The sequence below is a fragment of the Vulpes vulpes genome, chromosome 6 (genome assembly GCF_048418805.1).
Source record: "Vulpes vulpes isolate BD-2025 chromosome 6, VulVul3, whole genome shotgun sequence".
Classification (NCBI taxonomy): Eukaryota; Metazoa; Chordata; class Mammalia; order Carnivora; family Canidae; genus Vulpes; species Vulpes vulpes.
Window position 1 is genome coordinate 10117741 of NC_132785.1, and position 72089 is coordinate 10189829.

Here is a 72089-nt window from a genome sequence, read left to right on the forward strand (position 1 = left end):
GGGCTTCCCAGACAATGTTACCAGGCAAGCCGAGAGCCACAGAGGCTGGACATGCAGGCGGCACTGAACTCTGATTCTGTAGTTGGCCTCATGAGAAAGTTCCTTGGGTGTGGGTAACAGGCTTTTTCCTGAGCCCCGTGTTCTGAGAATTTCCTGGCACCTGGTGAAAAGGGTTATCTCACAATCCTCCCAGAATTAAGTGATAATTTTAATAACTGCAGGCTTTTATGTTGGTAATTTGCCCCTGATAACAGAGCTGTTAACTGCAGCTCTTATCAATGGCTTTTCGGGGAAGGTGGTTTGAAGTGAAAGCAATGCTTTTGGGTGTTAACTTGGACTCTCTCCCAGGTTTGGCGACTTGTGTTAGTTCAAGGTCAGAGCATCCTGTTAGAGCCTGGAGGTGAGGATTTGAGTTTGACTCAGATTTGCTGGTAGCATTAACGGTTTTTCCTGGTTCCCATCTCACTTGCAACATTTCAGCCTCGTCTCCTGCCTTTCTAGTCTTCAATACAAGGAGCCAGAGTGTTTGCTGGTAATGCACATGCCTGATGTTTTCAAACCTGGAACTACCAAATGATTCCACTTCTCTAGCCTCCGAATGCCTTGTTGTGCTCATTTAAAAAATGGGGGCAATCATTTCTAACTCATAAGTTGCTGTGGGGAAGTGTGGTGTGGTTGAAAGAGCATGGTTTTTGGAGTCGGTTGGATGGAGGTTTTAATTTCTTCTCTCCCATTTACCAATTACCCTGTGGTTTCTGTTATTAATACGTTTTTGAAGAGTCTTAAGGAGGGCATGTGATGTAATGAGCACCGGGTATCATATAAGACCAGTGAATCACTGAACTCTACGTCTGAGACTGGTAATACATTATATGTTAATTAATGGAATTTAAATAAGATTTTTTAGGGGCACCTGGGTGGCTCAGTCAGTTGAGAGTCTACCTTCGGCTCAGGTCCATGATCTATGATATATATACAAGTCCTGGGATGGACTTCCCTGCTCAGTAAGGCTTCCCTGCTCAGTGGGGAGCCTGCTTCTCCCTCTCCCCTCTGCTCATGCTCTCTCTCAAAGAAATAAATTAAATACTTAAAAAAATATATATATTTTAAAAAAAGAGTCTCAGTTTCCTAAGTTGGTAAAATGTATATAATCACAGTGACCTTCATCTGGCTCATGAAAGGCAATTTTGGTTGATAGTGACCTTCCTTTCTTCCTCATCTGCGTGGCTCATCCTTAAAGTCTTAGTTCCTGTGTAGACGGGTCAAGGAGGCTCCTTATGGAATCTTACTCTCTCACCTTCCCTGGGCTCCCAGAACGCTCCCGCACCATTCCTACCTTCCTCAGCCTATGATTACCCTTTGCTGCAAAATGACCATTCCTTTCTCCTTCCTTCCGCTCCCCCCCAAGAGGTTGGCCTCAATCAGGTGTTGGGAGGAAAGCAATCTAATTAAATCGATTCATATCAATGTGCTAATGAATGGTCCACCTTTCAGCTTTGCAGGAATATTTGCATTTTGTAATGGAGTTCCTAATCAACAGCAGAATCATCCCCATTTCTGTCTGGGGGACGAAGGGAAGTATAGAATTTCAGGCCCGCGGGGTGGGGGGAGAAGACCATGGTGCCAAGGTTTGGAGAGATAGAACAGTGTTAGAGTTGGTCAGCGATGCAGCCTCAGTGCCTGCAGTGCCTTCACTTCAAGCTATTGCTGGCAGCGTGTGAGCAAAGAACACAGCGATCTGAGAGCTAAATCTAGAGAGAGATGCTATCTATCTGCACCCAAGTGCAGTTCCTTCAAAGATCTGAAGGACTAAGATCTGGCCTGCTGTTAAAATTATTGTTTAGAATTTGCATGGCCCATTTTATTTTCAGAGTTCTTTTTATTCATTAATTAGTTATTCATTTATTTAATGCAGTTTTTAATTGTGTGCTTATTCCATCTTGCAAGGTGGAATTATTCAGAGGAACATTTAAAAGAAATTAACAGTATGACAGGGCTTATAATTGTGCTTTAATCTTAAATTAATATCCCTCCTGTTTTCACGTTACCAGGACAATTATCCCGAACGGTACCAGAAGCAGGAAATTATGTATTGCCCTATATATGGCATTCCCTCCCAGAGAGCACACCATTTATCATAGCTTTTTAATCTCCTCCGTGTGCAATAGAAGATAAAACATCTCAACAATATTTCAGTGTTTGGAGAAGATTAAAGCCCTGCAAACATTCCTGTTTGTTTCACCCAGTTTCCTTTGCTGTATCTAACTGGGTCAGAGTTGAGGTGGGTTTGGATACCCCTCTAGGAATCTGGCTATTTGTCTGGCATTTCTGGGGACTCCCAGAATAAGTCTAATAAGTAACCCTAGCTGGTTTCTCTTAATATTCCCTTCTCCCACCACTTCCTTTTTTTCAGCACTAGCTGTATTGTGCCCGGTGACATTCACTGAGGTGAGAGAAGACAAAATGAGCAGTTAGATGCTTGGACTGGCTGTGGCTTCCTTTTCCCTTATGGAAAAACCTCTAACTTTAGGTCCAACTGTGAAATGGAAGTGCTGCATCCCACATTGTCTGCTTTCCAGGGAGGCCTGAGAAAGATGCTTTGAGATTCTGAAAAACAGACTACTAGAGACCGCCTCAGTCAAGGTTCTGCAGAGAAGAAGAACCCACAGGGTAAACCAATATAAATAGGAACTATAAATCCAATATCCATATAAAATGGGCTCATGTGATTGTGGGGGGCTGTCTAAACCAAAATCTGTAGGGCAGGTTGGAAATTCAAGTAGGAGCTGATGTTGCAGTCTTGAGTCTGAAAAGGTTGGTGCAGCTTCTATGTTGCATTCTATACGCAGATTTCCTTCTTTTTTGGGGGAAAGTGCTCTTAAGCCAGCCAAGGTGACATATAAATTTGGTCTTCTCCTAAACTGGCATTCTGCTGACTGCAGAGCCCTAGTGCCTTCTTCATGTGACAAGCAATGAACTCCAAGGCTGCCTGTCGCCCTGACCGTGCCTGGTGAGCTTGTCCATGGCGAGTTTCCTCCATCAGCCAGATTCCCTCCTTTGGAGAAAAGCTAAGTGTGGCCCTTGGAGGGTGGCCAAGGTTTCACCTCATGCTCCTCAACCTTTCTTTGGCATCGCTTCTGTCTTCCTGTCCCAGGGCTCCTGACCTCCCACTCAGGACCACAGGTCCCTCTTCTACCATAGTGTTTTCAAAAATCAAACTGTTTCATCTACATATGATATATATACAGAAAAATGCATAAGTCATGAGGCTCTACTTCAGATGAATTTTCACCAATTTTGCCTCCTCATGTAACCAACCCCAGACCAAGAAACAGTATTCCCACCCCTCAGCAGCCTCTCTTGTGCCACAACCCAGCCCCTACTCCCTGGTCCCAAGGGCTACCTCTGTCCTGACCTCTAGCCCCACACGGTAGCTTTGCCTCTATTTTGAGTTTTATATAATGGGACACTACAGTATATCTTCTTTGACTATAGCAGATTTTTATAGAGGAATCCTGTGATGGGAAGTACTATCATTGGCTCTGTCCCCTCCTTCCATCTGTCCTTGCAATGGGCAAACATGGCTGGTCTGTTACACATGGGACATTGTGCCAGAGACTGCGGATATGCCCTGTTGCCCAAGGAGACATTACAGAACAGTGACCTGAAGGCTCTGTGGGGAAACTGAGAAGGGGCCCTGCCTCAGCAGTCTTCAAACTGGTTCTAGCCCCCAGTCTGTCCTCTCAGAAGGCCATTCTACGTGAGGGCAGCACTCCTGACTTGTCCTATGGAGACATGGCATTGGGGTGGGCTTGGGGGGTGCGGCACTCTCTGGAATTTTCGTTTCCTGGCAGAGCTCCAGGCTGGGACATTCTATCATTTCTAACCCACCTGTTCTAACCTCTTAGCACTCTCCTGGTTTTCTGTGTGTGTGTGTGTGTGTGTGTGTGTGTTTGATAGACTAGGTGCTGATAAGCACCCTAGCTGATAACAGGTTACTGTATTATCTCTCTGATAAGGTGCTCGTATCAATGCCATAAACCACATAGCAGCCCTGCTCCAATGCGGTGGCCCTTAGAGTTCATTTGCTTTTGTCTCCCTCAGTGGCTGCTTTCTTCCTCCCGACCCCTAAAAATGATGTTACCCAAGGTCATGTCCTTACACCCCCCTCTTTTTTACATTGCTTTTGATTTGAGAGAGACAAGGAGAGAAAATGAGTGAGTGCAAGAGCCAGGGTGGGGAGGAAGGGCAGAGGGAGAGCAGATTCCTCATTAAGCAGGGTACCCAATGTGGGGCTCCATCCGAGGACCCATGGCCTGAGCTGAAGGCAGACACTTAATGGACTGAACCACCCAGGTGCCCCGCAGATGCATATTTTAGCCTTTGATTGCTGCTTAGTGCCTTTGGGATAAAGCCTCACTCATTGGCCAGGCATCCACGCTCTCTGGAACCCATCCCCAGGGAACACATCTCTGCAGAGGTCTTGTGGTTTCTGTAGTATCCACAGTCACAGCACACCCTTTCCCACCCCTGCTATTTTGCTGCTACCCCTTCTGTAGGACATAATGCTCTAGGACTGGCCAGCCACAAGGGGGTCACAGAGATCAAGCCACTCATCTCCTGGCATGTCCTGGTGTCTCCTGTCTCCTCATTTGTCCATTGGCCTGGAGACCCTTTCCAGATGCCCCTGCAGGGAGTAGTCTTTCCCTTCCTGAACTTGGCTGTACTCATGGCCCATGTGGCTCTTATGTAAGAATTAATTTTACATCTGGATGGTTAACCTCTCAGTGGTTGACAGAAGAATGCTTTCCACTGTCTACCAAAGATGTCCATGTCCTGCAACCTCTGAATAAGTATGTTACATGCAAAGGGGAAGTAGGTTGCAGATGGAACTAAGGTTGCAGATTAGCTCGAGATGAGGAGAATGATCCTGGTTATCCACGTGGACCCAATGTAATCATAAGGGTCCTTCAAAGTAGAAGAAGGAGGCAAGGAAAAGTGTCCATGTCAGAAGGATGTGAAGCGGGAAAGATGGAGGAAGTGGCCATGAGCCAAGCAATGCAGGCAACCTCTAGAAGCCAGAAACAATAGGGACATGGAGTCTCCTGCAAGGACCCCAGAAAGGAACACAATCCTGACAATGCCTTTGATTTTAGCCCACTGAGATGTGCTCTAGAACTGCAAGACAATGAATCTGTGTTGTTTTAAACCACCCATTTTCCATTTTTTGGCTATTTATTTATTTGTCTTTTTTTGTTTTTTAATTTTTTATTATTTTTTATTTTTTGCTTTTTATTTTTTTAACAACAGCAACAGAAACCCAATATACTCTCTAACTAGATTTTAAGTATGTAGAGGGCAGAGACATTCCTTATACTTCTTTATGTGTCACACAGGGTATGTAGCTTAGTGTCTCATATACATTAGGTGCTCAGTAAATGTTTGCTGTATGGCCGCAGGTTGTTTCCAGGAAAGTGAAGAGGGCAGAGCCAGCCTTTAAGCCTCCCCACAGCCCTGCTAGTGTCCCATTGTGACCTCTTGGGCTCTCATCCTGGTCCCTGGTCATCAACTCTTTCTGTATCCCATTCCCGATCTTGTGTAATCTTTGCTAACAGAAAATATTTTAAGTTTGGACCCTTTCTGGAAATGTTTTTGTTTACAAGGGTAGCCTTAGAACTATAAACACATCATAGCCAAAGGTTTTAAGCCACATAGTGGAAGAGCTAGGTGATGATGCTGGTGGCCTTGAACCAGCTTCCTCTTGCATTGTTACCTCCCTTGCACATTTCTACTCTGGGGGATCAAGGAACCAGGAGACAGTGGGTCCTACACTCAATTTTTCCACCAAAGTCTTGGAAGTCATTAGAGGAATCACTTAACCTCCCTGAGCCCGAGATATAGATTAATAAGCTCTCTCCATTTCACAGGCTGTAACTAGAGGCTGCCTGCAGAGATGGGCGGTGAGGCCCAACCCTGCCCAGAAATTTAGCAAGTGAGACAGAGTCTGGAATGTTCCTATGTTTATTTTAATATAAAAATAACACTTAAAAGGGATAAAACTGGAAGATACACTATAGTCATACTGTGGCTTTCCACACTCCTGGCACATTGAGGGTAAGAATATCCTGGTCTAGGTGCCTACGCTGTGTCCATCTTAAATGTTATTTTAACATTTGCACTTACCCTTCTCACCATATGGGACTTCTTTCTTTATCCTGATCCTGCTCAGACAGGTGAGCAGAACCAGAGCTGGCTGCCCACTTCCCCTTCTGGACAATCACACTTCTCTCTTTTTCTCCCCTGGGGGGGTTAGTTCTTGACTCTCTTGCCTCATCTCCTGCTGTGATCTGTTCTGTCAACACATCTACTGTGTGCCAGTGACAATGGCGTTTCCCCTTCTTTTTTCTTTTTAAAATATTATTTAAATTCAATTAATCAACATATAGTATATTATTAGTTTCAGAGGAAGAGTTCAGTGATTCATCAGTTGCATATAACACCCAGCGCTCACTCTATCATGTGCCCTCCTTAATGTTCATCACTCAGTTACCTATTCCCCAACCTGCCTCCACTCCAGCAACCCTCAGTTTGTTGGCATTTCCTCTTCTGCTCAGACACAACTGTGTCCTGCCTGGTGGGAGAGCAGAAGGATCTCGGAGGACCAGGGTTCTGGTCTCAGCTCTGTCACCAGCCAGCTGAGAACTCTAAGCAACTTACCTCGCCCATAGGGGCTATTCATTCTGCGAGGAAAAAGGGGTTTCAAGTAGATGGACCTACAAAATGGGGTAACCTAAAACACCCACTTAATTCTTTCAGGATTCCCGTCACCCTCAGGAGGAAACCCAACCTCCTCACTATGGCTCATAATGCCTTTTGTGGTCTGCTCCCTCTTTACCTTGAGGACTTCATTCTTAGTCTCCTCAGACTCTCAGTTCTGGAAATAATAAATGACTTAAAGCTCCCAGACATGCAACATTCCTAGTGCCAGGACTTTGCAGATGCAGCTCCTCTGTCTTTACATTTCCTGTGCCCTTGTCCTGCCTCTCTCTCCCTTTGATTCTTACTTTTGAGGGGCTCAGCTAAGACTTTCACTCCCTGAAGTAGTCTTCCTGGCCCTGCCCCTTCAGATCTGATTAGATGCTACTTCCTTGCAGGCTGCTAACATGCTGCCCATGTCCTTCTTTAGGCATGCTTCTGATGGCCTACTCTGTTGTCTGAGCCCTGACAGTTTTCTGGAAGACTTGTTAAATCTTCTTGAAGGCAAGACATGATTTGTTCATAGTGGAATCCCCAGTGTCTAGAGCTGTGCTGGCCAATATGGTAGCTACTAGTCACAGGTGGCTCCTGAGCACTTGAAATGTGGCTACTCTGAATTGAAATGTGTTAGAAGTATAAAATACACACTGGGTTTAAAGACTTGGTCCAAAAAAAAAAAAAAAAAAAAGAAGAATGTGAAATAATTTTACATTCTCATTCATAATTGTTTATATGTATTACTTGTTGGACTGATAAAACTTAGGATATACAGGGTTCAATAAAGTGTATTATTAGTATTAATTTCACTTGTATTTTTAATTCTTTTTTTAAGAGATTTACTTATTTATTTATTTGAGAGAGAGCACATGTAAGCAGGGAGAGGGGCAGAGGGAGAGGAAGAGAAATCTCCAAGCAAGGCTCCCTGCTGAGCACAGAGCCCAACATGGGGCTGGATCCCAGGATCCTGAGATCATGCCCTGAACTGAAATTAAGAGTCAGATGCTTAACCTACTGAGCCACCTATGCGCCCCCTTTTTATTCTTTTGAAGGTGGCTACTAGAATATTGAAAATCACATATGAGGCTTCCTTTTGTGGATTGTATCATATCCATATGGGACTGTGCTGGTCTATAGTGTAGTGCCCGGTGCATCTGTCAGGCAAATGAGTTGGTAGATGGATCTGTAGAAGAGCATAGATCCCCCCTCAGCCTCAGCTCATGTTGATCTAAGTGTTGGCTTTGCTTCAAGTGTGACCTCACCGCCCCCATCTCATGCTTGGTGCTCTGATCTGGACAGCCTGGCTCTAAGCGGTCTGTGGGTCTGGGGCCCCAAGGGATGGAGCAAACTCAAGTGGAACACCATGCCTCAGCCCATGGATCCATTCCTGCAGGCACATGTGCATCTTCTGCATATCTCCAGAAATTAAATATTAACTTGATGCCCTGAATTGGGAACGGGACAGATGCTCATTTTGAACAATTGCAACGCCCTTCGGTAGTATCAGAGGTGTTCACTCTCAGTAGCAGAGGGTGAGGACAATCTTCTTACTGGAAATTTCTTGTCTTGTAATATCTTGATACCGTAATGAAGTAAGATGTATTGGTTATTTTGGGAACTTTCCAAGGCTCTACAACCTTGAAAAACAAAGAACCTTTCATTAAAGTGTAACTGTAGCTTTTCTTTGTGTCTATAATCTGACTTCTTCCTCATTCTGTACTTTTCAAGTTGCTTGTAAAAGTAGGTTGGAAAGGTGAGTTTAGTAGACCCTGCTTATCACTGTCAGGAGTCTTTGAACTTGGATTTTTTGAGAGTTTAGTCGTTATTTGGAACCGCAATAGGCATAATGAGAACACAGTCTTTTGAGGTGCTAAAGCTCAAACTGGGCACAGAAATTTTTGAGTCTGGCTGACATTTTGAAAGCCATATTCTTAGAACACAACACGTTTAGGTTTCTACATTCTTAGACGGCATTTACAAAATGCTTTTATAATTTTCAAAATATGCTTGCACATACAGTATCTCATTTGGTCCTTGTATTTATTTGGCATCCTTATAAACAAATCTCTTTGGTCGAGTTGTCTGTTCTTACTGTCTTTGATTTCTTTCTTCTCTCTCTCTGTAAATCTCCTCACTTGCTTTCCAGCTTACCTCTTTGTTGAAACTGCTCTCACAAAGGGTCACCCTGACCCACACATTGCTAAATCCTGTCGCCAATTCTCAGGCTTCTCATTTTACTTGACCCTATTGAGTTATTTGACATAGTTGATCGCTCTTTCCTTGAAATTCTTTCTTCATTTGGTTTTAAGATGTCATACTCGCCTGGCTTCCTTCTAACCTTACAAGTGGCTCCTTCTCTATATCCCTGGCTATTGTTACCTTTGCAAATTCCTGATGATTAACTCTGGAACCTTCCTGATCTCAGATCTCCCGTAGTGATCTATAATCACTTCATTGGTGATTCACAGAGTCTCATGGTTTTAAGTATCATTGCTATGCTAACAATTTCTAAATATTTATTATGGACCTAGGCCTCTCCTCTTAATTTTAGACTCATATATCCAGTTACCTACACAACATCACAACTTGGAGGTCTTAAAAACATCTCCAACTTTGCATTCCCAAACATCCCTGAACTTCCACATTAAATGTGCTCCTTCTAGTTAATGTCAACTTCATCCTTCTATTTGCTAAGACCAGAGACCTCAGGAGCAGCCTTAACTTCTCTCTTTCTTCCTTAGCCCACAGCAAATATTTTCATCTTTAACACCATGTCTCACTGTCTCCACTGCTGTCACTCTGGTCCAAACCACATTGTTTCCTGCCTGGATTCTCTCAGAAGCATCCACAACTTTCTTAGCACAATCTGTTCTCAACACTCTAGTCAGAATGATCCTGTTAAAATATACATCAGACCACATTGCCCTTCTACTCAAATGGCTCCCACTTATCCAGAGTAAAAGCCAATGTCCTGTTAGTGATCTTGAGGCACAGTGCAGTGTGGCATTCCCTTTGACCCACAAACTCTCTTCCATTTCATTCCCTGTCAGCCATATGGCCTCCTTGCTGTGGCATTTAATTCAAGGTGACATGCCTGCCCTGGGGTCCTGCATTTGCTTTTCCTGGGAATGTGCTCCCCGTAGATAGCCTCAAGTCTTTCTCCCTTACCTCATCTACACCTTTACACAAAAGTCTTCTTACTGCAAAGGCCTTCCCTGGCCAACCTATTTAACATACAACCCCTGCCTTGAAATTTTCCTATTTCTCTTTCCTACATTATTTTTCTCCATAGTACTTAACACCATCAGACATACTGCATATTTTACTTATTTATATTATTTGTTATCTGTCTGCTATTAAACTGTTAGATCCATGAAGGTAGAGATTTTATTTTTGTTACTATGGCTCCTGATGCCTAGAACTGTGCCTGACACATAAGACTTGATCATTGAAGATTCATCAATAAATGAATAGTCCTACTAAATAAGCATTATTATTATCATTCATTCTTCCATTCATTGAATGGAAGAATTGGGAACTCAATAACACCAACCATTAACATGCACACATAGATACCTACTCATACAAAACAAAACTCAGCTAAGAATAGGTAGAGCATGATCAATGTGTTTGGCCCAGGAAATGGTGGGGGACTCTGGTTCAAGATTATGCAGAGACTACTTGATTTGGTAGTAGTTGATCTAGTCACTAGAGGGTTGTAATGAAGCAATACCCTTAAAAAATTTCAGGTTAATCTTCTATAAGTGTTATTTAAAAAATAATCTTGAAAACTTTTCATTAAATATTAATTTTCTCAATGACATCAAAGTCACCATCATCCTTAGTAGCAAGCTTTCATATAAGGCATGTTGAAACTGTAAAATGTCATTATGCAGCAATTGAAGTGCAAAAATTAAAAAATGATTTTATTCATTTATCTGAGAGAGAGATTGAGAGAACACAAGCAAGGGGCAAAAGGAGAGGGAGAGGTAGACTCTCCACTGAGCAGAGAGCCCCACACAGAGCTTGATCCCAGGACCCTGAGATCATGATCTAGAGCCAAAGCCAGGTGTCACCTAGGCACCCCAAAGTGCAAACTTCTTAAAAGTAAGATGAAATTAGAGAAGGCTCTGTCCTGCTCATCACAATATTGTGGGGCCTCTCAGGTTGTAGCAGTTAGTTGCCAATTGCTGCTTGATAGGCACAGGTGACAGCTCCAAGAGTAGCTTTTCTATCTCGCTGCTGCCAAGTCCATTTTTAGATGATACAGATTAGAAAATAATGTTTCAGGTATTGATTGTCTTGGGACTTATTCTGCTGTAGGAAGGCTTCACCCCCCTCTAGAATTGATTAAATGCCCCTTTTCATAGTCACGGACAGCTTCATGGGCACGTATCCTGTACAATCCCTCAGGGTCCATGGTTACAAGGGGTTCACACTTGCTTTGATGGTTTGCTATGACTTAAAATTCGCAATCTTTTTTGAACAGGAGGCCCATATTTTCATTTTTCCCTGTGCCCCACATGGGCCAGATCACTGATAAGTCATGGCTGGTTTAGGTAGGATGTGTTAAGTGAGGCTCAGGATGGACAAGCCAACAGCCAACTTCAATTATGTTTAAATGATCATAGATGAGGTTGAGTTGTTTGATAGTTCTGGGATCATATTTGCATAAATTTCCTGCACATGTTTGGCTATTGCTTCATTTTATGATTCATTAAATTTTGTTCTATTTAAATAGCAGTTTCAAAATTTGTCTCATTGTGTTCTGATTGTTTTCCAAAACTCATAAATCTAAGTTTAGTAATATGGCATGTAATCTGTGGTAATATATTTTAACATTATGCTGTTCTTCTGATCAAACAGGGGAAATGCAATATCCAAATTGCCACATTCTTGATTTGGTGTTTTTTTTTTTTTTTAAAGCAGATTTTCTTGGCCTCTGAAAAGCTGGTTTTTCAAATGTGAAATCTTTAGAATAATAATTGTATATCCAAAAGGCCTATAAAAGCTAGATAGGCCACGCACATAGAGAAAGGAGACGAGGTGAATGATATGGACAATGGCCAGCTGGGGAGTAGGTATGTGATTTAAAGGGGCAGCCGCTTCCTAGTTGCTGCTCTGTGAGACGGGGAATGTAGGCCTGCCACTGCCGTGTCCTTCTTTCTCCCCCAGAGGAACTCTAAACATAGAAATTTATGTGAAATATCTTGTTCTTTAATCTCTTGAGCTCAAATAAAACCCATGTGACTGCTGTCGTAGAGGTATTAACATGATTCCTTTGCTTTGTTCCAAATAGCTCTGAAATATCTTTCCTTTTCTGATATGATAAACTTTTTAAGGAAAAGAAAAAAATACCTATAATTTCATTTTGAGGCTCTTTAGAGATTTTTTTTAACATATAACACTCATGAAGAAATATTAAATTTGAAATCCAAGACAGTAGCTCACCTGGTTAGCTAACCTCCTGTCAGTGGGAAGAGCCATTTGGTACAACTTTTGATGTTTCAGTAACCTCCAGAAGCTTCTCCATTACAGTTAATAATGCTGTATGATCTGCCACAATACTGTGCAATAGAAATATAATATAGACCACACATGTAATTAAAATTTTTCTAGAAGCCACATTAAACAAAAGTAGAGACAGGTAAAATTGATTTTAATAAAATATTTTATTTAACACAATATATCTAAAAATATTACCATATAAAAATTACTAATGAGATATTCTACATTGTTTTCTTTCATACTAAGTCTTTGAAACCCAGTACATAGAACACAACTCAGTTCTAGCCACATTTCAATGGCTTGATAGACACATGTGGCTAGTGGCTACCATGTTGGACAGCTCAGGTTTGACATGTCCTGATGTGCTTAAGTGTCCAAAGTCACTCAGCTAGGAAGTTGGCAGATCCAATAGTTTTGCTGCATATTTTGAACTCTTTGTCCTTCTTACTACATTGACTTATCCCTAAGTGCAGAATTTCTAGCTTGGACTTAGCATTTGTAGGGTTTGAAAGGATTCAGGCCAGGGAAGTAATGGAAACAAACACACCAACAAAAATCAAAAGATATGACTAAATCTGAAAATGCTGTAGTGGTTGCAGTGGTCACATGTAGAATTTCCAGGTGACAACTTTTCTCGGATGTGGAAAGAGTTTGACTTTTCTCACAGTAATAGATGTATGATGGTAGACAAGTACAACTAATTACAAACCTAGTGGAGAAGCCTGGTGTCATAACTCACATCCATAATTTGGATGTGAGGCAAGTTTCTGCAGTGGGGCAGATAAGCAAGAGGAAGAAGCACCTTCACCTCTGGTTGGGAAAATCAACTCACCTGGCCTTTGAGGGATGGTGGATGACTTATAATATCCAATAGCAAACTCAGGTGTTGCTATGGAGATGCAGTGAGGGGATGCCTTAATGCAGTGGCCAGGAGATGGCAAGAGGAATTTAGGGGAGATGCCTGGGTGGCTCAGTGGTTGAGCATCTGCTTTCAGCTGAGGGCGTGATCCCAGGTCTGGAGATGAAGTCCCACACTGGGCTCCCCGCAAGAAGCCTGCTTCTCCCGTTATGTCTCTGCCTCTCATGAATAAATAAATAAAAATCTAAAATAAAAAACAAGAGGAATTTAGGGGGCTGTCCATGGTCCTAGGTCCACTGAGAAGATCCTGTGGGATCCAGAGATAAGCCTGAGGCCATCCGCCCTGGTGGAGGTGAGTATTTCCTGACTTGCACATCAGCATCCCTGAAGGAAATACTCTGAGCATGCCTATGGCTCTCTAGTCCAAACTTTCTCTGTAAAAAGGGTATAGTTTCTCTTATTACTGAAAAGTTAATACATTATATGTTACCTTCTGATGTGTTTTTGTTGTTGATACTTTTCAGCATTTGCACAGAACCTTGCACTGGTTTCATTAGTTATATTTTTTTAAATTTTTTTTTAATTTTTTAAATTTTTTACTAGCTTGGTTCTGCATTTTGTCAACTTTGATGATTTCCCTGAAGATTGAAAATACAAGTTTTTAGTTGAAAATTCCATAATTTGGGGTTCGAATCTTCTAACCCTTATGGGATGCCCAAAGCTAGTTAGCTCCTGATATATAATTGCTTATGGAATTGGAATGTTGATTTGGGCTTTTGGGTCAGGCTGAGGAATAATCTGAGGAACTCTGATCTGAGAATAAATTGCTAGGGCTGGCTACATGAGACTGCAGAGGCATAGGCATAATCGTGACCCTGGAGAGAACTGAGATGGCCTGAGTTCTTTCACTTATGCAATTTCTCTTGATGGGAACCCATTCTCTTTCCCTAACAGTCATTGAAACAATTCCTGTTTTTTTTTCAACAGTAATTTAGGAATTCCCTTCACAACTCTTTGTTGAGGAGGGGGTGGGAAGGACAGAGGAAGAGAGAGAGGGAGAATCTGAAGCAGGCTTCCCGCCCAGTGCAGAGCCTGGTGCGGGGCTAGATCTCATGACCCTGAGATCATGACCTGAGCTGAAATCGAGTTGGACACTCAACTGACTGAGCCACCCAGGCACCCCTCCCTCATAATTCTTTCTAAATCAACTCATTCATTCATTCATTCATTTATATATTTATTAAATACATTTTTCCAATTAGCAAATATTTATTTAACACCAAGTGACAAGCACTGGTCTAGGAAACAACTAGGCTCAAAACCAACAAGGCCTTCATCTCCATTCTTAAGAAGTTCACCACCTGGCAAGTGTTTCCCTATCACTACCTGGATTGGATCACCATAGTCTATCCAGCCATTCCTCAGTATTAATGTAATTGGTTTTGTGTTTAATTTGTTGTTATTTTTTCTAGAATGTTCTTTGATGTGTCCTGTCTCCCCAGGGGGCTTAGACATTGTCATTAGTAAAAATTATACTTTTCTCTCACTTGACAATTCTTTGTAGGGCCTGATATCTGGCCCAGAGTCGGGCCTACTACACATTGTTAGTGAGGGCCTAATACACATTGCTAACCTTTCCATGGAGCATGAGTGGTGTCAGTTGATCATTATTTTTACACAGGATTACTGGCATTACTAATAGACATTTGACGGTTTTGGGGGACAGAATCAACAGACATGACAATGGTCACCCCAGCACAATCTCTGTAATCAATCTGTGGACTAAACACGACTCCTATTGTCTTTTTATAGATCCTAAAGACACTGTCTTCTGAAAGTACCACAGTTATGCTTGGCATTGGTTTTTAATGACAAGGGAATTAAATTAAGGTTATATTTATATGGACATCTTTCCTGTGTGTTACAACTGTTCAAGAAGTACAGCTTTAGGGGTTTCCCCTAATGAAGTGCATAAACAGTAACTTTCCTTCAAGCTGTCAGTGAGGAATGCTGTGTTACTCAAGTGAATTTCGGTGACCTCTTCCTCTAGAGAGAACCCAGTGTCAGAACAAATTTTTATAAATAATACACTGTTTGCTTTGCAGTGCCGATAATTTTCTTCTGTCTTTGAGGCTGTCAAATAACCTGGAGGCTTGTTTTTTTCTTAGGACAAAGACGTTTGCAGAGGAACTGATCAAACTATTATTATTAATAATCTCATTATTGAGGCATCACCAATTCTTTTGTGCATTTGAGGCTACCAAATAGATTAAAGTTTTATTCTGAGAACTGGAGGTACACAGGAGCAAAGCAGCTTAAGAGCACCGTGTGAGGGTTGGGCGTTGTTTTTTCTGGCTGGGGCACATTTGTGTTTAGGAGAATTGCTGCCTCATTCCTGTCTGAATGTAACCCCTCTGGAAAGGGGTCTCCTAAAGGATTGGTCATAGAAGTCCCTAAAGGTAGTCATGACTACAGACTATTATTGTTAATGAGTTTTTTTTTTTTTCCTGACAAGGGCACCGACATGCTCCTTGATAAAAGGGACAAGAAAAGCTCATTATGGCCACAGGCAGAGGCTACTGGCAAATGAGAAGAGATTTTGCCCTTTGCTTTGGTGGGGATCTGGAGGAAGAGGGAAAATGTGATGGAAGGGAGAGGGAAGCTCTCCTCCTCATATCCATATTCATAGCATTCAGACCCAAGAAAATAAATTTGGCATGCCAGTGTTCATTCTCACACATGTCCTATGCTTTTCCTATTTTGGACTGGGCATCTAATGGCTAGAACATTCAGCCAAAGAGGCCAAGGATGAATTGCTTCCCACAGTGACCAGTGAACTTTGCAGCTCATATCCTGCCCCAGGAGGCTCTGTCCAGGTGGAGCAAGCAGCCTTCAATAGGAGGGTTCCAGATAAAATACAGGGCATCCAATCCAGTTCAATTTGAATGTCAAATAAACAGCATACAGTTATTTTAGTGTAAGTATGTCCCAAATATTGCATGGGATATACTTATATTAAAAAAATGATTTGTTATGTATCTGAAATTCAGATTGGACTGAGTGTCTTGTATCTTTATTTGTTAAATCTAATAACTCTACATAGGGTAGACTATGAGAGGAGGGGGCTACAAAATACTCCTCCTACTCCCCTAGCACCCGGCCATGGATTACCTGTCCAAGACCTCAGTCTCCACCACAGATTGATTGTCTTTGGAGCAGATAATATAGGTGAAAGCTGTTGTTTCCAGAAAGCTTCTAAGAAAATGCTCCTGTGTCTTCCTGGTTCTACTCTAACTGCCTCTCATCACCCAACCGCATGGATATGGGTGGAAGAATGGCCTGTGAGGTCATCCTGTGGCTCAGGTAGTGTGTTTCAATGGGGAGGTAGCAGTGATAGTCTGGCGGATGGGATCCTAAAGCTGGGGAGACTGATTTAGGTGGGGTTTCTGCTCAGGCCTCTGAAGCAAGGGGCAATGTGGGGCATTGATTCAAGGACGCAGCCTTGGGTACACCACAAAGAGAGAGACTTTATTTCCCTGTTCCTCCTATCCTCTTTCCTTCCTTCCTTCCTTCCTTCCTTCCTTCCTTCATCCATTCATTCATATTTTTCCTTCCTGTCCCCTCCCCTGAGTATCTGAATTGTGTACCAAGGATTTTAGGCTCTGTTTTTCCCAATCTGAGACTTTATGTGGTGAAAGAACTCTTCAGGTTTTCCAAAGCATTCCTGTGGTAGGGTGGGGAATGGAGTGGGGGGCAGGGGCCTTCTTTCCCTGCTGTGAACTGAACAATCTTACATATTGAGCCAGATTTTAGGAAATTAAAGATAAAACCAAAAAGCATAAAATGTGACATCTGTATAGTGCTTCAAAGCTTATAAGCAACTTCTCATATAATACTTCATTTAATTCTAACAACTTAGGAATTGTTACAACACTAGAGGGGCTAAGTGGTTTGCCTAAGGCCACTAACTAATGAGTGAGAAAACTGGTTTTTAATATTCAGGCCAATACTTTTTTACTCTATAGGGAGGAAGCAGATTTTCCAAATGCAGCCTAAAGATGCATCCCTATTTCTCAGTTTCATGATGAACATGCCTTGACCAGCTCACAAGAGGGTCTGGGACAACGGAAGTCAGCTAGAGCCTTCTGGTGAGAAAAACTGCTCAACATGGACCTCCCTAACTAGTCTGGGCAGCCTCCTGTTTGGATTCCTTCTTCTTTATCAGGCTCACAGTGGTGAGTGCTTGGTCGTAGAAAGCCGTAACTGAGCATCCAGGGCGAAAACACTGCTGGTCTCTCCCTCAGTGGGAGGTGGTTGGAGAAAAATTGTCCAGAAGCAGACTCTGTAAGGGGAAGGTCAGAGACAACCTGGGCAGTAGCAGCTAAAGAGGGAGTCCCTGTGGGGAGATTCACAGCCTCTAAAGCAAGTTCCCTAATTTTCTCTGGAAAGTAAAATGAGAGGTGGGGCAGGTCCAGGGAAACAACTAGAAAAAAACTTCTGGGCAAAGGACTGAGGCTTATTTTTCCCTCCTGGGACCTCCAAGCTCTGTTTCATCCACAAAGATTGCTTTGAACCCATCTCTTTCAAGGAAGTAATAAGTTAGAAACCGATATTGGGCTTCAAAAAACACATTTGAGTTAATATTTGGCAGGAGATATCTAGATCAAAGGGCAGCTGGCAGAGTGGGGCTCAGTGACAAGGTGTGAAGGTGATTCACGTTCCCAGGTGTCCTGACCATCCTAGGGTGGTGACATGCTCCTTGGTGGCTTCCTCTTCCTACAAACTGGATGTGGGGAAATCCCCATTGGGCCCTATAAGAAGCCCTGGGCTCTGGGCAGAAGGCAGTGGCTCCAGCTAAGAGCACAAGATGAGTCCAGGCCTCTTCTGCCTCCTAGGCCTTCCATTCCTCTTTTGCCAGACCACAGGGAGTTTGTGGACCTCCAGTCCCACCTCCAGCTCTTTCTCTGACTCTGCATTCAGCTCCAGCAGCGGCTCTCATCCCGGTCCTGGCTCTGTGTCTCAGGTGAGGAGGCTCCACAGTCTGGGAGCTGTGTTCATTCCCTTCCCCTCGATTTTTGGGGACCTGAATACAATTTCATGGATGGCTAACCCGGAGCACTCTAAAAGATTTACAGTTCCCTTTGTTAACTGTAGGTGCCCTGGAAATGAATTAAAACCTGGGTAAAATAATTAAATTGCTTGCAAGGGAGACAACATCTTGGTTCTTCCCCTGGGGACTTCAGGGAAAGAATCTAAGTATTTAAGAGGTTCTTAAACTTGCCTGTGCTTTAGAATGGGGGTTGGGGGGTGGAGATGGGAGGATCCAGGTTCTATCCCAGATGAGAACTCTTAGGGAAGGTGCCCTACCAATGGAGGCTACAGAAAAGTTTGATTTGCTGCCCATTGGGACCCTGAGGACCATCAAGAATAGCCTTGAGGGAGTGAGAGCCACATTGTTCCAGCTGCAGCCATGAGGGTTTCTCTGGGTCTAATTTGTAAAGGAGGTGGATTTTGGAAGTAGGAGAGGTCTTCAGGAAGGTGCTTTTACAGTGGATATGCCCCCCAAAAAAGTATTAACTCTCTTCTATCTTCCCTACAGGGAATCCTAAGAGTTATTTCCAAAAACAACAACAGCCTCAATAGCAATAAGCAGGCAAAACAAAAACAACAACAAAAACCAAAGAATATGCTAGAAAGGGACTGTCCCAGCTAGGCCCCGTGACTAGGCTGCTCCATGAGCCTCATTCCTTGAGAGCCCAGTCCTCTTTGTATCTCCTTTGAGGAGTTGGGAAGAAGCACGGAGGGGTGAGACATTAGGGGTCAGGAAACATTTCCTCATTCCAACTCTGTCCCTGTGGGCTCTGAGTCTCTCTGTAGGACCCCCCTCTGTAAAACCCAAGCTTTCCTTGCTACGGTGTGCCTTGGGGTGGAGGAGTCTTAACTCCCCCAAAAGCTGTCCCTGTGCACTTTTATGATCTTTCTTCACAGGTCAGGTTGAATAGAAGGGCCACTGGGAAATGGGGAGGAAAAGGTTTTTTTGTAGTTTCCATTTTTCCATCAGAACTATGTAGACAGTGCAAGGGCACCTGGATGGCATAGCGGGTTAAGCGACTGGCTCTTGATTTTGTCTCAGGTCCTGATCTTGGGGTCATGGGATGGAACCCCACATTGTAGTGTTGGGTCTCTGTGCTCAGCTGGGAGTCTGCTTGTCCCTCTCTGTCTCCCTCTGCCCCCACCCCCCCGCTCGAGTGAGCTCTCCCTCTCTAAAGTAAATAATAAATCTTAAAAAGAGAACTATGTAGGCAATGGAAATTTGTCGATTAGTGAATGGTTTGGACAGGGCCCAGATAGGAACTGCCACAACAGTTCATTGAGTGCCTAATAAATGACTAGACATGGTTAAGTACATAATATGTGTTATCTCATTTAACTCTCAGAGGTCAGTAAAATTAACGATCCCATTTTAGAGATGTGGAAATGGAGGCTTAGAGAGGTGATGTCACTGACTTAAAGCTACTAAATCAGCAGATTATATAGCTCAGATTTAGTCTGCCCATCCTTTTCACCACTCTCCCTAGGCAGCTTTCTGTGTTTTGGGGGAGTGTAGATGAAAAATGCTTTTTAAAAAAGATTTTATTTATTTATTCATGAGAGACACACAGAGAGAAGTAGAGACATAGGCAGATGGAGAAGCAGGCGCCCTGTGGGGAGCCTGATATGGGACTCGATCCCAGGACCTCAGGATCACGAGCCGAGCCAAAGGCAGACGCTCAGTCACTGAGCCACCCAGGTGCCTGAAAATTGCTTATTTTTAGGAGGAGAATGGTTTGGGAGTCATAAATATGTTCAGATATTCTTTGTAGCCAGGAATCAGATGCATCATTTTATTTCATGATATTATGTGATCTCTGGGGACAATTAGAACTGGTTAACATTGAAGAAAGAGGTTAACAATAAATCATTTCTTTTGAAGCCTCACCACTAATCAGAAACCAGCATTTGGGGAAGACCATCAGCTAAAATAACAGAAAATAAAATATAGGTCAAGAAACAGAGAAATCCAACATGTGTGTTGTCTCGTAAAAAGATAACTATTTAAAAGTAGATAAGGAGTGGTAGTTAAATTGTACTTAGAGGTTTTAATCTCCTTCCTGGTTTACTTATCTCCCTCTGGTGAGTCAGTATCACTACCCCAACTTCTTTTTTATAGCAGGCAAGGTGTCACTTCTACTATAAACCCAATTTTCTAGGGCTGGCTGTCAGCTTGATGAGATCTTTGGAAAGTGGTGGAAAACCCCTTTATAACTGTCATTGAGTAAGTTCCAAACGTATCATTTTCTGTACTTTGAAAATGTTGAGTACCATTATTTTATGCCTTGAATCTTTACAGGCACTTAGACCTGGCTGCTAATTAGAGCCAATTGCAACCTTAAATCACAAATGTGAGTCACACCTTCAGCTCTAGCACTCAGAGCACTCCACATGCCTCAGATGTCCCCCTCCACCCCACCCTCACCCCTTCAAGAAGGGGCCGCTCTCACAGTCCTCATTTCACAGACAAGAAAAAGCTCCATGCTTTGTTCTGCACAGTGACTGGCAGAGTCGGAACCAGGAGTCGTGTGCTTATGTCATCAGGCTAAGGGGTTTGGGTTTGTTGGAAAAAAAAAAAAAAAAGACATGAAAGCCTCTCTAATGACAACGGGCCTGATACACTGGGCAGGAATTGGGTCTTAATTGTCTCCTGAACACCAAAGCCTGGCGAACTGTAGACATCACTAAATGTTAATTGAACACGTGCTAGAGGAGAACTCATCAGTGTGAGGTGTCTTGTAAGGTACAGAGGGTCCTATTTGTCCTCCACGAGGGGGATTGCATATCCTCTCAAAGGCCAAGCGGATAAGCACACGTGTGTGTCTCCCATTCCTCATGTTACCTTCACGTAGAGTTTATGCATTCACTGCAAAGAGAGAGAGACCCATCACCATTAGCTTCATTGTCTTTGAATGTGAGAAGCAGAAATATCTCTAATGGGAGACACTGATCAAACTTATGGACCATTTTGATGTCAGCTGAGCATGCTGGGCTGATGATAAGCAGGATGGAAGCTGGGGAGTCCACAGTGCTGGGACGGAGATATTCAATAGAAGACAGTGGAATGGCTGTCAGCAGGGCTTATAATTATTTGCCTGTCTTTCAGGTGAACTTCAGGACTAAAAGTTGTTAGCTAGTGGTTTCTAGTTGATTGTCTAGAGACTGCTTGAGGATCTCCACTATTTTCTGATTTGACAGAGGTTTCCAGCAAACTCTAAGAATGGTTCAAACCCGTCTTGTGCAGCTAATTAACCTCCTCTTGTCAAAATGCAACACAGGACATTTTGGGGGTGGGTAGATAGTTGTTACAATAAGCTATTTTTTTTGGAAAGTCCACAATACATTGGTCCTCCTGAAAAAGCTTTGGCACTCTTGAACCAGAGTCTTTCTAGATTCAGTGGGAGTGATAAATCTGATTCTTAGGGAAGCTGGTCTCTCTGACAGACTTCTGGTGTAGCTTGTCCAGGCCTTCCTCATCCCTGGCAAAGACCCTTCCCTTAACCCCCTCCCACAGCCCTTGTGTTCAGGATATACTTGCTTGTCTCTCCTCCTTATTCCCCAGATCCTGCAGGTGTCGATTGTGATTGGCAAAGAAAATTTAGGCCAATGTCAAGAACTGACCTGGCATATATATATCCATAACCTCTGTGGTGTGTGTGTGTGTGTGTGTGTGTGTATTTTTGCTCATCTTAAAGAAGATTAGGTTAAATTGACAAGCAATTTAGTTGCAAAAGCCTGAATTAATTCACCTAGAGTTCACTGACAGAATGGATCTTGGTTATAGAAGCATCTAGGTCCAGTTTGTTTGGAAATCACGAAGGTTGATAGATATTAAATGCAGAGAGCACACAACCTTAGCTGCAGCCAGCTGACCTAAACTTCGAGAGGTGTGGCCTGCATCTTCAAATTCTGCAAACCATTGCTCTGCCCTTGGTAGTTCCAGAGAGACAGTTCGGTCTGATGTTCCACAGGTGATCTTTGGGCTGGCCGTCAGATGAGATCATTGTAAAGCTCAGCCAGTCAGCTGCCAAGAGTTCCTCTGGAAGGCAATAGTAGTAATAAAAAAATGCTAATTGTGCTGGGATCCCCTTGGGGAAGTTCAAAGGGGACAAAAGAAAAACAGGATCTTTCAAACCTGTCATTTTAAAATATGCAGCGGCACCAAAATGTGAGCCTGAATATCTTAAAGAAACATCAAATATTTTAAAATGGCTTTTCTGCAAGTGGTAAGCTGGAAAACTTAAAAAAAATTTTTTTTTTGCACAAAACCTTCAAACTCCTACATTATTCAGCCTTTTAAAAATGGCTGGTTTATTTCTATTTTGAAGAATGTTAATTATACAATTTCCCAGGTGATGAGAGTATGGAATTTGCACTGTATGTTTTGCCTGTAGCCCATATCTGTGATAGTTTTCCCATTCTGTTGGAAGGCACTGGGTTGGGCTTGGGGTAAAGAAAATGAGTACATGGAAAGAAAGGGAAAATGACACTTACTGATCACTGACCACGTGCCGGTGGACTTGATTTATGGTACTTGGTTACTCTTGGGGATGACCCTGTGAAGTAGGTTATCTCTATTTGGCAGATGAGGAAAGCAAGACTTACAGAGGGTTCATGTCCAAAAAGTGCTAGAATTGGAATTCAAACTTAGGCTGCCCATCACTTCTTTATTTGTCTTTCCTTACGTGGCAACAGTAATAATTTCCTGGAAGCCTCCTCAAGAAAGGAGAATCTTCCTTTAGGTAAGGTGTCTGGCAATGTTTAAGCCTGGTTGGTGGAAATGTGGCTGAAGTAAGTGTAAATCACTGCCTGGGAAACATGGGAGTTTTGGTTTGTGTCTCTGATTCCCTTCATCCATCCATCCATCCATCCATCCATTCATTAAAGATTTACTTATTTATTTGATAGAGAGAGAGAGAGAGAGAATGTGTGTGGGGGGAGGGGCAGAGGGAGAGAGAGCAGCTCAAGCAGACTTCTCACTGAGCGTGAGCCTGGTGGGGGCTCGATCTGATGACCCTGAGATCAGGACCTGACCCAAAATCAAGAAGCAGGGGCTTCCCTGAAGGTGCCACCCAGGCGCCCCTGATCCTGTTCATTCATGGATTGAACTCCACTTGATTGCCTCTGAGCACTCTTGACAGGCCAATTTCTGTCACTCCAGTTACCAAAAAGCTCATTTCCTAACTCATTACTGATGTTGAACTTATTTTCATTTCCAGTCGCTTTCCAATTTCACTGGCTTCGAGGATGACCACGGGACCTGCCAGTGCTCCATCGTGCTCCCAGACACCACCTTTCCCGTGCAGAGAGTGGAACGCTTGGAACTCACGGCCCACGTTCTCTCCCAGAAGTTCGAGAAAGAGCTTTCTAAAGTAAGCATTGCTTTCTTCCTCTTCCAACCAGATCTTGATAAGAACAAACCAACCGACAAAACAAAACCCCTCTTATTCAGGGCTTGATCAGCAGCCTTCTTGGTTGTGCCAAAGCCAGCATGCTTCTGTCCCAGGGGGGTGTTAGCATGTATTTTACAGGACACCTGCAGGGACCTTGATAGCAGGAAAAATGAGGGCACAGTAAGAAAATGGGATGGAGAGAGATTGTGCATGCCACGGATAAACTCACTTCAATATTGTGCGGGTGCAGTTGGAAAGAAACCTTGAGCTCCCCCTGAGAAACCCAACCCTGCAATTTTTATTTGGTTTTGGTTCCAATGTTTCTTCTTCCTATAAGTCTTCTTCCTCATTCCCCCCCGCCCCCGGCTTTACCACATCTTTCCTCTCCTCTATCCTCTGTTCTCTCTTCCTTCTCCTTCAATTTTCCTTCTTATTCCTCTTCACTCCCCCTTCCCTGATCCATCCCTTCTAATCTTTCTCTCCCTTTCCTTCCTAATCGGGTTGTTTTTTGTTTGTTTGTTAACTTTTGGTCCTCCCTTACTTTTGGAAAGCCCCATCTCCTTTTTCACCTTTTCCTTCCACTCCTCCCCTCTTGGAAGCTTGTCTTATTATCCTTTTGTCTTTTCCTTTCTCTTCCTCTGATTTTGTCTTTCCGGTTTACTCTCTTCCCTCCCTCCCTCCTTCCTTCTGTCTCTTTGTGTATGTCTCTATCCCATTCTCTCTCTCGTGTGTTATCCTCTGTTGTCTCAGCAGGAACATTCCATTAGACATGTCTAGCATTAGACGGAAACTGAAGGCTTCCCTGGGAATCTGAATCAATCCTAATAGGTCACGCAGCCTTGGTAAAAACCCTGACTCCAACCCCCTGATTACGGCTTTTCTCTCCCAGAGAAAGTTATCCCACAGGGTTTGCCTTTCTCTGAGCTGGCTGGAGCAATGTGACCTGGCATTCCAGTTTTGACCCCTGCTACATTTTTAGCCAAGTTAAAAATCAATTAGAAAGGCTCCCATTTTCTGCACAGGTGAAGTCCAAGCAAGGCTATAATCATATTATGCATTATTTAGTACAACTCCATTAATTTACAAGGAGCTCTGGCTTTCCTACAAGATTCAAAATAAGTTTTCCTGAGAAATTTAAACTTAGCTACCTCAACATCCAGCACAGTTATCCTTTAAGACAAAAATTATGATGAGGCTGGGACCCTGCTTTCAACTTGAATTGGTAGATAAATATTCTATGTTTAAATGAATGTCCAGAAAAATGTGTTTGACTACTCTAGGAACCTAGCTTCTTAAGAAATAAAATGTCCTTGAATTAATCAGCAGAAAAGGCACAGCACTAAATTATAAATTCCAACCATTAATATTCATAGCCTTATTCCAGCATAATCAAGTACAGATAAGAAGTTATGCATAAAAACATAACAAGTGGAGGAAAATCCTAAGTAAAGATCTTTTCAGTTAGAGTCATTTGCTTTGAAATAGTGGAAGCTCCTGATTTGCATGTCTTCTTTGCTGGCAGGAGTGTGAAGGGCAGTTTGCAACCCCATGCTGCTCCAGGGAAGTGTGCAGCTTGTCAGGGTTGAGAGTATGGGACATTTAATTCAGGTCTTTTAAAGGGGGCAGGTGGCATCTGCCTTGCTAATAAATAGCAGGGAGGAAGTATGAAGTAGATGGGAGAACTTTTAGTTCTGAAAGTATCAGTAGCTGGTCCTAAAGGAATCTGTGATTGAGGCCTAAGAAAGGAATTGACCTGCCAGTTGAGATTTGCATCATATATTCTGTGTGACAGATGATAATAACAACAATGGTTTGAACAGCTTCCTTTTGGGGTCCCTGAGTGGCCCAGTCAGTTAAGCATATGCTTTTCCGCTCATGGATCTCAAGGTCCTGGGATCAAGTCCCTGGGATTGAGCCCCATGTCAGCCTCCCTGCTCAGTAGGGGAGTCTGCTTCTCCCTCTTCCTCTGCCCCTCCCCTTGGTCATGCTCTTTCTCTCTTTCAAATAAATAAATAAATAAATAAATAAATAAATAAATAATCAATCGATCTTTATTTATTTATTTGAAAACCCAACCAGCTTCCTTTTGTGCTTTTCTAAGTGCTTCCAGGTCTGTTCTACTCTCAAGCAACTTTTTAAGGCAGATAGGCTGGTGTTCTTCCCATTTTAGGGATGGAAAAATGGAGGTTCATAAAAGTCAAGACACATAAATAGGGCATTCCTCTCTTGGCTGGGCGAGCCAGGTCAGGAATTTGGGTCTTCGAAATCCTTCCGGTTCCTTTTCTCTCTGCCATGCTGTTATCAACCTCCAAGAAGAAATGCAGGAAGTCAGTAATGCCTTCAATCCAGAGTTATCTCTTCAGCTGAGGGCTTTTGAATTTTCAGGTATTGAATTATTACAGTTGTTCCTAAGTTGTCTTGGAAATCACCGTTTATCTGGATGCCTGGGGGGGAATGGTCGATTGGACAGGCTAGCAGAAGAGGGTTTTGACTGCTTTACATTGATTCATTATCTGTCAGTACAGAGGCAAGACAGGGAGCTGCCTCTGCATAAGATGCTGCAAGCATTTTATGCTTTTCCGTTGTTTATGATATGTCCTCTTGTGACGAGACTCAAGAGAGGATGACACAAAAGGCAGCTCAGGATATGCTTTCTCTGGAGGGTTACCATCTTTGGGGCAGTTATTTAATCTGACACATTTGCTAATAGATCCTCATTCATGAGAAGGTTGGGGCAGTCTTGGAGACATTTAGGCAACTTATAAATAAACGACATTGATTAGACAATGTTTTATGTAGTGAAATATAATAAATTAAAAGATCAGATTGAAAAAAACCTTGAAGTCACTATTTTTCTAATAATTGCTGCAGTTTATAGACATCCCATAGTGAGGCACTTTTTTTTTTTTTTTAAAGATTTTATTGTTTTTAAGTAATCTCTACACACAATGTTGGGCTCAAACTTGCAACCTTGAGATCAAGAGTTGCGTGCTCTACTGATGGAGTGAGCCAGAAGCCCCTAAGTGAGGCATTTAATATGCATTATCTCTAATCATAACAATAATCTTGTAAGCTTGATACCATTACCCCCAGTTTAGAGGAGGGAACTAAGGTTTAGAGAAATTAAGTGATTTGCCTACTAAGTACTGAAGGCAGATTTGAATTTAGGTAGCTGCAGCTCCAAAGTATTTCTTTTTTTAAAAAAAATATTTTGTTTATTTATTCATGAGAGGCGTGCACACACACACACAAACACACACACACACACACACACACAGAGAGAGAGAGAGAGAGAGAGAGAGAGAGGCAGAGACACAGGCAGAGGGAGAAGCAGGCTTCATGCAGGGAGCCCGATGTGGGACTCGATCCCAAGACTCCAAGATTATGCCCTGGGCTGAAGGCAGATCCTAAACCACTGAGCAACCCAGGGATCCCAGCTCCAAAGTATTTCATGTCTTCACAGTCAATTCAAGCTCAACTAATCTTGTTGTTAATGATATATTAAAGTAACAGTATGTTGCTGAGTATAGTCATTTACGTCAAATAATCTGGCCATAATTATGATCACAGGTTTTGAGGCAGAAGCATGAGCCAGACTGATTCTTAAGCTTAATAGCCAGCCGTGTTGCATCCCTATCTATTACGAGACTACATTTACTGTATGGAACAATAACACCCAAAAACAAACCCTCAAACAAACTTTGATTCTTAGAACCCACCGATGACGTAGTATGTGCATAACAAACAAAAAAATGGAAGCTCTGTGTGTCAGGTTGTTGGTTTGAAGGCAAGCATAGACGAGTCTTTTAAAGCTCAAGCATGTAGTGATAAGGAGCTTGCAGTAAAGATGTTGACCCAGGGAGGTGTCCCCTTAGGGCTAGACCCATATTCTTGCTGCATATCTCTGGGCAAATCAGGCTGCCTCTGCTGACACTGCACTTCCAGGGAGAGCTGGATTGCTCAGAATTGCTCACACCATCGCAACACTAGAGATCTGTACATGTAAAAGAGGGTTTATATGAACAATCTACTTAAGTCAGTAAAGTCCTCAAATTCCTTCCTGCCTTTTTTTTAAGTGTGTGTGTGTGTGTGTGTGTGTGAGTGGGGAATGGCGTGACGGTAGGGAGGGTAGGAGGGAGAAACAGAAAGAGAGGGAGAGAGAAAATCTTAAGCAGACTCCATGCTCCCCTCAGAGCCTGGCACAGGAGGCTCAATCTCATGACCCTGAGATCATGGCATGAGCTGAAATCAAGAATTGGACACATAACTGACTGAGCCATCCAGGTTCCCCTCCTTCCTGCTTTCTTATAACTCCATGGATGATTCTAGTTTTCCTGAATATCACTGAGCTTTCCTTTAAATGCCAGCTGAAAGAACCCCAAATTATCCCCCAACAGATTTTTAGAGACTTCATTTTGTGGCTGAACTAGGGCAGGCATGCCACACATTCTCATAGGTGGCAAACTCTAGGTTATGCCTTGGTTTTCAGTGAGAATCTGGAAGAGCCACATTTTATTTAGCAGAGATGACAGTTGGATCACTCATTTTTGTAGAACAACAGCTGCGATGTGCCACCAACATGTTCCAGGAAAGCAGAGGGTGTTTCATTTGTTCCAAGTGCTGGCAAGGCCAAATGCCAACAAGAATATTCATTTTGCAAACTTCCATTTCTGCAATGGATCGGCACTTTATTATTACTATTTTTTTTTTATCAGAGGCAAGGTTTTATGCTTGATTTTTATAGAAATTAAAACTTGGCTACCTTATATTTGTGTTTATACTTTTGAGAGGGTAACTTCTTAGGATATATATATATATATAAATATGTATATATACATATATATATATTTCTAACCTCCTTATCCACCAAAATGTCACCAGCCTTATCAGCCTCCGAGTGATGGCACATCTGATGGCAGTGAGCATCAGTTGCCTGAGGAGATACACTAGCAGTGCCAACGGCTGCATTTTCAACTTTCATTAAAATCCTCTTTGCCTGAAGCCCTAGCCCTTTAGGTCTGTGGCCTATGAGTCTGCTCTAATTTGCACAGTGGGGTTAAGTGGAAGGGCTAAAATGACAGAAGTTAGGGCTGCCTTTGGTATTAGGAGGATTATAGGCCAACATCTGGCTCTGAATTCATCCAGGCACCATGGATCAGCTACTTGACATTAGCATGGCTTGGGGAAAAGTATCACTTATGTTCGAATTTTTAAAAAGAATGTAAAACCAGTAACTTTTAATGAGCAGGTCCTTAAAAAAGCCATGGCATTTCTTTTAGAGATCACATACAAAAAGAACCACCAAATGTGTTTATTGAAATATCCATTTGGAGCTTCCAATTATACACTAAACCACCAAGGGAATTTTTGCAAGTATTTTAGCTTAATGATCAGACATTCAAATATATGCAACAAATGCGTAAAGGTCTGATTGCAATAATCAGTTCTTGGAATAAATGTGAGTGCGCCTAATGAAATGTGCACTTTACAGTTGCATATACACTCACATATTGTGTGGTAAAATTGGGTCTTTCTGCCACTTTGTGAAAGGTAGAGGGGCTCAAAACTCAATGCACATGACAATGAGAGGAGGAATTCTACTTTAGTGCATTTCTCCCTCTTCTAGAAAATACTTTGATTTAGAGCGGTGTTCTAAATGGAAGGAGGGTGGTGATGGTGGTGATTTTGCCCCCAGGGAACATTAACAATGTCTGGGACACTTTTGGTTGTTACAGTTGAATGGTCTGTGGGTGTTAGTGGCATCTAGCAGCCAGGAATGCTGGTAAACATCCTATAGTACACAAGAAAGCCCCCTCCCCCTACCAAGAAAGAATGATCTAGCCTAAAATATCAATAATGCTGAGGCTGGGAAACCCTAATTTAGATACGGTGTGTGCATTGAGGGGAGGAGGGAGGCCAATGGAGTCTGGTTCAAGCCAATTTAGTTTGGAGACCTAATATCTTCAAACATTAAAATGGAAATTAAAATATCTTTGTGAGTGATGACTCTGAAGCAAAATAATTTTTAGTCTGGGCAAGTGCAAAATTCACCCCACCACTTGTAATAATTTTTTTGTTTGCATTTAGATAGATTAAAAAATATATATATTTTTGGTCCATTTCTTTACCAAAAAAGAAAAAAAAGAGTTTGACAGCAATCAAATAGTCCCCAAGGGCTTGGTAGTGGAGGAAGACTGTATGGTATTACTTTGGGAATTGACTTCAGCATTTTGATTCCCTTTCAGGTGAAGGAGTATGTCCAATTAATCAGCGTGTATGAAAAAAAGCTCTCCAACCTAACCATCCGCATAGAGATCATGGAAAAGGATACCATTTCTTACACTGAACTGGACTTTGAGCTGATCAAGATGGAAGTGAAGGAGATGGAGAAACTGATCGTACAGCTGAAGGGCAGTTTTGTCGGAAGCACAGTAATTGTTGACCAGCTGGAAGTGGAGGTAAGGTGTGAGCTCATTTCTGAGAGCTTTAAAAATAAATTCTCCTCAGTGGGCAGGTGTAAGGACCCGGCTAAGGATCTCTCTCCCAACTTCTAATTCTGCACTGTCTCATGACCACGTGGCATGTCCTGTGTTCTGCTTTCAGTGGGCATCTCTCTTTAAATAGTAAGTTATGTGCAATGGGAACATGTTCATTGAAGAGCAGGTGTCAGCCAACGGACCCAAGTGGTCTTTCAATGTCTCTAGGAAGGAGAGATATAAATCTGAACAACTCCATGGCCAAGTTAGATAAAGTGCCTTCTCTGTTCTAGAGGTATGCTCGTGGGACTCGAAAGCTACAGTTTACCTGATTTTGGACTTGCTAGGTCTGTTTCTCTTTTTGAATGATCATGTGATCTTTGATCCCTCTTGGAACACTTCTCCACATACTGGCAACTGTCTCTGAAAGGGTTTGTTGTGAGTATGTTTTAGTGAAGCCTTTTAAGCTCTATGGATAAAGACCATCACAGTTATGTTATGGTTGGGTAATTCATATCAAAGAGAATTTACTAGCGAGGTCATGACGTGGGCTGTAATTAAGAATTCTAGTTACATATTTCAGACTTTAGGTTTACTCTGGCCCTCACCATTCGTTAGAAACTTAATTAAAATACAACATGAGTAAACACGAGTTTATAGGGGAAGGTTATTAGAAATGAACTTTAATGGACCTTTGTGGATGCTTAGACAGAGCCTGTGCTCTATTATTAAATCTGTTAAAATCGTTGCCATTTTCATCTTGTCACACACATCTGCCTGAGATGTGACAGGCGTTTACGCTAAACCATAAAATGTATTCTTCCAAATGAAACCATTCAGAAGAATCTCGGGTGTATTCTCTAGCAATGTTTCACTAAATGACAAATTCAGCCCTGGAATGTTTATGAAAGAAATTGCACAATAATATAAAGTCACTCTGAATTTTTATTTCCTTAGATAAGGAATATGACTCTCCTGGTAGAGAAGCTGGAGACACTAGACAAAAACAATGTCCTTGCCATTCGCCGAGAAATCCTGGCTCTGAAGACCCGGCTAAAGGAATGTGAAGCTTCTAAAGGTGACAATGGTCCTGTCTCCCCACCACCTCCTGCTCCTGGTAAGCATGGAAAAAAGCATTTTTTTTTTCTTTTTTTTCTTTTTTTTTTTTTTTTTACCACTTGAGCCAGGCCTAGTTAGGAACTGAGAGTGGGGTGGAGAAGGGATTTGGGATTGCAGTGGTGAAGGGAGGATGGGATTGTTGCAGCTTTGAGCTTACTCTTCTACGCTTTGAAATCTCTCCCTTAGTAGCTCCACTTGCCATCACGTTCTGGGACTCATACAGGAAAAGCACCAATGATGAGTTGAAAACCAAAATCCACACATTACATGTGTCCTCTTTGCATTTGCTAACAAGAAAAACATCTCTGTGGTGATGGGGTTATTGTCAGAGGGGCTGGGGAAAGCCTCTGGAATGTGCATGGCATCAGTGCTGTCCTGAGGATTGCAAGGGCCGATTGGCTCTTGTATCTGATGAGCTAGGTTGTGCCTTGAATCTTCCTTCCCTCCTTCTCTCTTTCCCTCCCTGCTTCCATCTCTTTATTTTTCCTTTATGCTTTCCTTAAATGCACCTGCAAGTGTGTCTTGGGATTCAGGGAGGATTTAACGGATGGCCCCTCATGTCCAGTACTTATGGGTGTGGCCTGGCATCCCTCTTTAGACGTGAGTTCCTTGAGGGCAGGGATGGCCTCTTACTCTCGAATTAATGATCATCCTTGGGGCTAGGTATAGCATAGAGGTGGGTGCTCCAAAATACCTCCATGCATGGAGACAGTGGAGTGTAGGGCTCAGGAGTATGGCTTTGGGACCCCAAAGCCCTGAACTTCCAAGCTATGTGGCCACAGCAGAAGATCCTTCATCTCATCATTGATAAAATGGGAGGATGGTCTCTACTTTGCAGGGTTGCTGTGAGGGTTAATGAAACAAGTCTGGGAAAGCACAGAGCTCTGATTGGCACTTATACACTGGAATTTGTTTTTATTATTAATGATGATAACTGAAGTGAAAACCTTGCTGTGAACAAAAGCAGTGCAAGGTCCTCGTGTGCTTGAGCACATCCCTCCAGGTGAACTAAAGCTTGCCTCTCTGCCTCAGTGTGTAGCCCTGGCACAGGGAAGCTCTCTCTGCGGGTTGTGAGTGTCTCATCCTGAAAAGGGCCCATATCTTCTGATCAAATAATTCAGCTCTTTTTTGTTATTTTCATTAATTCCTCCTTCCACAACCGGTTTCCTTTTAGGCTGTGTGTTTCTGGATCCTTGTCAAGGTAGCTGGTTTCTTTAGGGCTTTAATTAGATACTGCCATAGTTATAAGCCTCTTGGTGCTGTTTAGGAGACTCATCCCTCCCTCTGCTCTTGGCAATCTGTTATAGTATGACAGACAGTGGAGGTTCGGGACAAAGGCCATGTCTCGTCCTCTATAACAAGCTAAGGTGAAATTCCTTCTGGGATTGGTGGTGTTGATGTGCATTGAAAATGTGAGCTCAGGGATCCCTGGGTGGCGCAGCAGTTTAGTGCCTTCCTTTGGCCCAGGGCGCGATCCTGGAGACCCGGGATCGAATCCCACGTCGGGCTCCCGGTGCATGGAGCCTGCTTCTCCCTCTGCCTGTGTCTCTGCCTCTCTCTCTCTCTCTCTCTGTGACTATCATAAATAAATAAAAATTAAAAAAACATGTGAGCTCATTCAGCTGGGCCATGCAGGACCCTTTGAGGACAGGGGTCAAAGCAGTGACAACTCCTGGTAACACTTGAGCAAGGCTTCCTTCCTTCCTTCCTTCCTTCCTTCCTTCCTTCCTTCCATCCATCCATCCTTCCTTCCTTCCTTCCTTCCTTCCTTCCATCCTTCCTTCCCCTTCCCCTCTCCCTCGACCCTTCCCTTCTTTCTGTCTTTCTCCACAGGAAATTTTCCTCATGGAATAGATTTTTCCAGCACAGTTTTCTTTACATTTCTTAGAGTGAGGACATTTTAGAACTGGAAGGGACATTCAAAGCCATCTGGCTCAGGTCCATCATGTCTCAAAGGAGGGGACTTAGGTGGTGAGGATGCTGCTTTTCAGAAGGCCACACAGATAGTTAGTGGCAGAGCTGAAGCTGAAATGCAAGGCCCTTTGCTCTGCGGGTATCTCAGGACCTAGAGTGTCCAATGGCAGTAACTCAAAGATGGTGGTGGGAGAGAAAGTACACTGCTTGGTATATCTAAGAAGGAAAACAAATGAGTCTGTTGGACTATTTTTGTTAGAATTTTTTTTCTAGAACTTTCCCCTAGGTCCTCACACTTAGACTTTTGTGAGCCATCCCAGCCCAGCTGTGTTGTTTAAGCAAATTGGACCCAGATTTCCTCTCACTTTCCCACAACCTTGGCTGTACCTGGATCCTTGCCAAGCCACTTGGCCCTCCTCCAGCTTTGTTCATATTATATTTATGATGTTTATATTAAACTGACTTTTTGTCATGTTTTTAAATCAATTTCTTTTTACTTGCTCTCTTTCTGTTTGGATTGGTTGATAATGCAGAATTGGAAACTCCCCAGGCACCACAAAGTTGTGAGCCTGTGGAGACTTTAATTAAAGTTACTCACTATTATGGGACTTTAAAATCTGGCCTGTCTGCTTTTTTCACTGCAGAGTTGCGTAGAACAAAAGACCGTGTGCAATTCTCAGCTCTAACGCAATTCTATGTTCTCTGGGTCCCTCCCTTGCAGTTGCAGTGTGCTACCCCTATGGTCAGCTTGGTCTTAGAACCAGTACATGTCATTAGGGTTCAATAAAACATTCTTTATATTTGGTTTATTCTGCAAATGGCATCCTTTTCTGCTTCATTTCATAGAACTTTCTAATCTAAAATAATTGGCCTTCTGCTCATTAACTTTTTTTCCTGAAAGCAACGGACTCTCTCTCTGATCTCCCCCTGAATCTAAATGACTGCAGAGAGGCAAGATGTGCACACATGCTCTGGGACGAGTCGCCTTTGTGCTTGGCGATGATGCTGTGCTCTGTGCTTACACATAGTAGGTGCTCGGTAAATGGTTGATGAGAGATATGGGGTGACCTGCCCAAATCCCAAGCTTTAGGAAAGGCAGAGTGTTGGGTAAGAAATACTCAATAACTCAGATTCAATTTGGTTTTTATCATTTATGATTGTGACTAGGTTAATTGCCTAATTCTCACAAGCGAATTGTAGTCTCTTCTTTGCTCAAAGTTCAGTTTTCCGGGTAGGAGATAGAGACTGTACTCATAGATCCCAGATTAAATTCCCCCTGTGTATAGCATTAAGAAAAAATGGTACTAGCCATAAGACTTTTTTTTTTTTTTGTAGTAAACATTTCCATCAGATAAACTAGAATATCTTTACGGGTTATAATTCTGGAGTTTGGCACCTAGCTTCTAACTTTTTTCACCCAATTTCAAAAATTGGGCAATACAAATTTGAATTCACATTTGTTGATGCAAATTCAAAGCTTTCTACTCCGTTGCACACACAAATACAACCAAGAGACTTTTAAAAAGCCAAGGTAGAGTATGTTAAAGTCTTATCTGGTGGCTTCCTGGGGTATTTGTAGAATACCATGGCAATAGCTAATGAATTGCATGATGAAGAGATTGCCAACCACGGCCACTCTTGTGTAGAGGGTTCCTTGCATTATGTTTTGTGGAGTGGATACTAGGCTTTTTGAAAACCCAAGATGTGTAGCAGGGTAGAGGGCTAGGATTTTATAAATAAGGTAAGCTGGGTATGGGAGATTTGATCAGTCTTTCGTTCCCTTATTCCATAATCCTAATTTGGTGCCACTACTTGGCTGGTCCTGTTCTGGGAAACAGGGCTACCAGGATGTATATAGGAACGTCCACTATGTTGGAAGAGAGATAGTCACATGAACCTTAAAGTTCTAACATGACGTGATTATAATGCTGATAGTTACCATTTGTTGGGTTACGTGCATATGCCTTCTCTCTTCTTCTTAGCAGTTCTACAGAGTAGCTATTATGATTTTTTTTTTTATATAAGGAAACTGAAACTCAGAAGGTTACATAGTCAGCAAGTACTGGAGTCAGGATTTGACTTGGCATCTGTCTGCCACTATTTTCGCTGTACCAGGCAGTCTTCCATAGATGCTCTGATAGAGGGTGCACCTGTGATTCCCAGAGTAACAAGAAGGTTCCAACACCTCACCAACCTGATTAACACCATGTTATCTTGGTTTCCTTGCTTGTAACTGAAAGTACAAGTAGCTAAAAAGGGTACTTATTTCTGTGGCATGTTCTTTTCTACCAGAAAATGCAAAATGGTTTATTGGTCTTTCACATTCTTGGATTAGGTTGGGCATGAGTGGTGGTTCCAGTGTTAGGGTAAACTTGTGGTGGCTGAGGAAGGGAATGGAGTACCACTAAGACTTTGAGATGAAGGAGAGGGTAGGGAAGGGATATGAGATAAGTGGTGGGAGGGGGGGACGCTTGGTGTAGATGGGGTGAAGGGGGTTGGGGGCTCTAGCTGGGCTGGATGAACAGAGGGCACTGGGATGGCTGTCAGTTTCAGTATTGTTTCCATCAGGAGTCGAGGAAGCCCACCATTGCCTTTTCTCTGGTCCACCATGGCTGTAGCCACATCTATAGTATTGGCAGGGATGCTCAGTTCTCTCCTCTATTTACACCTCCTTTGACCATAGCCAGGGCCCTAAAAATGGCCCAAAGGACATGGAGGAGAAGAAGGGTATGAAAATAAGGATAGGAGAATGTTTAGGAATGGTTGGGAAGTGAGAAACAGAGATTATGGCTTTATACAGTTTTGGTATTTATACCAGGTATAATTTTTAATTTCCTGGTCAGCGTGGAAAATGATGTGCCATTATTACTGTTATTAACAGTAGTAGAAGTAATCATTTTTAAGAGAAGTATATTTTGGTTCCTTTATATCTAAGGATTTCCACATCCAAGACAGAGTAGTTTATGATCTTTAAACCTATGATAATGCTTGGATGTGTTCATGCATCATAACTTTCCTTCGAGTAGTTTGTTGCTGTTGGTTTGGGGTATTTTCTTTCCAGGAAAGCAAGATTCAATTAAGCAAACAATTCCTAAGTCTTCCAACCTGCAAGAAAAACGTGACTTTCTTTCATATCCTCAGAGTGAAATGTAGTTAAATAAATAAGTTCTCGGGAAGATATTCTAACTAGAAAATCCAGTTTGTAGCATATGGAAACTCAAACAGTTTTTGTTATCATTAAACTGAACACACCGCTAACTTTATTTTAATAATTCATGCATTGTTTCATAAACAAAAGCAAACAAGCATTCATCTGAGAGATCACTTTTAGGAGAAGAAATAATAATTTATAATTTTATTTATTATTTCTTTGGTGGAGAACAGTCTCTTGGCTGAACACACTTTGCTTTTTTATTTATGAAATGGTGCATGCATTATTAAAATAAACCTGCGACTGTGTTCTGCTTAATGATATGCAAAATTATTTGAGGTTGGGTACAGAATGGTTTCATTTCTCTACCTGTTGTATGGTTGGCTGGCTTTCCCACCAACTGCGGATTTATGAGAGCATTTAAGGAGCACGTATGTAATTCTGGGACCAAAAAGCCCCAGCAGATTGGAAAAATAAAAGCAGGGTTTCTAGTAATGGTTTCACCTCTGAGCAGTCCTTGAGTAAGGAGGGGAGAAGGGGGGACATTTAGCAAGGAAAGGAATGAGTCTTTCCATATAGGTCAGAGGCACAGACTTACAGGCAAAGCTTTGCTCCCCCTTAACCACCCCCCTCCCGCCCCCTATGATAAATCAGGTAATTCTTTGGAGCTCTGCTTTTGGCTCCAGCTCACATCATGTGCTCTCCACGGCTCCCTGATTCCCTCCGAGCGTTCAAAGCCAGATCAAGTGATTCAGGTTCTGTTCCTCCTTCCCTCACCTGCTCTGCTCCAGGCAGTAGGATGAGGGAAAATGACCTCAAATGTACTTGCAGTTGAATTTTCTTTGTCATCCAAGAGAGGGTTTATTAAGATCCCAGAAAATGTGTGTTCAACTCTGGATAGTTATTATAGAAATCCTAGAAGAATTTTCTTTAATTTCTGTAGCTCATAAATGGTTTGGGTTGGCAGGCATTTCAGAGTGCAATGTGAAGGGTCAGTTACCCAGCCTGGGTCATTTACTGGTATTACAGGGAAGGTGCTTTCAGTGGATTAGTGAGTCTGGTCCCACTTGATTGTACACATTGTGATGGCACTGTCTGGATGGGAAAGTAAAGTACTTGCCTGGCATTCTGATGCCCAGCAAAATATGTGAGATCTACCTTATAACTCTGCGGCAAGATGGTCACCAAGTGATCTGTGTAACGGGCTATGCTTTGGGCACAGAGCAGGCTACATTGCCTTAAAATAACTTCAATGGCTTCTCGAGGCTGAAATCCCGCCATCTATTTGTATCTTTAAAATATCATATTTAAAAGTTCCTCTTCTGAGATTGGCTTGGAGCAGCACTGGTACCTGGTGTAGATATGCACTTAGGGTTCCCGGGAGGGGTAGAAAGGTGAAGGGCATGGACACTTGCCCAGGACAGTCTTCTTCATCACAATTGTCCTTGATCCTAGAGAATAGCAGGCTTTATGAGGAAAAAAAAGTAGGGTCTGGGATGACCTTGCTTTCTTGATTTCTCTGTAAGAAGAATGAAATTTAAAAAAAATTTGCAAAATGCTTTCCTATCATGATAGAAGAAAATCTATTAAATCCACCAAGTCCTCCTTTCCTCTTTCAGGGCCCTCAAACCTTTTGAATATGGCTATTGGCAGCTTTAGCATTTCCATTTTCAGAAGGAAAGCCTACTCATAGATATAGAGGGTTGTTTTCTCTAGAGCCAACAGCGGGTCTGCATTGAGACTGACACCGAGAGGTCTTTGGCTTTTCTCCATCAGAACCACTGTCGTCACTGAACCTTGACAAGAAATATATTTACGGATTCTTTTGGTTCTTAGGCTACTATGCCATTTGTGTCTTGTCATTCATTTTTATCTAAGAATGCCCTTTTATGTTCTTGTTTGTACAGGGAGCTGTGGCCATGGTGGTATCATGAATGTCAGCAAGCCGGCTGTAGTTCAGCTCAACTGGAGAGGGTTTGCCTACAAGTATGGTGCCTGGGGTCGGGATTACTCTCCCCAGAATCCAGAAGGGGGTCTGTATTGGGTGGCCCCTTTGAATACAGATGGAAGAGTCCTGGAATATTACAGACTCCACAAGACACTGGATGATTTGCTATTGTACATAAATGCCCGAGATTATCGGATTACCTATGGCCAAGGTGGTGGTACAGTAGTTTATAACAACTACATGTATGTCAACTGGTACAACACTGGGAACATTGCCAAAATTAACCTGAGTAACAACAGGGCTGAAGTGACTCAAACTCTCCCTAATGCCGCCTATAATAATCGCTTTTCATATGCTAATGTTGGTTGGCAAGATATTGACTTGGCTGTGGATGAGCAGGGACTGTGGGTGATTTATTCAACTGAAGCCAGCACTGGTAACATGGTGATTAGTAAACTCAACGACACCACACTTGTGGTGCTAAACACTTGGTACACCAGGCAGTATAAACCATCTGTTTCTAATGCCTTCATGATATGTGGGGTTCTGTATGCCACCCGCACTCTGAACACCAAAGCAGAAGAGATTTTCTACTATTATGACACAAACACAGGGAGAGAAGGCCGACTAGCCATTACAATGCAGAAGATGCAGGAAAGAGTGCAGAGCATTAACTACCACCCTATTGAGCAGAAACTTTTTGTCTATAATGATGGTTACCTTCTGAACTATGATCTGATCTTTAACCAGAAACCCAAGTAAATGTGTTAGGGTGAGAGAGGAAGAGAATGTTCTTTGAAAAAAAAAAGGTCTTTTCCACTTATTTAGCTATCTGCGAGTGGTGGTGGTGGCGGGGGGGGTGGGATTTGGAAGTGTGCTTATTTGGGAGCATAGTTCTGTCACGCTCTGGAGACATAGGATATCTGCCCTGATTTGATGAGTTCTTTTGGAAGCTGCCTGCCTCCAGAGATGCATTTCCCTAGTGAAAAGAAGGTTCTTTCAGGGTGGATGGGATTGTGGAGGTCTAGGGGTATTATGCGTCCCGGGAAGGTGTTGGTGGTCCAAGCAGCATCTGGAAATTAAGGGCTTTGGGGGATTCTTTGTACCAATGTGTCTCAATGACCAGTTCTCCCCCATGTAGCCAGGCTAATTCATCCATACTTGAAAAAAGCCTGGGCTCAATTAGGCAGGCTATTATCTGAAGCTCCTCGAGGAATCAAATCTCCGTCTTTGTTTTTCTTACTAGCACCTGAAACAATGTTTTATATGAAGCAGATTAGTAAATTTAGCATGCTTATATGATATCTGTAAAGTGCTGAGAGTTTTCTGAAGAAAGGCTCTTTTATGCATTAAATTGTACATTGTAAATCGGTCCCAGATGGACCTGCAGATAAGGCACTTGATTTTTCTTTGCTCCCTCTGTCCACCTATATAAGAGTCAGTAGAGCCCTCCTACCTTATAACTTTATTCCAAGGCAGCTCATAAGATTAGAACCAAACTTACCAACTGATTCCCACCCCACCCCCTGGTCTCCTTGTTTCCTACCTCCTGCTTTTAATGAAAATTAACCAGTTTTTTAAATGGAGTGGATACAAGAAAAACAGAATTACAAAGACAAATTTTTTGTCTCTTCATGAAATTTCTCTTCCATGACTCTTAAGGCCAAAGGAAGATCAGATGGCAGATAATATAATAGCAAATGTGGTTATATGATAAAGCCCTTGGAGCATATGTGACACTTGTATCAGTTGTTTCATGCAGTTTTATCTTTGTTTAAGCTTGAAAGCTCTGAGAAAATAGTTTTTTTTTTTTCGGGGAAGAAATATTTTAAAAACTATTGTTAGTGTCTAGTAAATCAGTGCAGTTTGAAAACCCTGCAGGTTTCTGTGCTTCTGTACTTTTGGGTGGCTTTGTCATCTGGTCTTGGTCTCTTTCCCTTTGTTGTTCAAAGTCCTAGTCTATAGGATTGGCTCCTTCAATGCTGTAATTGTCCCCTTTTAATGAATGATTAAATTGTGTTTTGATAAAAATGTTGCCTTTGGGTTTTTTTTTAAATTCTTATTTTTATTATTAAAAAGCCTCTTAATAGGCTGGTCCCCACCTTGTTGTGCGGTACAGAGTGTGACTACCTCCCAAACAGCAATGCCCAGGAGATCATACAGCTCACAGCAGAGAGCATCAGGAGCTTTTAAAGGAGTCCAAAGTCAGGGCTGGCTCTTTAGTTTTCATTTCCCTTTAAAATCCATTCTTTCTGGCAGCTTTTTTTGGTGTGAGACTGCACTCTTTTCTTTTGGGATATGACCTTATGTACTTATTAATTTGCATGACTGATCTGATTATTTTCAATGTTAGACTATATTTGTGTGGCTTATGTTCCTTTTCCTTTTTTTTTTTTTTTTTTTTTTTTTTTTTTTTTTATTATTTTTTTTTTTTTTTTTTTTATTTTTTTTTTTATGTTCCTTTTCCAACTGAGCAATTAACATGGGTTAGAAGCCTCCAGATCTTCCCCAAACAGAAGGTTTTGGGCATAAAGCAAAGGGACTAACTGGCCATACTGGGGAGAGAAATACTTTTATTAAAGAGAATGTGTAGGGGGACAGGTGACCTGGAGCTAGAAGCATAGATAGATTAGGCTAGTATAGTTAGTCTTACCAAAATGCTCATTTTTTTAAGCCATGCCACACTTTTTGAGGCAGGCAGTAGCTAAAATAGTATTTTCAGTAATATTATTCTGTATTTTTCAGGCTGAGCATAGAGACAGGTATGGCCTTCACAATGCAACAAGATATGAAGATAAAGATGGGTATGTCATGGGAGATACAAGTTAAAAACAGTGATGTTATATTAATCTGGCTCTGGGCAATTTTCCAGATGAATTTTTTTTTTTTTTTTTTTTTACCACATACACAGTATGACCTCTGAAGATCTGGGAAAGAAGGCAGGAAGCCAAGATAACCCTAACCATCAGCTTCTTATTTCAATGGTTACAGAAGCATCTGCCTGACATTTCCCTTCAGAACCTTTTTCCCACTGGACGTGGCATAGCAGCCTGCAGTGGCTGCCTGCAGGAAATCTCCCTACTGCGAAGGTTGAACAACTAGTTGAGGGATTCAGCTTCCGGGGTTTACTGCAATGCAGTTACACAATGGAAATGCTAGCTCAGGATTCATTAGCTAGTGCCCTTTGGGGAAAAAGTTGTGTATAAATATTATTATTTTATTAAATATATATATTTAAATCAGCTTTATTGAGATGTAATTTACATGAGGTAAAATCTGCCAATTTTAAGTGTGCACTTAAATGATTTTTGGCAAACATATATGGTTGTATAAAGGCTACCACAATTAGGGTGTAAAAGATTTCCATCATCCCCCCAAAGTGCTCTCCTGCCCTTCTGTAGTCAAATCCTCCTCTCATCTTCTAGCTCCTGCCAACCACTGATCTGTTTTCTATCTTCATGGAATCATACAATCCATTTGTAACCTTTGAGTCTGGTTTCTTTAAGTTTCCTCTTGAAAAAGAGACCTTGTAGACACAAATTACCCTAGGGGGTAACTGAGTATTATAAGGTGATCTCAGAGTTCCCTCCTTTTTTATTATTTTGGGGGAAGTGTGGGGGAGAGAGAGGTCTGGAGAGCCAAGGTGACCTTCTGCCTTATGAGTATTCCCTCTTGGCCTGAAATTCCCATGTGAGGGGCCTAGTTCTGGGTGTCAATCAAGCCTACCTACCTTTCAGCACTCCCCAAACCTGAAACTTTCCTTGCTCCCACTCTTATTCAATGTTCGTTCTCCAATCTCTACGTCTGAGCTATAAGCATCTTTACTCAGTCCTGAGTCCTGATACTAATTAAAGCTCTGGGTAAGAGCCCAGAATTTGGGGTCAAGCAAAACCAGATTTAACTATTGGTTCTACTGCTTAGAAGTGATAGGGCTTCAGGTAGTTTCCTTATTTTTCTGAGACCCAATGTCATTCTCTGCATAATAGAATAGAACAACCTACCTCTGGGCCCTGTTGGATGAATTAAATGATATTATATATAGAAAGTGTTTTGTACAGTTTACAGCACATGCTCTGCCTTCAAAAAAGAGTTACTATCCTAGTTTTTCATTTTGAATCTTAGGTTCAGAGTGATCCTTGGGTTGATAAGATATAAAGCTGATTGGGATCAGAGTTTTTATCTTCTCCCCTATAAGACATGTTGCGAGTAGGAACTCTTTAAGCAGGTGCCATTTGGTCATGAAAGAGTTCCAAAGGCTGAAGCCCCCTCTCTTTGTCCTCAACTCCAAGACAGGCCCTCAGAGCTGATGTTTATTATGTTCTGAAGCCAAAACACAAACTGACATGAGCAACAGAAACTGAGGCTCCTTTTCCTTTCTTCGGAGCCAATGAAAACTTAAATGAAGGCCATCTTTCATCAAGGGTGGGACCAAAATAGATGCATGGTTCTTCTACTGGCTTTGCTGTTGTCAATAAGAACATCAATCTTCTCAGAGCATGGATGGGTGTTTATTTTGTACTCTACTTTTAGTACAGTGTATTTCTTTCTCAGGGTTTGTTTACATGGCCAGCCTGAAGAATGTGTTATCCCTTTCTTCTTGATTTGTGAACCATTGAAAGGGAAATGGCAGTGGATGGACCAACGGTGACCACGTGGCTGCCATCAGGATGACGTAGCGAGGTTCTGGGCCTGAGCCCTCAGTCTTCCCAAACAGATGTCACACCATGAGGGATGATTAGCCTCCTATACTCCAGAATGTTCTGAAACATTCACAAAAGGGTAAATTGTGACACATCAGAAAATAAGAGGCAGGCACGTTTCTAAGGCACGATGTTACCAGCCAGTGGAACAGACCAGCTGGCCTGGCTCATCCATGAGAGATGCTATTTGAGTTGTCAGTTCAGTTGCCAGGCCTCACATCTGTAGCTTGGGATGTGCCCACTTGTCTCTGAGATCTGCATCTGCTCCTGGAGCTCATTCAAAGGGAACAGCTCTTGGAATCAAGGTCCACTGTGGAGAAAGATGGCCTTTCATCTGTCCAGTGGGGAGGCTTCTCCCTGGGTGCCACCTCTGGATGTCTTGGAACCTGGAAGGATGATTTCCCATCTGTGATGATTTCCCATCATATTCCACAGAGCCCCAGCCCCTCTGTGGAATATGAAAGAAAGACCTATGGTGTGTTTGGGGGCTTTTCTGTGTTTTTTCTGGAGCTCAGTGTGCATGGCAGGTGCAGGAGGATAAGGATGGAATGATAGACAGGGGCCAGGGTTCATGTGACATCAAAGGAATTTTATTCCTGAGTTTGTCCACCCAGGAACTTTAAACGGACTCCAAATCTTTCTTTTTAGGTAGATTCTGGCCAGCTCATGTGTTCTTTTTGGTTGGGGCCTATACTGTTTTTATGTATTATTAGTGATTTGCTCTGACTTTCACCTTGAGAGCTCTTGTCATGAGTCAGTTCAGTGCAGAAACAGAAACAACTTCTCTTAACTGGGGTGCCGCTAACTGCTGTATTAGATTAACCTCCCAGCCTTGGTGACACCACGATAGCAGGCATTTTTTTCACTCTCCCTTCAGTGACCACTGCTTTCAACCATTTTGTCCTCAGTCATTGTGTCGACAACCCCTTCCTCATCTCTAACACCTTTCTCTTCCCTTCACCCACTGGTTGTGGTTTTGTCTGGTGCCACCATGATGGCCAAGAGCTTCTCTTCCAAAGAGTGATGCAGGGACCCAGGCTCATTCTATTCCACCCTCTGGCTCCACCATCTCCACTAGTAACCTTCAAGGTCATTGTGCTTGTCTGCATCAGGCAAGTGGAAGGGAGAAGAACATGGGAGCTTTGAAGTGTTGGCTGTTTAGCTCAGATCTGAAAGTGGTCAACTGTGATGGATGTCACAATCCATGAACATAGGGTCACACCTAATCCTAAGGGAGGCTAGGACAGATAGTCTGGTTGGGTACACAGGAGGAAAGAAAATGGGTTGATGAACCACCACCCAGTCTGCTTGCCACTCTAGGTATTACGAGAAGAAAAGGATTTAATATAGAGAGCTAAGGGCTTCCAGAATCCCTGTAAAGGCTTAAAGTGTGGCAACTGGAGGCTACCACTTAACATTTGGCTTTGAGGTCACACCTCTCTGTCAACCACCCAGAAATCAAGAAACTGCATCTTCCACTATCATTGGTGTAATCTTTGCAACCCTCCAAACTGATACCAGCCATTGGAGCGTGGAGCCCATCTGCTGCCAACTCTCATCTCTCCTGGTGCCCACTTATGCACTAGCATACTTGCAAAGCCTTCCATCTTTCGGAGCTCAAATAAGTGGATTTTGTTGACTGAACCTAAATGAACCCAGAAACGTAGCTATATAGGAGACTGGGAGATGCAGTTTCAACTTTCCTTTCCCTGGGATACAGGGAAGATGATAGAAGTTGGAAATGGATACCAGTGCCAGTAGACTGTCTTACACAGCAACTTCATTTGGTGACTCCTGCTTTCACCATTGCTGCCATTCCCATTTTGTCTCTGGTGACTGCTTCTTTTAGCATGTCCTTCAGCTCCTGGTCATTCATTATTGTTTTTTTGTTTTGTTTTATGCCCACTCTCGGTAGTGGCTTTGCCTGATGCTGCCATAATGGGAGAGTTTCTCCTCCAATAGTGGTCAATCTGAATGAGCTTTCAAAGGGGAGCTGGTTTTTACAACTTTATAGTTCCTCTATCGGATTCCATTGGATATGTTTGAATGGTACCAACATCAAAGGTGACAGGAATTGTTTCTATTTGTTAGAACCATCTAGGAACTTCCAGAATTTGGGATATGCCACGTCTCTCATTTTCCCCTTGGCTGATATTTCCCTCCACTGACTTGGGGTGGGGGGTGTCTTTGGCCAACAGGCTGACTTCAGGAGGTGACACTTTACCCAGAACTCTGGAGGTGACAGTGCAGATAGGGACACCCCTCCCCCCATCCCAAGGGCTGTCAACAGGCTCTCATCTGCTCCTGAAGAGCATCCTGGTAAGGAGAGCAGCATGGTGTTCCTTTCTGATAACACAGCTTGTGGGTTTTCTCAGAGCCATCCTGGGCGGGGCTGTACCACAATGAGTTCCATAGCCCCACTGAGACCATCTGCTGCTTGCTGGAGTCTGGGTGGCAGATTTTCTAGAAGGATCTCAGAAGTCAATGAGTGAAGGCATAACTGCCCTGGAGAGGAGGAATTCTGGCAGTGTAAGCTCAGGGAATTAGTTTGGGAAAGAAAGTTTATAATAACAGTGTTCTAGTTCCTGCTGAATAAAACATTCACAGAGCTTTTCTTCTCCCAGCAGAAAAATAAAATACTCTGGTGGCAATAGAATGGTTGTTCTTTTTAAATGTTGTTTTTAATAAAAATCAGATGCTAGCAGTCATTTGACCTCTACACCACTCTCTCTCTGTCTCCTGATCCCGTACTGGGCATCCTCTGGGAGCACATGGGACATCATGTCCTGGGGCTGCATTGAGGCACTCTCATTGAAGCAGATGGGGAAACAGCCATCTGAACGAATGGGGCATGAGCCCAGAGAAGGTACAACCAGCTGCAAACAGAACAGTAAATATGGTTGTTACACATCTGGTAGGTAGTTCTACAGCGACACAGCTAATGGTGCTGGTATTTAAATGGCCATTAGTAGACTCTGGATCCTGCGCACCCAATTAAGAATACCCTGGAAGCTCTCTCTTGGTGCTGCTCTGCTGTCATTTGGCTGCACCCTGGCCAGCAGCAGAGCTCTGGTTTGCAGGGCTGTCTTCATGGCCTGCGGGTGGAGAAACTTCCTCTTTGTCAACAGGAGAGAGGAGAGTCTGGAGTGGGCCCGCCACTGATGGGGCCTCTCAGGGGTGATCCTTCTCAGAGGTGCTACTTCCCTGGGTCCTCTCGTGCGGGGGTGAGGATGCCAGCCTGACACATCCTGCCGTTCTCAGCGTTTGGCTCTCATTAACCCCGAATCGACGAAACTCAAAGCCAGTTAATCCGGAGGATTCAATATTCGTGAGTGCCAGGTTATTCCCTTTAAACCCTTGACAAATGAAGAAGGGGGAGGTGCTTTTTCTTCTGAAAAAACCTCACCTGGTTGGCAGATTGAGTAGGCTTCCCTCTATCTTTTGTAGGATTCTAAGATCCCCGGGGCAGCTGAGAGCCACTCCCTTGCCTTAGGGGTTTATTCTCTGTGGTAATACAAATCTCTGGCCAGGAGAATTTACTTAGGAGAATTTACTTAGAATGGTTTGTTTTTATAGTCCACATAGGAATGAAACAAAGGGATCCAGAAGGGGCGGTGGGTGGAGGGGATGGGGTTACTGGGTGACAGGCACTAAGGAGGGCACTTGATGGGATGAGCTCTGGGTGTTATACTATATGTTGGCAAATTGAATTTTTTTTTTTTAAAGAATGGTTTGTTTTTAACACCTTGCCTGAGAAGTTTGAACAGTGGAGAGCTTAAAGGTTTTGAGGTGGGGCCAAGCTTAGAAGACGGACGTCTCTGACAGTTTACTTTGCAGAGAGAGACAAAGGCAGGGAAAGCCGCTTTACCTATTTTTGCTGCCTGCCACACTCCCTCTCCACTCCAAAACCCTTTTGCTTTTTTATTCTTCTCGTTTCATAGGGATTATTGAGAACTACGACCACTGCCACCATCTCCAAATATGCTACATGCTGCACAGCAAAGGGCCACGCTACAGATCCTGTCTGCAGAGATGTTCATAGCGCCGACAAACCTTGTTTTTGCCTGGGCCAGTTGGTGTGTGCTTACTTCCTGGCCTAATTTTTATAGTGGGTCCCCCGTCATGCTTAGAAGTTTCCAGGTTAAAAAAAAACAACAACAAACAAACAAACAAACAAAAAACAACAAAAAAAGAAGTTTCCAGGTTGAGCTGCTCACCCTATAGGCCACCCATCTGTAGGCATATTGTTGGAAGATGTCATATGTTTTTTGTTGTTGTTGTTGTTTAATCTGTTTTCTTTCTTGTTTTGGGGGAGCAGCAAGGAGACACATGCTTCTGAGGCGATTTGAAGGTTGGAAGGAAGGAATTCTTGAGACATTTTCGGTACAAAAAGGTATTTTTTTATTAAAGCACAGGGACAAGACCGTGGGCAGCAAGAACCACACTGGGGGTTGTGAGGAGGATTGATTATATATACTTTAGAGTTGGGGAGATAAACACATAGGGAGGTTTCCAATTCTAAAGAAGACCCACAGGATCCTGAAGGCCTAGCTACTATCAAGCTACCGTTGTTTTTCCCTCTAGCAAAGCATTAACTCTTTGGGAGTTTCCTGGAGGAAGGTAGCTGTCTGCCTCGAGTATTTGTCAGTGGGCCACAGGTTATAAGGACATTTAATTTTATCTACATCTCCTTGCCTTTGTTCTACCCATCACTTCTACTCTTACACAGCAATTTAAGGACAACCAGAAACAGGAGTTGACTGGGGGGAAAACCATGGCAAGCCTAAAAGAAGTCAAGCTGCACAAAAATGCAGATTGAAGTGCCCCACGGGGTCCCTGGTTCCTTCTCAAGCATCCAATGCTCACTGAGATCCATGCTTCCTGGCAGCAGGGGAGAAGCTTGGCGAAGCTGGTGCGGTAGGCTGGTCTACTGATGGCCCAGTGGCCCAGAGTGGAGCTCTTTTGGGTGTCATATGCTGAGGAGGTGGCTGTGTGGTCGGAGTAGCACATGAGACACTGTGGGGGGAGGTCACAGTCACATCTGCTCCCAGTTCCAGCAGTAAAACAAAAGGCTGGTAACTCAGCCCAGCTGTCTTCTCAGGGGAGGATTCTTGGAATCAGGAAACATGGCCAAGCAGAGGCTTGAGTGGTTTGCTCTGCTGGACTGACCTGTGTTCAGATCCTAGAATGTTTGGAGATCTGAATATAAACACACACACATACAATCTCTCTCTCTCTCTCTTTCTCCCCCCTCTCTCTCTCTGTCTGTCTCTCTCACACACACACTTCTATCCACCGTGTTTACCATAGTAAACACAGCAGACACTCAACTTACAGATGAGAGGTGACGGTGAGGCACAATGGAACCAGATCTGGTTTGAGAACAATCAAACTTGGCGTCTAGTTCCCCCAGCTCTGTGATTTACTGGCTGTGTTAGCTTGGTCAGGTTTCTTTTTTTTTTTTTTTTAACAACTATTTATTTTTATTTATTTATTTATGATAGGCACACAGTGAGAGAGAGGCAGAGACATAGGCAGAGGGATAGGCAGAGGGAGAAGCAGGCTCCATGCACCAGGAGCCCGACGTGGGATTCGATCCCGGGTCTCCAGGATTGCGCCCTGGGCCAAAGGCAGGCGCCAAACCGCTGCGCCACCCAGGGATCCCATTGGTCAGGTTTCTTAAACTTTCTGAGTCTCAGTCTCCTTAACTAGGAAATATGGTAGTTGTGAGAATTGACCTCCCCGGCCACAGAACCAGGTCTGACCCACAGCACCAGTCAAGAAATGGTGGTCACCGGTCTCTCCCCATCCTTATTCCAGCTCCAGTTTAAGAATCTTTAAGTTGAACGGGGAAGGCTTGTGGAAGAGGAAAATGTACTCTCTGCTGGCAAGGGTACGTCCCACGGGCCATTTTTTACTCAGTGTCTGTTTTCATATTCCTTCCTGGAAACTTCCAGCTCTGCCTCAGTTCACATAACTCCATATGCTCCGTGGGCCTGTATGTGCCTGGCCCCTGGCTGGCGAGAAGTATAGTTGCTGCTGCTGGTTTACCAGGGGCCACACTGCTCAGAGATAGGTTTTTGTTCTTTGAGGTTCCTGCAGGTGGGTCCTGTTGAGCTTTAGCATGGGTGTTGGCCTCTCAGACACCGTAGAGGGCCTGTTCCTCTTTCCATTTCCTGCCCTCCCCAAATGATAAGAGAGTAACAGGATCCGGTCCCCAGAAAAAAGTCTGCTCTTGGCCTGTTTCTATTGTGCATCATCTATGCTTGGCCTTGGCTCTCTCGTGTTCTGCACTGTGAGCAGAATATCAAGTGGTGTGGAGGAGAAGCAAGCCCCGCGCTGCCAGCCCAGTGTGTGCATTGTCAGGGGGAATATCATGCTACGTGCACAGAAAATAACTTCCTTTTCTCATTTTATAAATTAGCTCAGCGATCCCTGAGATTATGAACCTTTATTCCCACAGATAGTGCTTTAAAGGGAAAAAAGTAACAGCAACAGTAACAAAGGAATCAGAATGCAGTTCTCTCAGCAGTTCCCAAAACGAAGCATGGGTGGGAATATGGTCTAGAAATCCTTACAGCACCCAAAAGCTCTCCATCTTCCCTGATCCCACTTTTTTCTCCGAGCCTCACCCCTCACTTTGGCTGCTTTATCACAAAAAGCTTGGATGAAGGCTTATGACCTCAGCTGGGGCTGCCAGGCTGGAGAGAAGAGAAGGGGTCCTCTTTCTAGAAGAGAAAGGTCACACAAAATGCTAGATTCCTGTGCCTGGTAATCAGCTTACCAGCCTTTAGGTAAGGTAAAGGTTTATCCTCTGTCATAGAATTTGTCATTGAAGCAATCAGAGCAAGAAATGAACCAATACATCATCTGGACCGACTCCTTTGTCCTACAGATAGGAAATTGAGACCCGGAGAAAGTAAGTGACTCACCTGAAGTCCTCACACAGCTGACACGGGGCTGGGGCTGGGGCCCAGGTGAGCATGAGTGCTTCTGCAAAGGAACACACTTGGGGTTCCCAGGGGATCTCATTCCCAGCTCATTTTATTCCCAATTATAAAACTCATTCCTATCTGTTCTTAATCTACTTGTAAACTCTAATGACTAGTTCTAGTGTTAAATACTTAACATAATTTACTTAATTAGCTAATTGTTAACAATGTAAAGTAATTTCCTTTGACCTTTTCTAATCCGTGTTCTTCCTCCAGAGAAGAAGGTCCAATCACCAATGTTTTGGTGATATTGGCATAAAAAGTGAATGGTTTGGCATAAAACCAGGGTTCAGTTCCCAAAGGCCATGCTTTCCTCCACTAAATATCCTATATATTCCCATATAAAGTAAAGGGTATAGGGGAAAAAAAGGACATTTTAAAAAAATTAAGCGCATTACAGTCACCTGTTATTTACTGATCATAGAGGTGAGTTAATGTAGTCAGTAAGTTTGGGAGATTGGGACCACGGGGGCCTGACTTTGAGTCTCACCCCTACTCTGTCCTAACTGGATGACTTTGGGTGAAGAACTTTATTTCTTTATCTATAATATGGGTTGGTAACTGTGCCTATTTTGTAGAGTCATTATGAGGATTAAGTGACTTGATATATTCTAATACCGCATATGGCACACAGTAAGGCTTCAACAAATGTGACTTATTATTATTAATAAATACTTATAGAAATATTTGAAGGTTTGTAAAAAGATGAAGAAGGAAAGCTACCTCCATTTCATTCCTCAGTTTGTTACTTTCCTACTGTGGAATCATCATGGTATCACAAAATATGTATAATTTAGCAGGCTGCTTTTTCCACTTAGCATTCTTTTGTGAACATCTTCTCTTATTCTTCAAACATATGATTTTTAATGTCTACAAAAGATTTCATAAGTAGACATACCATAATTTATTTAACTACATCCCTATTGTTGCAATTTGGTTTGTTTTCCCCATTTTTTCCCCTTTATAAACATTTTGGCATATAAATCTTTGTCTGTACTTTTGATCATTTTCTTATGATAGATTCCTGGAAGTAAAATTATTGGGTCAAAATATAAACATATGTCAGAATCTCAATTCATACTGTGAGTTGCTTTGCAGAAAGAAACAGTGCTTTGCTTTGTAAAGCTCATTCTCCAAAGCTGCACATGTCAACATTTCCCACCGGGCTGTTTTTGTGAAAGGGGAAGTAGAATACATAACATCCTCAGTCAATTGAAAGCTTATTTCCTCTTCTTTCTCTTCCTGGGCTGCACATAGGACTGTTGGAAATGTCCATGATTTGGGAATCCTTTGGAATCTCCTCCTCGGGAAGCCTCACATTCCCTCTTGTTTTGGAGACTTATTCAAACCTGAGCTGGTCTTGCAAGCTCAGCTGACCTAAGTCAATCTTCTGACTAGGGGAATGGTATTTATCATCATGCTCATCTTTTAAAAGCTTTCAGAACAGTTGAGTCCATGGGTTCTTTGCTTAGTCTATCGCTGTGTGGATAATACCCCTTATATGTTTGAAAGTGGCTGCTTAAATTCTTAAATTTACCCTCTGTATTTGACCAGTTTGGTCCCAATAAGCAGAGGTCTTCCAGTTCATGTTTTTTTCTCCATAGTGTGTGGATGGTGACCACATCACAGGGGTGCTTTGCCGATACCTCTCTGAGTCCAGCACAGGGAATGCTTGCTACATGGCTTAGGTATTGCTAAGCTGCTTCTCAAGCTTCTCTACCCTGAATCCAGAACCTTCACCTTTCCTGATTTCACCCTTTCTATCCTCTAGTATGCTACCTCCAGTTCAGGGCTCCTATTCTTCATGCCTTGGGTGCTGCATACTTACCTCCTTGGTCTCCCTGCTGCCAAAGTCTTCCTCCTCCACTCTGTCCTACGCATAGCTGCAAGATTAGTCTTGCTTAGCCATAGTCCTGAGGCTGCTGCTCTTCACTGAGGACCAGATTAAGCACACTTTCAAGGCCATCCGTTGCATGGACTGTTTCCTGGTTATCCCCAAAGCACTTTCCAGTCAAACGTCCTTACTCTCTGTTCCCTGAAAGGACCCAATACTTGTCAGATTAATTCTTTTCCTTTTGTTTAAGTGTCCTCCCTTTTCTCCATGTCTCTCTTGAAATCCTGAATACTCTATCCTGAATACCTGTAGATGAAGCCTGTCTTAACACACTGTCACCAGAACGAGAGCTCATCCACCATGAACACCTGCACATCACTTCCGTTTTCTCAGTTCCCCCAAAACACAGTATTTTCTAATATTCCCTTTGTCCAAATCTTGGTGGATAATAAAGATTACCCACCTCCATTATCTATCTCTTATTATTGAATCCTTCCTTTGTGCCAATCTCTATAGATCACGAACACCCGGAAGGCTGAACAGTGCTTGTCTCCTCTCTCTGCTCCTTACATCACCCCTCAGAATGTCTGGTGCATGGTGGACACTCAGGTCCTGAGACAGAAGTTCTCTGCCACGCTGCCACAGAGTAGGAGCAGCACAGCTGCCTGGATTTATTGCTTTTCCCAGGAGAGGCAATTATAGCGCTTTATCTTCCCCTTTGGCTTTCAGCCAGTGGCTCTGCACCTAGTTTCTAATTTTCTTTTTGTTTGAAGGGATGTTGTCTACTCAGTCAAAGCAAAATGATGATGGTAATACGAGTTGCTGCTATTTATTGAAAGACTACTATGTGCCAGACACTGTGTTTTATGTAGGGGATCGCATTCATCAATCTCTATAAAAACCTTAGAAATGAGTAATTTATGCTTTATGATGAAAAAATTGAAGCTCAGAGAGGCTAAAAATCCTGCACCCAAGGGTGCAAGTGTGGCTCAGTCAGTTAAGCATCTGCCTTCGGCTCAGGTCATGATCCCGGGGTCTTGAGATCGTGCCCTGTGTTGGGCTCCCTGCTCAGCAGGGAGTCTGCTGCTTCTCCCTCTCCCTCTGCCTGCCACTCCCTCTGCCTGTGTGCACTCTCTCTCTCTCAAATAAATAAAATCTTCAAAAATCTTGCACCCAAATCACTACTGTAGTAGATCAGAGTTTGAGTTAAGAATTGAACCTGGATCAGACGCCTGGGTGGCTCAGAGGTTGAGTGTTTGCCTTTGGCTCAGGTCCTGATCCCAGGGTGCAGGGATCGAGTCCCGCATAGGGCTCCCTGCGAAGATCCTGCTTCTCCCTCTGTCTATGTCTCTGCCCCTCTCTCTCTGTGTCTATCATGAATAAATAAATAAAATCTTTAAAACAAGAAAAAATTGAACCTGGATCTATGGGCCCAAGTCCCTTCTGTTATGTCCTGCTATAAAAGAATGACCTGAAGGGGCTGGATATGAGGCTCTGGCTCAGCTTTCCTGGGATCTGAGAGCCTGAGGCTTTGTAGTGGAGGAAGTGCATGCTTCCACTGGAGCTCAGTTATGCTAGTTATGCTGAGTCCCTGGTGCCTCTTCATCCTGTTGCAGTTCCTACAACAGGGCAGAGAAGTAGAGTGAGACCACTATTTGGGTCTGAGTGGCCTGGGAGCCCCAGAGTTCTTTAACTCTGCATGTACTCGGTGTTTCCTCCAGAGATCTCCAGAGATCGCAGACCTATCACTGAATCAATAGGCAAAATGTACTCTTGACATGAACTTATGGGGAATCTGATAGTTTACTACACTCTCCAGGTCATCTGTTGGCTGGGGGAAAAGCAGTTGAAAATGGGTATAATGTATGCTGAAATCAAGACAATCTCAAATATCTTACTTTAGGTATCAAAACTGGGTATGTTGGGATAATTCAATGCTAATTTTTTTTAAATTTTATTTATTTATGATAGTCATACAGAGAGAAAGAGAGAGAGGCAGAGAGATAGGCAGAGGGAGAAGCAGGCTCCATGCACCGGGAGCCCGACGTGGGATTCGATCCCGGGTCTCCGGGATCGCACCCTGGGCCAAAGGCAGGCGCCAAACCGCTGCGCCACCCAGGGATCCCTTCAATGCTAATTTTTAAAGAACTCTGGAAAATAGCATCCTAGCATAGTGCTTGGCTGCTATAGTAAAGCATTTATTTAATAGACGTTAATTGAATAAGTGAATGAATGAATTCAGGAATATAGGAATAAATGAATGGTATTTAAAGGTTTTTTTTTTCTTTTTCCCCATAGCAAGCAATGGAGAATAATGGGGAAAATGGTATTTTCCAATTATTAGTAGTGTGACTTTAGCTAACTTTTTTCCTTTAAGGCTCTGTTTTGTCATGTGTAAAATGATGATGTCAATACCTGCTGTCAAGCACTGTGAAAAGTCTGAAATTTTACCTTACTTCCATCTTACATGTTAGCCTGTCACAGTTTCAGAGAGGCTGGCAGGAGACACCGACTTTTGGGTCAGATGCACCAACTTTATTATTCATGGAACAGTAAAACATGAACATTTCCATATTTGATATTTGTATAACTTCCCATTGCAATTGGCTCATATGGATGCCTGTACACACAGTGAGCTATGTCCTAGGACAGTGATTCCAGGCTTCCAGGCTTAGGGATTCTAAATTTATAATGAACAGAAGTATGCCTGCCTTTTCCTCTGGAGGGTGATACTACCTCTACCTTTCCAGCCTGTTTTCTGTACAGATGTCCTTGAGAAGATATTCCGGAATAAAGGGAGCTATAGCTTTGCCTGTAAGGAATGTATGAAGAAATGCATGAAATCTACGAAGAATCATCTCCCAACACCACCTAATGGTTTTTTTTCTAATAAGGATTACATTATATATATATATATATATATATATATATATATATATATATATATATATCTCATATCAGTCAGGATTATTCAGGTTATGTTGCACTAACAAATGACTCTCCAAGTTTCAGTGTCTTAAACTTCCAAAGATGTACTTCCTGCCAATGCCACTCGCTCATAGGGATTTGTGGGAGCTTTCTTCTAGGTCATCTTCATGTGAACCTAGGCTGGGTCCTAGGCTGAAGGAGGCTTCATCATGTGGCACATTGTCATGGCAGAGGGAAAGTGAATGTGCAAAATAGCAGGCTGGCTCTTAAAACTATATCCCAGAAGGAACATGCATCTCTTCTGCTCACATGTCTTCATCTAAAGTAAGTCATGTGGCTAAACCTAATTTTGAGGGAGAAGGGAAGTGTGCCCAGAAGAAACCCTAAAATACTTATCAGTGGCCAGCACAAAATACTTCTAAGGAAATGCAAAAAAACAGAAAACAGAAGAACTCCTTGCACAAAGCATGGCAGATGAAAAATGTTGGCTTCCTTCTTCCTTCTCACTTGTGGAACCCTGAGTTTGGGCAAGGTCAGAAGTGTGGGTCTTTGGTCCAGAGGAAGTTCATAATGAACATGGATTCAGATTGTTCTCTATCTGTGGCAGTGGTCAAGAAGATCTGCAGAATTTCCAGACCCAGTGTAGTCAAGGCTCAGAGTTATGTGCCCAAGCTTGTAAATCAAATCCATCAATGCTAATCACTAACATGCGTTCAAGTTCACCAACCTATTGGTTTTCAACATTAAAAAAGAAGGTACACAGAATTTCTTCCAATCCCCAATTATTGCACAGATATAATAACTAGATTGAGAAAGGAAAAATATGTTGATTTATTTTTATCCATGAAGCAATGCAATCACAGATTCAATAGTGGAAATACTTCCTAACCTGGTTTCCCCCTCTGACTAGAAATCATTGAATGTCATAGAATGAAATAAATATTATCATCACAGCCTCCATGTGTTAGAGTTAAAAAAATGCTAGATGGGTATTAATTCATATCTTTAATAACTATTCATCGAGCTCCCCCGGGCCCCCAACTATCAGGTTCTGTGGTAAGGATCTGAGTATTGTATGGGAAACAAAACACAGATCCTGACTCCATGGAGCTTAGAGTCTAGAGCAAAAGAAAGATCATAATAAAAGGAACCCTTATTCATGGCTTGCTTACTAGGGCCTGGGTGCTGGGCTGTACAATATGTTTGCATTTCCTAAAAGACTCAACAGTCTGTAGTGGTTAATTACTCACAATAACCATGTGGAGGTGGTGGGAAGAACAGCTTTGACCCAGTGTAGTCAAGGCTGTTATTTGACATATTCTGTGGGGTCCGGAGTTTTTAGGACAGAATTACAGATGTGCCCACACCTAGACATTGTCACTAAGCTGTATCACAAGAATCACCCTTGTTCATAGGCTGTAGATTCCCCATCTCCAGGCTGTGCCATCTCTTTGTTCATATTCTCCGTCAATGAATAACTCAGAGAACTCATGGCACATCTAGTAGGTGTCAGGCAATGTGCACCTACAGTTATCCTCCTACAATTATCTGCAAGGGTAGGAATGACTCTTATCCCTTGGCAGATGAAGTGATGGAGGATCAGAACATGAGAAGTCACTTGCCTGTTATTCCAGGGCTCAAAACTGGGAAAGGCAGCCAGGATTCAACCCAAGGCATCTGAGCCAGAAACTCTTCGCAGGGCCACTATCCTGTCCTTATGGCCAGCAGGCCTGACCAGTGGCTGCTTCCAGACCTATAACCATGGCTCCTGCCAGACATCCCTAAGTCCCCCTGCAATAATGTTAGGTTATGAGATCCAGGCAGCTCTAGCAGAAGCAGACTCATTCTGGGAGCACCTGCCTCTCTCCTCAATGCAATAGTACAACTTGCAGCTTTTACTCATCTATTCTAACAAACTCAGCAAACATTGATTAAACAGCTTCAATGTGGCAGGCCCTGAGGCTAACAGGGTGAGCCCAACACAGCCCTGGTCTCCAAGGGCTGAAAATCAAGAGTATGAGAGAAACTTAGAACCACAGCAAGTATAATGCAAATGGATTTAATGCAGGGTTATAAAGTGCAACAGAAGAATAAGGAGAGAAACTCCTACTGGCCAATGTAGGAAGGAAGACCTTGTGGGGAGGTGTGATTTGTCAGGGCTTTGAAGGATGGGTAAGGCTCAAGTGTTAGAGACCAGGCAGTGAGGGGTATGGAGGGAAAGGGTGAGTGTGAAGGAGCCAAGTCCTGCAACAAGAAGGTGCTGTTTCTCCCAGAAACTGGTAAGCAGGGGGAGAAGTTGCTTTTCCGGAACTCACAAAAGCTGGCCCATATTCACAGAGGCCCCAGGGAAGAGCAGTTTATGGGAGGCAGATGCAGTCAGAGGGCCTGCTACTTTCTGAGACGAAGGAACACTCTGGACACTTCGAAAGTCCTATCTGAAAGGGAGCCATCTGGTGCTTAGTACCAAGCAAACTTCCTTTTATTTTCTCCAGGCATCTGGGCTCTGTGAGGGTGGAGGGACCCATGGTGGCTCCCTGGGCTGCTGAAGGGCTGCATCTTATGCCTGAAGCCTGAATGGTCCCAGCCTCCGCACCTCTGCACAGAGCAGTCCCCACAGTGAGCTGATGAGCTGACAGCTGTCTCTTTAGGAGCCCTTCGGGGTCTGCCTCCCAATGCTGTCCCCCCTGCGAGAGAAGCATGGTGGGTTTTTAATCCTGGCCAGTTACATCTGGGAAAAACAATCCAAATGTTAGTCCATCTGGAGAGAGGATGAAACCATATCTTCTGCAGCCAGTGCCTTTTGATTTTCATGTCTGGGTCTTTAAATCTCATTATGAGGCCAGAACAAACCCCTTGCTAGCCTGTCTCCTACCCTTCAGGCGGTCTTTTAGATATTTCTTTGTGCCCAGTCTCCTTATGCTCTTCACTAACAGAGCTCCTTTCATCTGGGCGTGGCAGAGCCCTTGAAACAGCTAAACAAAGCCTCGCAACACCCCCATGAGGAAAGAGGTGATCATAACTGGCCTTCCTCCTGCCAGAGAGGCGACAAAGCAAGGACAGCACAGTGACCTGGTCACAGTCTCAGCTCCTCCAGCCACCCTAAGATAAGACTTTGGCCACAACACCCTGTGCTCATATGCTTCTGTAGGAGCAGACTTGCATGTTCAAAAGAGAACTTGATACGTTTCTTCCTAAACTGGATCCTCCTCCTTTGTACCCTGTTGGGGGAAAGGCAATGATCGATCGCCCAAGGTAGGAAGTTTCACCTCTCTCAGGCTTTCGAGACTTCCTCAGTCTCTTAACACTCATGCCTACCCTACCTCTCTTCTCCAGTTCTCTGCAACTCCTTATGACACCCTGCTTGCCTGGATTACCACCACAGTTTGCTCTCTGTAGTCCTGTTCCACTGTGTTTCCTTCCTAATCCACCCTCCAGGCAGCTGTCAAAATAAACTTTCTAAAATACACTTAGTTAGGTCATGCCTCTGCTCAAAACACTTGTCTGACAGGGTAGGATTTAAATTCCTTAGCATGACAGAGAAGCTCCATGTTCCCTGCTCCAGCTTACCTGTCTAACCTCATTTTTCACCTGTGCCCCTCTATACTCTCCATAACTGGCCATCTAGGACCACTTCCGGTTCCCTACACATGATGCATCAGGGCTTTGCACATGCTCTATGCACACTGCTGTAATGTTCCTGCCTGTTATCAAAGCCCTGCTCAAGAGTGGTCTCCACTCTCAGCACCAGATGAAACCAGCAGCTCACTCCTCCATGTCATATTGTATCTTCATCGGGTTTCTGTTAGAGCACATAGTAGGATATCGGACATTATTTATGTACTCACCTCTGGCCCCAAATCAACTGTGTGTTCCTTCTTAGCTAGAGCTATGTCTTATTCCTCTCGGCATTGTCAGGACCTAGGACAGTACCTTGCAAATAGTCGATAAAGTTTGCTGAACCAGGAGCATCATCCTATCTGTTCATAGAAATGGCAGAACTAATAGACAGGGAAACTGAGGCCCTAGACAGTTAAGAGGTCTTTCCAGACTCATGCTGTGAATTGAAGTAGCAATGCAATGACCAAACCCAAGGCTTCTGGTTTCTAGGTCATTACCCTTCTCTAGTTCCTCAAACTCAATAAATCAAGCAAGCCTTTTTGGGTGAGTTTGTGTTTCTCTACATGTCACAGATAACATTCATTCATATATTCAACATTCACTCACATATTTAACAAGATAGAAAAGTCTCCTTTCCCATGAGACACTTTCTGGTGGAAACGGGTAGAAAAACCGGTAAGAAAGGACATAAATAAGGTATGAGGTGAGTAGGCAGGAGTCAGTGTAGGTAGAAGCTTGGAGGCCATCACAGGGTGACTGAATTCTGTTCTAGGAGAAGTTATTGGCTTCTAACTGCAAGGAATTTGACAGCTGTGGGGACAAGAGTTTGGAACAGAGTAACCCAGGGAGAGGAGTTATTTACAGCTCCCAAAGGATATGATAGTGGCTCGGACCAGGTTGGTGGGACCGCTGGGGCGTAAAAGTGAACTGATTTGAGGTTTGATTCAGAGGAAGACAGCTTGTACTTACAATGGGCTGGTTGTGGTTAAAGTCTTAGGTCTGGAAGAAGGGTCATTAGCCATTGCTCTCATTTGTCTGCATTAAGGTGATGACCACAGAGGCAGTGGTAGGATTCTTGAGTCATCAGCAGATTTCAGCATTTAGTCATCACTAGTTATTTCTGGGGAACCATCCCACAATATTTTATTATGTGGACAATATTATCAAAGCCCTCCATTGAGGGGTCAGGCTTTTTCTTATATGTCTTAAGGCCAAAGTTGATGGCAGTAGGACTCTGGTTGGGACCATGCTGGGTTTGGGTGTGGCCTCTGACTGTGCCTTGCAGGGTGGGCCTCACGTGCCTTGCACGTGAGGGCCAGCATGGCCTAGGAAGAGCATAAGATTTGAAACTGTGCAGCACCTGTTTCAAGTTGGTGCACTTGGGAAAGATTTTTAAACTTTAGTTGTCTTATCTATAAAATGGGCATTAAGAGTACATGACTCACAGAGTTTGTGTGAAAATTTAATGACCTAAATACTCAGTAGGCACGTAGTGCCTTTGGTCCTCTCTAGAACCAGTAAGTGGAGAGGGAGGGAGATTGGAAAAAGAAGGAGCACTCTTAACATCCCCTCACACTGGCCTGGGCCCTGAGTACCTGTACCCCAGAACAAGAATCTTCATATTCCTAGTAGGTGTTCACCTAGTTTTAGGGCAGAAAATTTAGTATGGGGCACAAGTATTCTTTTAACCAACTAATGGCTTGCACTTTTCTCTGTCCCCAGTGAGGGTAACTGTGGCTTGAGTAATGACAACGTGATGAACGTGTCCATTTTCAGCCAATACTGTGGCATCTGGTGTTTTCAATTCTGGGCCTGAGGGTTTGGTAGAAAGTATAAGAGGAGACTCCTGTGAGAAGCCTTCTCTTATTGATGTTCATATGAAGGTGTGGTTTTGAGTTGGTGAGCAGAGAGGGGCACATCTGTGGTCAGGTGTGGGCTCCTCTGATGTATGTCATTCTTGGCAGATTACTCACTTCAAGATTAGGTAGTCTTCAGACAGGGAACCAGAACTTAGAAGGGGGCCCTCATCAGCAATGATAGGGAATTTTTTCTCAGGGCTCTGCTTTCTTTGATAAGGACTGTGAGAGGTGTAAAGCTGGGATCATAAGTTGATGTTACTTTGGCTGATTAGTAGTTGATACCTTGAGTATTAAATCCAAGTCTGCACTCAACAAGCAAGAGTGCTGTGATTGATTGGCGACATCTGTCCTGAGCAGCCTATGAAAGACATGCAGAATGTAGGATGTGAACTGGCCATTCCTAGCATGGAGATTCACAGGATCCCTCTAGGATGGCAGGGGCTAAATGTGACCTCCACCACAGGGAGGCAGAAGGGCAGCCAGGCAGGGAGGCCTTCCCACTGAAGCTACATACTAAAGATGGATAAACTACATCGTGTAAAACAGATATGACTGCTTGCTTGCTCTTTTTTGTTGATTTATCTTTTTTTTTTTTTTTTTTTTTTTAGAGAGAGAGAGAGAGAGCGAGCAGAGGAAGAGGGGCAGAGGGAGACGGAGAGATAGAGTCCTAAGCAGGCTCCACACCCACTGTGGAACATGAGGCAGAACTGGATTTCATGACCCTGAAATCATGACCTGAGCTGGAATCTAGAGTCTGATGCCACCTGGGTGCCCCTGTTGATTTCTCTTTTTGACTCCTCCACCGTTAGTGTAATCTGCCAAAAGACCTGTGGCCAAGTTTCTGCTTTATTGCAAGGGGGCTGGTGGAGGGTACAATGCCTGGCTGGAGGACAAAGGAGAAGGACAGATCCCTGAGAGTAGGGGAGCTGGCAGTGGATAGCACCCTAAGATCCCAAGGAGAAGGTCAACCTCAGGGTCCAGGCCTACCTCCTTCTGTGTGGATTTCCTCTCTATCATTAGCTATAGGCCAGTAGAATTCTAATGTTCTGTAGGAAGCATTCCATCCTTCTTTTAGCTTCACCTTTTCCAGGATTTTGCCAAAGACTATTGCCAAGATAGTTAATCAACCATTTCAATCCTTAACTCCATTAGGAAAAGTGATGGGAAAATTACATAAAAGAGGAAAGAAACTAAAAAGACTGAAATTGAGTGAGCATTTACCAAATATTTTTATATATTTTATTTCTTTTTTTTTAAACTACCTTATTGGCATATGACTGATATTTTAAAAGGTGTACATATTTAATGTATACAACTCCATGTGTTTGGGGTAAATATCCATCTGTGAAACTATCACCTCTACCAAGGCCATAAAAATTTTCCAAAGTTTTCTTCTGCCCCTTTATCACCATTTGTGGCGAGCACACTTGTATCTCACAATCACCTTGTGAAGTGAGTACTATCCTCACTATCTAATCAATGATGAAAGGGAGGTCCAGAGAGGGCCAGCCCCTGGCCCTAAGTCTAAAATCCAGCTGAAAGCAGAGCCACACCCCCAAGCCCAAGCACAACAGTCCCCAGTGTGTGTGCTCCTTGGCTCTGCCATTCCCTGGAGTGTGGTGAGATTTGCAGTCCTGATAGTGCCACTGGAGGAGTGTGGGATCCCCAGGCTTCAACACCCCCAGGGATTGCTGTCTAGGAAAGAGCCAGAAAATTTCACCTCCTGTGGCCACCTGGTAATCTGGGCAGACAGGAGAGGGTTGAGGCCTGGGATGCTCTTGTGTTCTTCGAACTGGGGAAGGGAGCATCTTCCCTGCCGAGAGGGGCCACTGTGAACTGAGGTGACCACCACATCTCCTGGACTGCTGGGCTCACAGACTCCCTAGCACCTGAATGACATTGTATTTGAGGGACCCCTCTAGGAACTGCTGTCTGGTCCTCTGTGCTAAAAATGCCCTTGACCATAGGACTTGCCTTACAGATTTTTTAAATATATGTATTTTGAATTTTTTACATTAATAAAAAACTCAAAGAACTGAATGGGGTGTTAGCTATGTGACTTTCACCAGTTTAAATGGAAATTGTGTAGCTAAATCAGGGAGCAAGGCATCCTTGAGTTCTTTGTGTGTGTGTGGTGGGGGGGTAGGGGTAGACATGATTTGACTAGATGTCACCATGAATATTTTTAGAGACCTTGAGAATACTCTGTAATTACACTATCTATACTTTGGGCCTAGTGTTATTGTTCAGTTGACAAAATACTTGCTGCTAATTACAATAAACAAAAGATTTCATTACTCTAAAAGAAAAAAAAAAAAAGGATTCTATAGCTTCTCTTTGCTTAAAAGCAGCCCAAAATACCTACTGGGATTGTTTTTTGTTGTTGTTTTTAATGGCTAGGACTGGCATACCAAGACAATTTTTATCACAATTACATTAGTACAGTTTGCAAACAAGGGAGCCTTTCTTCACACCTTCTGTCTGATGTGGTGGCAGAGAGATTAGAGGAGGTTTGTGTAAAAAGTTTAAACTGAAGCCTGGATTCTGTGAGGCTAAACAGCAATGCTTATTCCAGCATTGTTCCCTTCTGGCTGTGGGGTGCTATGTGGACAGAAGCCTCAGGATTTTACTATTAGTTCTTGAGAAAGGAATTGAGATTTGCAGCCTCCCCTTTCAGATGACAGAGAAAGAGGAGGAAGAAAGGACACAGGCCACCTTGCCAGTCTGTGTGGTTTTGAAGGCTGAGTTTTTCAGACAGGAGAGCAGAGGCAGACTGGTCCAAAACTAAGCTCTGGCTCTGGTGGTATTTTATTTTATTTTATTTTATTATTTTATTATATTTTTTAAAATTTTTTAAATTTTTATTTATTTATGATAGTCACATACACACACAGAGAGAGAGAGAGAGAGGCAGAGACACAGGCAGAGGGAGAAGCAGGCTCCATGCACCGGGAGCCCGACTTGGGATTCGATCCCGGGTCTCCAGGATCGCGCTCTGGGCCAAAGGCAGGTGCCAAACCACTGCGCCACCCAGGGATCCCCATTATATTTTTTAATTAAATTTTTAATTTTAATTCCAGTATAGTGAACATACAGTGTTCTATTAGCTTCAGTTGTACAACATAGTGATTCAACACTTCTATATGTTAGTCAGTTTGTTCTCTGTTGCTAAGAGTCTGTTTCTTGGTTTGTCTCTCTCCTTTTTTATCCCTTTGCTCATTTGTTTTGTTTCTTAAATTCTACATATAAGTGAAATCACATATCTGTCTTTCTCGGACTTATTTTACTTAGCATTATACTCTCTAGCTCTATCCACGTTGTTGCAGATGGCAAGATTTCATTTCTTTTTGATGGCTGAGTAATATTCCACCCCCACACACTTATTTATCTATTCATCAATTGATGGATGTGGGCTGTTCCCACAGGTTGGCTATTGTAAATAATGCTGCAATAAACATAGAGGTACATATATCCCTTTGAATTAATGGTTTTTTTTGGTATTTTTTGGAAAATGCCCAGTAGTGTGATTACTGGATCTTAGGGCAGATATCTTTTTAATTTTTTAAAAAATATTTTATTTCTTCATGAGAGACACACACAGAGAGAGAGAGAGAAAGAGAGGAAGAGACATAGGCAGAGGGAGAAGCAGGCTCCCTGCAAGGAGCCCGACGTGAGACTTGATCCCGAGTCTCCAGGATCACGCCCTGAGCCAGAGCAGATGCTCAACTGCTGAGCCACCCATGCATCCCTCTTTTTCATTTTCTGAGGAACCTCCATACTATGCTTCACAGTGGCTGCACCAGTTTGCATTCCCATCAACAGTGCACAAATGTTCCTTTTTCTCCACAACTTCGCCTACACCTATTGTTTCTTGTGTGTTTGATTTTAGCCATTCTGACAGGTGGGAAGTGATATCTCCTTGTGGTTTTGATTTGCGTTTCTCTGTGGAGAAATTCTCTGGTGGAATTTTAGTTCCACCAGAACTGTGTGACTGGTGGCAAGTTGCCTTACCTCGCTGAGCCTCATGTACAAACTGGAAAGAATGACAGCACCTCCCTGATAGCATTGTTATAAGTGGATAGAAAGCCCTTAGTGCAGCGCTTATACAGGGAGTGTTTATATGTAGCTGCCCATTATTTTAAAGATGTGCTCAATAAATATGTGGTGAATGCATGAAGAATATTGGTTCTGATCACAGGATGCTTCAGGCAGTGTTTTCCATTTTCCTATGAAGAAAGCCTAATGAAGTGCCAGCCTCCTCCAGGAACCTTGTAACTTGTTTGTTTGTCTCCAACAAGGAAGGCTGCTAATCTTCCTGTTGAACTGTGGCCACCTGCACTCTGCAGCAATAGCAGCCAGGAGCTCTTACTGTAGCCGGAATGGAATTAGGGCTAGGCTGACAGAGGGGCCGGCCAAGGGTGCAGGTAGGCGCTTCCATAGCTAAATATAGCTAATGCTTATTTAACTCTTGCCATGTGCCAGGCGCTGTTCTCAGCACTTTATACTTAGAAGAGCAATCCTACCAATAGGCACGATTGTTATTCCGATTTCACAGAGGAGAAAGCTGGGGGACAGCGAAGTTCTATTAGGAGGTCTCTTGAGATCTCACAGCTTGTGAGCGACAAAACTGGGATCCCAGCACTGGTACTCTGACTCTAGCGTTCCCCCCATCACTGTACTCTTTGGCCTCCCTGGAGCCTGTAAATCTGAGGGTGCCCTGAATAAAATTTATGTTATGGGTTGGCAACAGGACGTTGGTTCTCTGATCTACAGGTGCCTTGCTGAGAAATATACCAGGGCAGACCACCCAGCTGGTATCTTGAGCTGATCTGGCTTCAAGCTCCTAAGCATGTGTGTGTAGGCACATGGGTGTGTGCCTACACACACGTACGCATGCATACACACACCTGTTTGTGGTGCTTCTTCAGAATTTCATGGGGCATAGACAGGTAAGTGAGAAATAGTATGGGGACCAGAGCAGGACACTGCATAACTGAATTAAGGAATTTTGAAGAGAAGGGAAGAAATGGGTTTCCAAATACTTTGTGCTTGCTGGAGGGCTCTCATAGGTTCATCTTTTTTTTTTTTTTAAGATTTTATTTATTTATTCATGAGAGACACTGGGGGGGGGGGTGGGCGGTGAGCAGAGACACAGGCAGAGGGAGAAGCAGGCTCCATGCAGGGACCCTGATGTGGGACTTGATCCCGGGCCTCCAGGATCAGGCCCTGGGCTGAAGGCAGCGCTAAACCGCTGAGCCACCCAGGCTGCCCTCATAGAGTCATCTTATTTCCATTTACCATGAAACATTTTTTTAAGCTTGCCTATCTGGGCTGAAGATAAAGTCACAGTCTTCCCTAATTGTCTACCTCTCCTAGGAACACTCTCCCTGCTTTAGGCGAGGACAGCTGACAGTCACAGAGATTTTACTGGCAGACAGACTCCAGCATGTGCCCTGGTCTATACCCTCCTGCCTTTCCTCTCCAGGGAGTACAGGGCTGTGTAAATCAGCCATGAGGAGGGCTTAGCAATTAAGGAACCTGACACCTAGGTGATTGCTCCATCCCCAGGGGTTTCCAAACCTTTTTGAGCTATGAATCTCTGTGTTCAGTGTAAATCCCAGGCCCCTGCATGTGAGGCAGCTGAAAGTGGAGCTGCTCTGGCGGAAGCTGGGGTCCTGGAGGCCTGTTTTCTCTCCCACGATGATACTCTGGGGGTAGAGAAAAGCAGTTTGAAAGCCCAGAGAGCAGCTCTCCATTCCTTTTTATAGCTCTGAAGACCAGCTTCTCTCCCTTTTGCCCTCCATTCGTCTCATCTTCTGGGTGCCTGTGATCCTCTGTGACAAATAGGCATAGCTAGAGTGCAGACAGGATCAAAAGGCAGTGCTAAGGGGCCAGACTTAACACTCATTCTGTTCCAATCTTCCCTAAAAAAAAAAAAAAAAAAAAAAAAATGAGACGTGATGGTGGTGAAAAGTATGTGAAAGATAGAATAGTTTAAAAGTTTGGAACATGGTTTATAGAGTCAGACTGCCTGAGTGTGTAGCCCAGCTCTTCTATTTACTAGCTAGCTGTGCGACCCTGGACAAATTTTTTCACCTCTCTGTGCCTTAATTTTCTCATCTATAAGATGGGGATTAAATAATAGCAAACTATCTCATTGGGTGGTTATGAGACTTAACTGAATTCATATATAAGATGAGCTTAGAAAGGTTCCTCGCACATGGTAAGTGCTAAATACGTGTTAGCCATTATAATTTAAATAATTATATCTCTCTTCCCACAAGTGAATCCAATATATCCTAATGTATAAATGACAGACTTTCTGACAAGTAGGCTTTTTTTTTTTTTTTTTTTTAAATAGAAGAGGAAGAGCACAGAGCAATACTAGAAGGGAAAAGAAAAATAGTTTCATGGAGGGTAGTACAACCACAAAAAGGGAATCCCAGAGTCTGTAGGAGACATTAGTCCCTGAATACAACTATACTAGGCCAGTTACTATAGGGTCTTGAGCGATTTAAGAAAGGAGGCTGTTTGGGCACCTGGTTGGCTCAATAGGTACAACATGTGACTCCTGATCTTTGGGTTGTTAGTTCTAGCTCCGTGCTGGGGGTAGAGATTACTAAAAAAAAAAAAAGAAAAAGAAAGAAAAAAGAAATTGGGTTCTACCTTATAAGAACCTAAGAGAACAAAAAAACTCACTGGAATTTTATACAATAGTTTTGTTTTATGAACCAGCACTACCTCACCCAACCATTTTATGGTAAGCCATTTCCCTTTCTTTCTTTTTCTTTTGGAGATGGACTCCCTTTTGTTATATGAGATGCTAAGGTATTTTGAGCTATTTCAGGCCTGTAGCCCTGCTCCAGGTGCTGGGCTAGGAGAGCGTCACAGATTCTGGCCGGAAGACTTCCTGAGGGGTTGAAGGAGGCTGCAGGGCAGAAATGCCAGGTTTCTCTGGAAATCACTAGCCTGCTAAATATAGCAGTGATTATACAGTTACTTCGTTGATTTTTTTTCTAATCACAGTTTACTGGAGGCCTTAACCTTTAGAATTCTTCACAGGAGGAGGGCTGGAAAGGCTATTCTGGTGTCCTTTCACAATAAACATCTTTGAAGAGTAATTAAGGCAACATATTGTTACCTTGGTTCCACAGAAGGAAGCCTAGAGTTCACAGGAATCAGAAAATAAACAGACTTCAGGTGAGCTGAAGCAAGGACAGAAATAGGCCCAGGAACTCAGACTCCAAGGCTAATGACATCACAGATATAGGGAAGTTGGGTTAAAGGATCCCATCCGTTAATTCTCCAATTTTTTGAGTTGAGAGCAACAAGAGTTAAGTTCAACATAAAAGTGACACTGTTTAGTGTTAGAAGCAAAGGAAATTTTGGACATATATAATTGTAGGACATATATAATCATACACAGGGAAATTGTAAATTTATATGTTTATATTATATATATTTATCTACATATGTATATAAATACATATGTATTTATGTTTTAAATAAATATTACATTATAAATGTAATATACATTTATACATAATGTATAAATGTATATTAATACATAATGTATAAATAAATATACATTAAATATGTATATAAATACATATGTATTTATGTTTTATAAAACATATAAATATAGTCCATCAGGAATCATTATGATTGAGGGAGTGATAGATAATCTGCAAGGAAGGAAGGTATGATGGTCCAAAGATGTATTCCCCTCTTGTTCCTCATAATTTTGACTAGACAATACTTTGATTCTGGAGTCTAGTGGTCAAATGTTTTAATTCAGTGAGGCCACCTGGGGAGAGCTATATAGCTAGACATATAGTTTTATTGACACTGACTCTAGTGATTAATTTGGTCCTGGCCTTGTAGAAGGAGAGGCCTAGGGTCAAGTTCATCTTGAGTCAGTGGTGAACCCCCAGAGGAACAAAAAGAGTAAGATGGGTGCTGGGTTTTTAAAGAAAGCAAGAAGGATATAGGAAGAGAATACTGCTCCCTCCACCCTACCCTCCAAATTCCTGGGTCACTGGGAAAGATGAGGGTAATTGGGAAGAACTCAAAGCTGCTCTGAAGCTCCTCTGAAAACTCCCAGTTTATAATTCTTATTTTTAATTTAATAAATATGTGTTGCGATTCCAGGCACTGTTTTGAGTACTAAAGGATGGGGAGCAGAAAGACAAAATAAACAGACACATTCCCTAACCTTAGTTTAAAGCTAATGAGAGTATATTTGATGTGTACGCAAGTAACACACAGCAGCTGTGGGGCAAGTGAGTTCATTTTGAAATTATCCAGGCTATGTTTCCAAATTGAAGCACGGGAGACTGGTCCCCCTTTGAAATTCCTCTGTGGCCATGTGACCCATGTTGGCGTGTTTGCTTGTATCTCAGGGAAGAGGACAGGGTGACAGAGGGACTGCTGTTAAGCCTCCTCTCCTTTTTTTAATGTGTGGGAAATTCCACTTGGGTCTGGAGGACTTTAATATTTGTAATAATCCATGGTATTTTTGGCTATAGTGGCTGAAAAAATGAACTTGTCAGCATCTTTATTCTTATCTCTTTGGGGGAAGAGGGCTAGAGACATGCAAAATGGTAGTCAGAAGCCCGGCCACCCATTTAGCCCCTCTCAGCACTTGGTCCTGAGCAAAGGCAGCAGCTCAGATAATTAGAGTCAAAATCCTGATGGAGGGACTTTGTTCAAAGTTCAGTCACAGTCTGGGATGGAGAACTTTGCATGCCCACTTCCCTTGTTAATAGCTTTGCTGACCTTCTCTAAAGCAAAAGTCATTAGAATGTTGAGTTATGATCTGTTTCTTGTAAAATTGTGCCAGTCCCCCATTTATAGCCCTGTATTTCAACCAATTCTAATTACTTCTTAGAAAATACTTCTTTCAAGCCTTGGAGAATATTTCAAACCCTTATCCAAGCAACCAAGCATACTTCTTGGTTTGCAAGCTAATTGTGACCTGATGCACACAAGTCTCAATGAAAGACCACTCCCCCTACCCAGCAGCCATATAATCGTTATCTCTGGGCCTCCAATGAGCCAGTGTCATTTGATTTCCTAACCTTGGAAGATAGATCTTTCATGGAGGATGCTGGGTATTAGGAAGCTAATGAGGAAAAACAAAAAAATTCTTGCTTTTTTTTCTTTTTATTGAAGAATTTTCTGCATCTCCCCAGGGAGGGTCTTTCCTTCTCTCGTTGCTGACGTCATTTGAAGTCACTGGCCATTCTCTTCCTCCACTTCTGGAGAGTAGGCTGGTTCAATTCAGAATCCATTGTGGGGTCCTGGTTAATGGAGTCCTTGTATGGCCTCTGCTTTATCTCTACAAAACTCCCCCAAGGTAGGAAAAAAGAGAGAGAGAGAGATAGAATCCCCATTGACTTATGAAGTCAAGAGATCTTTGGTACATCTCGAACTTGGTTGAGTCCAGTGGATGTTCTCTTTCACCCATCTTTTTAAATATATTAGCTTCTATCATTTCAGAGAGTTTAAGCAACTCAAAGATTTTTGGAGGTCTCTGTTCCTTTTATGCTTTGAGTGGGAGCAAAATCACCAGCAGTGCTGAGAGGAAACATTTTTATAGACTTTCTAAATCTCCCCACTGCCGAGAAGAATTAAAAAAAAAAAAAAAAAGAAGAAGAAGAAGCATTTCTCTTGTCTCTTTATTTCTAATCACTTTTTCCTTCTAACGGGACTGAAGCACCATGAGAAATGGCACTCTTTTACGGCAAGGACTCATTTGCCCATAACGAACACTGAGTACAAAAGCAAATTAAAAAAAAACAAAAAAACAAAAAAACAAAAACCAACCCTATGCTTAGAGAGACCATTAGGAACGATTTGACATTTATTGAACAACAGATGGCGATTAAAAGCATAAAAGCTAGATTGCCTTGCTAGCAACAAAGGGTAGTTCTACTGAGGAAGTCTAACGTTTCAATTAAAATACCTCTCAATGTCAATTAAATCATATGAAGATAAGTCTGAAAATGGTTTCTAGCTGCACTATAATCAATAGTGCAGTTAAAAATCCTCATCAAGAAGCACCCAAGTTTTTAGTTTGACAGTTTGCTAAAAGATTAGCCAAAGCTTCAGGAAACCATTTCCTTCAGCGTAGGGTTCAAAAGGTAAACATTTAACCAGGAGTGCTTCCTACGTATTAAACAGATTTATTTCAACGATGAGAAAGAAGCCTTGCTGCCTTTGCTTTGTTTCAAATCTCAACTGCTTTTCAGTATGGATTAGGCATTCATGAGGGGTGAAAAAAATAACCCCATTATTTTCACAGCAAGGATCTCACTCTAATGATGTTCACATTCATTTGGGAAATAGCAAGTTGGAGTGGAGAGAGAAGTGGTTTGGTAATGAGACAGATTTTGGTTTGAAACACGGCTCAGTCACCTTGGGTGGGTATCTTTAGTGATCAGAATGCTTTCTCATTTGTAAATTTCTTAGTTCTCATTTGTAAAATCGTCATCGCCATACCACCTTTCCTAGATTGCCTGGTGCTTTCTAGGCTCTCAGTGAATGGAGGCCCCTATCTTTAGCTCTCTTTTGGAAGAACTTTATGATAGAGAATCCACTCTAGCAGATATTACCAAAACTGGGCTCCGTGAGGCAGTGGTTTTGCTACGGTTACATGTCAAAAGGTTAATGCATGCTAATGTTAGCGTAGGCAGTTGGTTAGGTTCTAACAGGATAACCTAGGTGAGCATCATGGAAATCAAGGCCAGCTGTTGGGAAGATCAGAGGCTGGTCCTCGCAGCACTCCACGAGAAGCCAGATCTAACCAGACTGGCCCAAGTTGGTGGATGCCATGATTGGAAACTCCTGACCAAATTAGGAAGAAAAGGCTCAGAAACCCTACTTTCTGCCCCCAAGTAATGAAAATTCCACCCCCTAGATAACAACTGTTAATAAAAGATAGAAATCCAACCCCCGGGGCACACAGTGTGTGCTCCTACTCTGTCTCTCTCTCTCTCTCTCTCTCTCTCTCTCCCTCTCTCTCTCCCTCTCAATCCTTCTCATATCTTGAGAATGTACTTTTCATTTTTAATAAACTTTTCTGCATGTGTGACTCAGCCACTGTGCTGCATGCCTGTCCTTAAATTCATTCTTGTGACAAGACCAAGAACCTTCAGCAATTCCTTCAGGTCTGGCTGAGTCAAGGCCCTGAGACCCAGGGTCTCCACAGTTCACCTGGGGTTGAATCTTTCACTGTGGGATGAATTGTTTCCCTCTAAAATTTATATATTGAAATCTCGGAATTTTACTATTTGGAAATAGGGTTGTTGCAGATGTTATCGGTCAAGTCAAGATGGGATCATTACTATATAATGGGAAACCCTCATCCATTGTGACTGGTGTCTTTATAGAAAAGGAAAAGATGGAGGCAGTCACCCACACAGGGAGAATGGCAAGTGAATGTGAGGACAGAATTTAGGGTGATTCTATAAGCCAAGGACTGTCCAAGATTGCTAGGAGACCACTAGAAGCTAGGAGAAAGGCTTGGAACAGATTCTCCCTCACAGCTTCCGGAAGGAACCAATACCCTCCCCCCCCCCCCCTCCACACACACACACAAACACCTTGCTCTCACACTTGCAGCTTCCAAAATTGTGAGATGATAAATTTCTGTTGTTGAAGCCGCCAGGTTAGGGAGCTTTGTTATAACCACCCAAGCAAACTGATACACTAGGTCAAATACATTTGGTAAACATTGGTACAGCACCCTTTTGACATTTCATAAAGCAGTTTACTAAAGGCAGGTCTCTGAGAAATCCTGCTACTGAGAATTGTCTCTACCTTTACTGAATTCAGGGTTTCCCAAATTCTTGGCCATGGAAGTCTTTCCCATTGCATAAATACCTATTTACATACTTTAGCACTACTTTGGGAAAGAATGATCTGGAAAGCTTTTCCCTGAGC

At 42.9% G+C, this 72089-nt stretch overlaps 1 protein-coding gene across 1 annotated transcript; it reads left to right on the top strand.

Annotated features, from left to right (window-relative positions):
- The first annotated feature begins 17962 nt into the window (after positions 1–17962).
- On the top strand, positions 17963–40243 carry OLFM4 (olfactomedin 4). Its single transcript, XM_072760659.1, has 5 exons — positions 17963–18143; positions 23431–23583; positions 29850–30062; positions 31038–31197; positions 38172–40243. Exons 1-5 carry the CDS (start codon positions 17988–17990, stop codon positions 38972–38974), a joined length of 1485 nt encoding a protein of 494 aa, XP_072616760.1. The 5' UTR covers positions 17963–17987; the 3' UTR covers positions 38975–40243.
- Positions 40244–72089: the final 31846 nt, after the last annotated feature.

Bases quoted from the DNA above. Each gene is read 5' to 3' on its own strand.
- OLFM4 (XM_072760659.1), top strand. From the start codon at position 17,988: ATGAGTCCAGGCCTCTTCTGCCTCCTAGGCCTTCCATTCCTCTTTTGC. The intron at 18,144-23,430 runs GTGAGGAGGCTC...TTTCATTTCCAG, and splicing joins GTCCTGGCTCTGTGTCTCAG to TCGCTTTCCAATTTCACTGG. The intron at 23,584-29,849 runs GTAAGCATTGCT...ATTCCCTTTCAG, and splicing joins TCGAGAAAGAGCTTTCTAAA to GTGAAGGAGTATGTCCAATT.